The sequence below is a fragment of the Arvicola amphibius genome, chromosome 7 (assembly GCF_903992535.2).
Source record: "Arvicola amphibius chromosome 7, mArvAmp1.2, whole genome shotgun sequence".
Classification (NCBI taxonomy): domain Eukaryota; kingdom Metazoa; phylum Chordata; class Mammalia; order Rodentia; family Cricetidae; genus Arvicola; species Arvicola amphibius.
The window spans coordinates 112,822,004-112,894,092 of record NC_052053.1 but is presented as its reverse complement, the minus strand read 5'-3'; positions in this window follow the sequence as shown (position 1 = coordinate 112,894,092).

Here is a 72,089-nt window from a genome sequence, read left to right as displayed (position 1 = left end):
CCGGTCTGAACCGGTTTGGACTGGTTTGATCCAGTCTAAACCTGTCTGAAGCGGTTTGAGCCAGTCTGAATCGCTTTAATCTGGTTTATTCCGGTCTGAACCTGTTTGAACTGGTTTGAACCGTTCTGAACCGGTCTGAACCGGATTGATCCGGTCGAGACCGGTTTGTTCCGGTCTGAACCGGTTTGATCCGGTTGTAACCAGTTTAAACCGGTCTGAACTGGTCTGATCCGGTTTGAACTGGTCTGAACCGGTTTGAACTGGTTTGATCCAGTCTAAACCGGTCTGAAGCGGTTTGAGCTGGTCTGAACCAGTTTAATCTGGTTTATTCTGGTCTGAACCTGTTTGAACCAGTTTAAACTGTTTGAACTGGTCTGAACCGGTTTGAACGGGTCTGAACTGGTTTAATCCGGTTTATTCCGGTCTGAACCGGTTTGATCCGGTTTGAACCGGTCTGAACCGGTTTGAACTGGTTTGATCCAGTCTAAACCGGTCTGAACCGGTTTGAACCGGTCTGAACCGGTTTAATCTGGTTTATTCCGGTCTGAACCGGCTTGAACCGGTCTGATCCGGTTTGAACCGGTTGGAACCAGTTTGAACCAGTATGAACCGGTCAGATCCGGTCTGAACTGGTTTTAACCGGTCTGAACCAGTTTAATCCGGTTTATTCCGGTATGAACCGGTTTGAACCGGTCTGATCTGGTTTGAACCGGTTTGAACCCGTCTGAACCGGTTCAAACTGGTTTGAACTGGTTTGAACCGGTCTGAACCAGTCTGAAACTGTTTAATCCGGTTTAATCCGGTTTATTCCGGTCTGAACCGGTTTGATCCGGTTTGAACCGGTCTGAACCGGTTTGATCCGGTTTGAACCGGTCTGAACCGGTTTGAACTGGTTTGATCCAGTCTAAACCGGTCTGAAGCGGTTTGAGCTGGTCTGAACCAGTTTAATCTGGTTTATTCTGGTCTGAACCTGTTTGACCCAGTTTAAACCGGTTTGAATTGCTCTGAACCGGTTTAATCCGGTTTATTCCGGTCTGAACCGGCTTGAACCGGTCTGATCCGGTTTGAACCGGTTGGAACCGGTTTAAACCAGTCTGAACCGGTCTGATCCGGTTTGTACTGGTTTTAACCGGTCTGAACCAGTTTAATCCGGTTTATTCCGGTATGAACCGCTTTGAACCGGTCTGATCTGGTTTGAACCGGTTTGAACCCGTCTGAACCGGTTCAAACTGGTTTGAACTGGTTTGAACCGGTCTGAACCAGTCTGAACCTGTTTAATCCGGTTTAATCCGGTTTATTCCGGTCTGAACCGGTTTGATCCGGTTTGAACCGGTCTGAACCGGTTTGATCCGGTTTGAACCGGTCTGAACCGGATTGAACTGGTTTGATCCAGTCTAAACCGGTCTGAAGCGGTTTGAGCTGGTCTGAACCGGTCTGAAGCGGTTTGAGCTGGTCTGAACCGGTTTAATCTGGTTTATTCCGGTCTGAACCTGTTTGAGCCGGTTTGAACCGGTCTGAACCGGTTTGATCCGGTTTGAACCGGTCTGAACCGGTTTGAACTGGTTTGATCCAGTCTAATCCGGTCTGAAGCGGTTCGAGCTGGTCTGAACCGGTTTAATCTGGTTTATTCCGGTCTGAACCTGTTTGAGCCGGTTTGAACCGGTCTGAACCGGTTTGATCCGGTTGAAACCGGTTTATTCCAGTCTGAACCGGTTTGAGCTGTTTGGAGCCGGTTTAAACTGGTCTAAACCGGTCTGATCCGGTCTGAACCGGTCTGAACCGGTTTGAACTGGTTTGATCCAGTCTAAACCGGTCTGAAGCGGTTTGAGCCAGTCTGAACCGGTTTAATCTGGTTTATTCCGGTCTGAACCTGTTTGAACTGGTTTGAACCGGTCTGAACCGGTCTGAACCGGTTTGATCCGGTTGTAACCAGTTTAAACCTGTCTGAACTGGTCTGATCCGGTTTGAACCGGTCTGAACCGGTTTGAACTGGTTTGATCCAGTCTAAACCGGTCTGAAGCGGTTTGAGCTGGTCTGAACCAGTTTAATCTGGTTTATTCTGGTCTGAACCTGTTTGAACCAGTTTAAACCGGTTTGAACTGGTCTGAACCGGTTTGAACTGGTAAGAACCGGTTTAATCCGGTTTATTCCGGTCTGAACCGGCTTGAACCGGTCTGATCTGGTTTGAACCGGTTGGAACCGGTTTAAACCAGTATGAACCGGTCAGATCCGGTTTGAACTGGTTTTAACCGGTCTGAACCAGTTTAATCCGGTTTATTCCGGTATGAACCGGTTTGAACCGGTCTGATCTGGTTTGAACCGCTTTGAACCCGTCTGAACCGGTTTGAACTGGTTTGAACTGGTTTGAACCGGTCTGAGCCAGTCTGAACCTGTTTATTCCGGTTTAATCCGGTTTATTCCGGTCTGAACTGGTTTGATCCGGTTTGAACCGGTCTGATCTGGTTTCAACCGGTTTGAACCCGTCTGAACCGGTTCGAACTGGTTTGAACTGGTTTGAACCGGTCTGAACCAGTCTGAACCTGTTTAATCCGGTTTAATCCGGTTTATTCCGGTCTGAACTGGTTTGATCCGGTTTGAACCGGTCTGAACCGGTTTGATCCGGTTTGAACCGGTCTGAACCGGTTTGAACCGCTCTGATCCGGTTTGAACCGGTCTGAACCGGTTTGGACTGGTTTGATCCAGTCTAAACCGGTCTGAAGCGGTTTGAGCTGGTCTGAACCGGTTTAATCTGGTTTATTCCGGTCTGAACCTGTTTGAGCCGGTTTGAACCGGTCTGAACCGGTTTGATCCGGTTAAAACCGGTTTATTCCAGTCTGAACCGGTTTGAGCTGTTTGGAGCCGGTTTAAACCGGTCTGAACCGGTCTGATCCGGTCTGAACCGGTCTGAACCGGTTTGAACTGGTTTGATCCAGTCTAATCTGCTCTGAAGCGGTTTGAGCCAGTCTGAACCGCTTTAATCTGGTTTATTCCGGTCTGAACCTGTTTGAACCGCTTTAAACCGGTTTGAACCGGTCTGAACCGGATTGATCCGGTTGAGACCGGTTTGTTCCGGTCTGAACCGGTTTGATCCAGTTGTAACCAGTTTAAACCGGTCTGAACTGGTCTGATCCAGTTTGAACCGGTCTGAACCGGTTTGAACTGGTTTGATCCAGTCTAAACCGGTCTGAAGCGGTTTGAGCTGGTCTGAACCAGTTTAATCTGGTTTATTCTGGTCTGAACCTGTTTGAACCAGTTTAAACCGGTTTGAACTGGTCTGAACCGGTTTGAACTGGTCTGAACCGGTTTAATCCTGTTTATTCCGGTCTGAACCGGCTTGAACCGGTCTGATCTGGTTTGAACCGGTTGGAACCGGTTTAAACCAGTCTGAACCGGTCTGATCCGGTCTGAACTGGTTTTAACCGGTCTGAACCAGTTTAATCCGGTTTATTCCGGTATGAACCGGTTTGAACCGGTCTGAACCAGTCTGAACCTGTTTAATCCGGTTTAATCCGGTTTATTCCGGTCTGAACTGGTTTGATCCGGTTTGAACCGGTCTGATCTGGTTTGAACTGGTTTGAACCTGTCTGAACCGGTTCGAACTGGTTTGAACTGGTTTGAACCGGTCTGAACCAGTCTGAACCTGTTTAATCCGGTTTAATCCGGTTTATTCCGGTCTGAACCGGTTTGATCCGGTTTGAACCGGTCTGAACCGGTTTGGACTGGTTTGATCCAGTCTAAACCGGTCTGAAGCGGTTTGAGCTGGTCTGAACCAGTTTAATCTGGTTTATTCCGGTCTGAACCTGTTTGAGCCGGTTTGAACCGGTCTGAACCGGTTTGATCCGGTTGAAACCGGTTTATTCCAGTCTGAACCGGTTTGAGCTGTTTGGAGCCGGTTTAAACCGGTCTGAACCGGTCTGATCCGGTCTGAACCGGTCTGAACCGGTTTGAACTGGTTTGATCCAGTCTAATCTGGTCTGAAGCAGTTTGAGCCGGTCTGAACCGGTTTAATCTGGTTTATTCCGGTCTGAACCTGTTTGAACCGCTTTAAACCGGTTTGAACTGGTCTGAACCGGTTTGAACCGGTCTGAACCGGTTTAATCCAGTTTATTCCAGTCTGAACTGGCTTGAGCCGGTCTGATCCGGTTTGAACCGGTTTGAACCTGTCTGAGCCGGTTCGAACTGGTTTAAACCGGTTTGAACTGGTCTGAACCGGTCTGAACCAGTCTGAACCGGTTTAATCTGGTTCCGGTCTGAACCGGTTTTGTTTAATCCAGTTTTTTCTGGTCTGAACCAGTTTGAACTGGTGTGATCTGGTCTGGACCGCTTTGTTCCGGTCTGAACCAGTTTGATCCGGTTTGAACCGGTCTGAACCAGTTTGATCCTGTCTGAGCCGGTCTGAAGCGGTATGATCCGGTCTGATCCGGTTTTAACTGGTCTGAACCGGGTTGAGCCGGTCTGAACCGGATCTCATATATATATATATATATATATGTTCTTCAGGCACAAAAACCACAACTGTTTTTATAACACATGTATTTTGGTTTTCAAATATAAAACTTATATTGCCTGAAAACAAGACACATGAAACTGTGTTTTACTTAAGTATTGACTACAGCATAGAAGTAGCTAATGCAGTTAGAAGTTTGGGTGTTTGTTCATTTTCAAATTGTTTCTGACAACTTTATTATTTTTAATGTTGAAAATAAAATTCTTGCTGGAAATTTTTGTCTTCTTCACTGATGTGCTTTCTCGCTCACTGGCTCAATGAAAGTTCTTTCTTTCCTTTGGAATAGGCTGCTCAAGATCTTGTCTTGAAATTTTGTATAAATTTTTCCGATAGTGCATGTGGAATAATTTATAATTATACTTCTGTCATTGACCTCTGTATTGTTTATAGTAATGAAATACTCCTACAGAGTAATTGTATGGCATCCCTCCAGTTCAGCCTTCTTAGCTCTCATTCTGGGTCCAAGTTTCTAGGTGGGACTGTGAGTCAATATTCAGATAATGCCTATGAGAATGATATTAAATACTTTTATTGTAAATTTTCATTCTAGCATTTTTATATTTTTTGTTTATTTGCTTGTTTGTTTAAATCAATCAATGTTTCCACAACCATTTGATAGAAGAACTTTAAACAGCAAAGAATATGGACAAGGTAACTCTGTTTTTCAGTCTCTCCACTTTCGAAGTGTGAAAATCTTCACAGGAGCGCTCTATTGTCTACTACTGTCCAAACAAACTGTGTGAGCTGTAGATAAATGGGGGAGCACTGTGGCGACAGCTTCTCAGCGGCGGGCCTCTGATATGACAGAGCTCAGGTGGAGGAAGAATATTTTACATAGAAGGCTTTGTCAGCTGCAATCAAGAATTACTGTCCCCAGACCACTATCAAGAAGAAAGAGCTGAAAAGAGAGAGAGAATGAAGATCAATGCTTCCAGTAGAGAACATATTGCAGAGACGGACTTCCTGCCAGACAAGATCTTCAGCAGCCTATTCCAAAGGAAAGAAAGAACTTTCATCGAGCCAGTGAGCGAGAAAGCACATCAGTGAGCGCCTATTCTTTTGGCTCATTTATCTCAGCTGAAAAAGAAAAGAAAAATCTATTTGAAGGTCTTAAAGGAAGAAAAATAAATACTCTTAACTTTGGAAATAAGCAATCAGCATTTAAAAACTGGATTTCCTGTAAACTAAGAAAGAATTAGTATCCACGAATATATTTCTGAGAGAGATATAGAATGAAAAATGATGATGCAGAGGATTGTGGGTATTGTTGCTCCAGCTTAACACCCATCCAGAGTTGTATGAATCAAAAGGCCTTCTCTCTTGACTCATGACTTGTGACAGTGAACAAAAAAGTAGGGCCTTCCAAATCAAAGTCTATGGATATAGTTATAGCCTCAAATTAAAACCAGAACAGAAGAACCACAGCTTTCCAGACTCTGCTTTGTGTTCTTTGGATGGAAGTCACAATATGTCAGAACTCATCACCAATATAATGGGCAGTAAGGAAAAGGGTCAAGAAAAATGATATCAAAAGCAATCTAGGAACCACATGGGATACGTTAGGATCTAATAAGAAAATACACAGCAGATATTTGGCAAAGCGAGTCTACTTTAAATATGCTACATTTCCAAGTTACAGTGTTCTAGGAGAAAGACAATCACAAATCCCCAAGCTCAGAAGAGAGACAAGATTCAGGACGTGTTCTGGTCTTCAGGATTAGATGGCTGACTGAAAAGAAACTTCTACATTCAGTGGTGGTCAGACGCTGACTCCCTCTATTCTTGGCGTAAGAAATGCTTGATCTAATGTCTAATTTGTTAGACACAAAATATCTGAAGTATTCTAGTTCTGACATCTTTATTTAAATCTATTTTGTTGTTGTAGAACTGAACTGCTCAAAATTTTAATTAATATTTGCAACACAAATTTAATTTTACCAGAATACATAAGATAGAGTGAGTCTAAATCTTAGGTAAAATTTAGGTTAATATAATGCAAAACACTACTATAAAATCATTAGCTAATAAGCATAATAACTATGCAGTCCAGTAAACATGAGCAAGCCAGGCACTTATTATCTTTTCTAGTGATATGCGCCAGTCACTTTGTTCAACTTTGTTTCGTCTGTTTCAAAATAACTGCATGCAATAACCAGTGTATTCAAATACACAGAGATTTTTATAAATTTCAAATAAGTAATCACTGAATTTTTAATACCTTGCTGTAGTAAATTTAAGAAAAACAGTGTAAGCTGACTCCTATAATTTGGCATGGTTTTTCCTATTTAAAAAAATAACATTCGGGAGCCTAGACAACAGTTCAGTAAGTAGATTTAGTCAAGTGACAGAGGGTCACAATCCCAGCACTCTATAGGTAGAGGCAGGGGAATCAGTTCAAGGATTGAGAAATTCTGAGTCTAGCCTAAGGTGGGATACAAGAGACCATATCCAAATACATGTGTGTATTTTTTTCAAATTACAGATGAACAAAATTGAACTCCAAATTAGACTTTAATCACATGGGAAAATATAAAGAAGATTTCCAAAAAAACTCCAGGAAAGTTAGAAGTGTCAAAAACTAAGGTAAAAAGAAATGTGCCAAAATGGTAGATTAAACCTTTATATAAAAATAATGAGATTAGAGGAAAAATTTTGAATATGCCACATAAAATTGAAGACAGACAGAAAGACTAACAAAACATTACCAATTATGTCCTTTATATAAAAGATTTGCTTGAGATATTACATTATAGGCACACTGGAAGTAAAAATATACCCCAAAGACATTCTAAAGCATTATTGTTCATTATGTTTTGCTAATGTCACCTATTGTGCAATAATAAACCAAAACTCTAAATAAAAGATTTTAACATTTTTATCATGAAGAAATGACAGATGTTTGAGAACATAAAATATCTGTCCCATTTTAAACAATATCCATGTATATACCACAGCATCAAACCATACTCCACAAATTTTCCTCTTTCTGCTTTTGAAAATATGAGAACTCCTTTTACTATCATTTTCTTCTCGGACCAAGAGAGAGCAGAGCAGAAAAGAAGAGACAGGAGAACCGAGTCATGAAACAAAGTAGAGAGCCATGTTTAAAAATATATGATACAAAAATACAACAGATTGAAGCAGGGTGTGATTTCTACTAAGAATTAGGATGGCTAACGGTGAGAATACTTTAACACCTCTTTAAAGTGCTTTTTTTAAATTAAATACAGGATTTTCCTCTCTGAAATTCATTTCACAACTTCTTTATTTTGTTTCAGTTTAGACCTACACTATGTGGCTCATGCTATCTTTTTTCAGCTGCAATTTAAGCATTTTTGTTCTTTTTCTGCTCTCTTATGTTAGACATTTATGATAATTATATCTGTGCCATAATCTATGTCCATTTCCTTACAGGTATTGTTATAAAACAGAAGACGTTGGTCTTGTGTGAACCTGAGAATTTGATGCACATTCAGAGGGAAGTACTACCCAAGATTCCAGACTGGTTTATCTGTGCTAGTGATCCAGAGAGCTGGTGATAGACAGCTGAACTGTGGCTATAGACACGGGACTGGAGTTATAGCCTGAGGTACAATTATTTGTTCTATGTCTGTTTATTTACTTGTTGGCTGATTCACTTTTTGCAGTTCTGGGAATCAAATTCATAGCCTTATGACCGCTAGGCAGGCACTCCCTGTAGAGCTAAGCCTGGGCCTGTTCATTTTTGATGGAAGCAATGTCCATTGAAAGAACCCGTACTAAATTGTTGAAAAACTATGAAAAATGAAGAAAACTGTTTGGTATAACAAACATGCGAAAGTGCTATCTACACAATTAGAGGGTTTTAAAAATTGATTTGAGATAAGAAGAGTGAACATAACTGTGAACACCATAAACATCTCTTTCTTAACTTCAATAACTAAAAATTTAAGAGAATGTGTAAGTTTTCTTGAAATAATATATTTGGGTCAGCTTGAAAACCAAAAATATATGAAATATATTAATAATTATGTGCAACTGCTTTTTTTCTTCTAAAGTTTAATGACTCCTAAGCATCTTTTTTGTTTGTTTGTTTTTTGTTTTTCGAGACAGGGTTTCCCTGTAGTTTCTAGAGCCTGTCCTGGAACTAGCTCTTGTAGACCAGGCTGGCCTCGAACTCAGAGATCCACCTGCCTCTGCCTCCCGAGTGCTGGGATTAAAGGCGTGTGCACAGCTCGACTCCTAAGCATTTTATAGAAAACATTTCAGACACTCAATGCTCAATATCACCAAGCCTGCAAGCATTTTTTTAATCTAGGGTACAGCAAATGTTGATAGCAGTTCCTGGTTCCACTTATTAATTCCAAGTCCAATTACAATGTCGAAGAGAAACTGGGTCTTCTGAGATCTCACATGCTGAATTGGAAAATGGGTGACATTTCCACAGCTAACACAGAAGTCTACCAGTGGAAATAAGGAGGCTACCCTTACTAAATATCACTTGTGCTTCAAGATTAGCAGACAGGAATTTGCTAGTTCTTATTTGTATTCTTAGTTCTTGAATATTTAAAAGATTTGTATACACATATCCATAAAGAAGATGAACCTTCATCATCCACTGTGTTTTTATTCATGAAATGCTCGGATATGGGAAAATCACAAATGTGGCGCTTCCCAGATTCAGTCAGAATAAACAAGGCAAAGAACAACTGAGGTTATTATCACAGATTCTAGAAGCTACCAATAAATTGTTTCAATGTCTATTGTGATTGCATAACTATGAACGTAGAAAAAGATGATACAGGAAGTTTACATAGGAAAAATATGGAAATCAGCTCTGTCTGTGTGAAATGTGCCAACTGATATTTTCTGCTCTTATTTCCACTCCCCTATGCATTAGGAGAGTTCTTGAGAAGTTTGTGATGCAAATTCTAAATCACATGGAAATAAAATTCTCCTCTTGGCTTTAATACAGCTCCAATATAAAGCATGAAAGCATATGTATTACTTTCCCAGCAATATAATGAAATATATTGAGATTTATTTGGGATTTTTTTCTTAATCTTATAAATTGAATGGGTTGGAAGAATATAAGAATTGTTGACTATAAAGTATTATCAGTAATGTTATTTTCATGAATGAGGCTATAGTCCTGTGTCCAACACTGACAACAGCAATCAAAGAGCAATGCTTTAATGTTAGTCTCCTGCTGAAATAGTCAGCAAAAACATACAGAATTTTACTGGAATAAAACAATACTTTTACAAAAGCATTAATATGGCTATCTTCCAAGCTCTGGATTTTGCATACTGACTCAGTTCTTACTCATTTTTAAAGAAGATAATGAAACTGCATTTTAGAAATTACACACACACACACACACACACACACCACACGTTGGAGGGATTAAAGTCATTAGCTAGAGTTACCCAGAAAACACTTTCAAAACCCACTTCGCAAATAAAAATTATCTTCTCGTCTCACAAAGGACACTGACTTTCGGCTCTCCCTTCCTTTTGAAAACACTTAATTAAATGAAAGATTCCTAATGGGGCTCTTTTCTAGTGTGTCTAAATATTTGGTTTTAGGCCAAAGTAGAACAGTTCTGAGGCCTTAGAAACCAAAAAGGGAAAAACAACTAACCATAAGCTGAAAATAGATAACTTTTGAAATGCTTAAAAGTTAGCTGAGGTAATTAATGTTCTGTTACCAAAGCAAGTCATTTTTCTGTATAATAATGAAATTTTAGGATTCTGGAGTAGCTGTAAATTCAAGACAAAAAGCATAGACTAGGAATTCTTATTATATAATCGCTTGGCATTCAAGCACATGGGGATTCCATCCAACAACCCCAAAGGAAAAGTACCAGGTTGAAAGTACAGATCTGTCTAGTAAGCTAAATAAATGAAGGAAGGTAAAATATTCTGAAGGGAGAGAAAGGCTCCAGTCCAACTGAGAATAAAACTAAAGGATCAAAGCCGTAAGAAGCGCTGACATAGTCGTAGTAAGCTGACTAGAGTAGAGATAAAAGAGACTGGCTATACGACAGCTAGCCGTTGAGATCAGGCTTTAAATGGCAGCACAGGAAAGAATTACAAATTTATTAAGTGATATTTGAAAACAAAGGCGTTTTACTGTCTATAAATACAGCCTTACAAAAAGACTCAAATCTATCAGCATTCTAGAAAAATCTAAGCAATGCAGGCATCTGATTGACAGACACAATTTGGCCTATAATTTAGTTCTTAGGGTCCATATACCTACCCATTAACTCTCTCTCTCTCTCTCTCTCTCTCTCTCTCTCTCTCTCTCCTTCTTTCTCTTCCCATAGTCACATACTTCTAACAAACCCCAGGTAGCATAAAGATGGTGAATATTCCATTTTCTAATACGAAGGAATGCTTTATTCTTTATATTCCAATATGAAGGAAATTCAATAAGAAGTCCAAATGTTTCATCTTCTCTGTGCTCCTTATTCCTCAGGATTATCCTCCACAGTCTATGTCTTTCTAAGGTTATGAATATTACAACAGCCTAGTGTACAGATAACAATCAAGTTTTATTAGGGATCTACTAAAAAGTATGGAAGAAATAGGATCAGATTTTTGTGATCGTCCTCTTTTAAAATGTACTTAATGTTTAATGTTTAATATATATTAACTCAGTACTCTTTTTAAGTTTTGAAATTAGTACTATCTATTCTAGTTTCAAGTAACCTAGGCAAGACAAGCAACAGCCAAAGGCATTGAGAGTGCCACTTAGAAAATCCTAACCCTATACATTTTATTTGTCTTACCAAACAGAAACAAAATATACAAACAGAAAGTAAAGAACAAAGACAGATTTAAAAAGACATAGGATTTGCTACTATTGTGTGGCTTTATCATAGCACTTAATCTTTTTTTTTTTTTTTTTTTTTTTTTTTTTTTTTTTTTTGGCTTCTCATGGTTTATTTTTTTTTTATTTAAAAATTTCCATCTCCTTCCCTCCTCCTCCCCCCTCCCTCCCCTCCTTCTCCCCTTTCTCTCCCCTCCTTCTCCCCCTTCCCTCCCCTCCCCTCCACCCATACCTCCCCTCCCTCCCTCTCAAGGCCAAGGAGCCATCAGGGTTCCCCACTCTATGCTAAGACCAAGGTCCTCCCAACTCCCCCCAGGTCCAGGAAGGTGATCGACCAAGCTGAGAAGGCTCCCACAGAGCCCGTCCATGAAGAACAATCAGAGCCCAGAGCCATTGTCCTTTGCTTCTCAGTCAGCCCCCGCTGTTGGCCACACTCAGAGAGACGGGTTTGGTCGCATGAAATGGAATGGGGTGCTTGGGATATAGGAAGGGTGGATATGAGAGCAGGGAAGCATATATCTGAATTTAAGGAGCTACCTGAGGGTTGTCAAGAGACTTGACCCTAGAGGGGTTCCCAGGTTTCCAGGGAGACGCCCCCAGTTAGTTCCTTGGGCAGCTGAGGAGAGGGAGCCTGAAAAGGCCAGTTCCTATAGCCATACTGATGAATTTCTTGCATATCACCATAGAACCTCCACCTGACGATAGATGAAGAAAATGACAGAGCCCCACCTTGGAGCACCGGACTGAGCTCCCAAGGTCCTGATGAGGAGCATAGCACTTAATCTTATCACAATTTTTTCCATAAATAGTTTACTAACATCCACTAAGTTACAACACCTCTTGAACATAACTTAATCAGCCTTATCGAACAGAGCTCCATCTGTAGAGTAAAATGTTTTGAAAATTTTTCTGCAAGTTATATAGTGTACAACTTCTTAGGTAACCTATTTTGTTTACCTATTTATATCTTTGAGCTAAATAATTTTTCCATTTATCATTATAACTGCATGATTTTCCTAGGAGGACCGTTGATTTATTATTGAGTTGAGATTCTGGCATACATAAAAGGCAGAAAAGTAAGAATATGCCTTCCTGAACATTTTTCTCACTCATCAAACTGTCTATGGAGAAAACATTAGTACCACGTTAATATACTATATTAACTATAATTAGTTAACTCTAATTAGTTATAATTAGTTACTATAATAAAATACTTGAGGTTGGGTATTTTATAAAGAAAATAGGTTTATACATCTCAAACTTTTGGAAGTTTGAGAGCATCATGTTTTCAGTCTACTTTCAGTTCTCATGAGAAGCCCACAGTATAGAGAGTCACAAGGACAGAAGCACGTGAAGAGACAAGAAAAAAGGAACTGGGGCATCAGTCTTGCTCTTTTGTAACAACACAATGCTTTAATTTGAACTAAGTAGCATTCCATACAAAGTATATAGGTTCCTTTTAGAGGAAGCAACTTCAATGAATTATTTTATCCTAGGTTCCATTCCCTAAAAATCCTCTCACCTCAACACCATTACACAACACTGAAAGGACCAACCTTCAAATGTACAAACTGTTAAAGGACAAACCACATTCAAGCAAGAGTAACAGATAACCAGGTCTCATAATCGGGAGCTCATGACTGAGCTCTGAAGAAGCATGTCACAGTGAGAAAGACCCAGGGAAAAAAAAAAAATCTAAGGTGGGGCTCCAGTACCAGTCCTTACCATCTCTAAGATCCCAAACAAATTATGACCTGTTTTTTCCAATTTTTCACTCATAAAATCAGAATCAATTGAAGTTTATAATTTATAACACAAATAATGTTTTATTCATATAATATGTAAACAATAGAAAATCACAGCCTTTACTGCTGCAGTAACTCTTAGAAGAAGCAGGAAGAAGGAACAGATGAGAAAAAATGCTTGTCATTCTTTGAATTGGAATAAGCTGCTTCTTCAGAGAATTTACCAAGCTCTAGTCATGCTACAGAGGCTCTTGATGGCATTTGATTAGAAAAACACACCTCCTTTTTAGGTTCAGTAGCAGTACCCTGGCCAATTATAGGAAATCATCTCCCCTTAAAGAACACATAACTAGGACATATCTAATTAAATTAACCTTTTTCTAATATATCAGAAATATAACAGTTGCTACAGTGTGTAGAGGAATACTGTGAAATTTTTATAACCATATTTGAGATTTGGATGCCTCTAAAAGACCAAGGAATCATAAGACATTCCACAGATAGGAGTAGATTCTTCCTTGTGCTCATAATCATGAAATTCATAAATCTATTTTAAAACACAATAAATTTTAAAACAAAATCAAAGTTAAAACACATGTATTTCAGTTTAGGTCATAATTGAAACAGTTCTAGAAATATTTGAATATGGGTAAGGATATGGATATATACTTTCACTCTTCTCACTATTCAATTGAAAATATATACAACACTGTGAATAATAAGGTCAAGACAAATTAAAGCTAAAATATAATTTTACTGTACACACTAGCTAGCTAAAATTTAAAACATAATACCAAATGTTTGGGAGGATATGGATTTGGTGGATTAACACATATTGTTAAGAATTTTAAATGATTTAAGTGTTTTTTAAAAGGTCAGGATTTGCTGGGGATGTAGTTTATTTAGAAGAATGCACGTTTAGTATGCAAATCCTGGGTTCCAGCCTCAGTACCACATAAAGTCAGTATGATAATGCATGTCTCTAATCCTAGCATTCTGGAGGTGGAGGCAGGTGGATCAGAGGCTCAATATAATCTTCAGTTACATACAGAGTCTGAGGTCAGCTTGGGATATATGACGCACTATCTCAAGAGAACACTCTAAAGCATCCTTACAAAAGGGAACATGCATTTAGCCTATGATATACAATTATAATTTCTCTGCTCTGAAAATGTTAATGATAAAGTGTTCCACAAAAAAGGTTTGGTAACAATGTTTATAGTAACATTGTTCATACAAAATTAGAGCAGCCTAGATGTAAAAAAAATGTGCTGATAAAATAGAAATTCAGATAACAATTAAAAATATCTAATATCCCAATGACAAGAGTGCATCTCAGAGCACAAGACTTTGCAAGTGAAGAATTCCACAAAAGTAGGCATACCGAATTATTTATACAATGTTTTAGAAAAATCAATAGCTAATAAAGCAAGACCAATTATTAGCTCTTGGTGTGGGTAGGACGGGAGTGGCTGAGGAAAGGCATGGGTAAAATCATCTAGGACAACATTACTATCCTAGATTTTATTTGCTGATGTACAATTAAGACCTGTGAATTAGAGTTTATGTACCCCAACAAAATGAAGACTGCAATAAGTACTGGACTTTATCTCCTAACATGCATAATGATGGGTATGGGGAGAAGTGGACAAATGTCTGTAATTTATTTAGAAATGTATTAAAATTATAAGGCTTAGTAGATATCTATAATTACATATGATATATGTGATAGAGATAGCTCATGTGTAGATCAATGGGAGCACACACATGTGTGTATGATAAAGCAAGTAATAGTAAAGTGTCAGTTACAGATCCGTGGGATTGAGTATATAGATGCTCCGGTCGATATTTTGGGGGCTTGCTATATGCTCAATATTTTCATGGTATAATACTGGCCATAGTATTGAAAATAGTTTCAGTTTCATTCTTATTTATATTAAAAGCCAAATAACAAATTCCTTGCTATTGATGGTAACTCAGCATAAATTCATCCTATATGTAACATTACAATAAATTACATTTTAAAGAAAGAAAAAATATGTTTTATAAGAAGCTTCAACCTGAACATAGATATTTCACATGATATATGGTCTATGAAACTAATATATCAGCTAAAAAGGAAAAATAATTTTTCCAGTTCTTAAATCCTTCCAAATACTAGCCCAACTTTCTCTTTGCCAGCACATATTATTCTTTATCTAGTCTATGTGAGTCCAGACCAGAGACAAATTAGGAAAGTCAAATTCTTAGCACTAAATTTTTAATGATTATCTGAGTGGGACTCTCACATAAAATCATTTGTACAAAGTTGATATTTTCCTCATATAATGTAAGAATCTATATAATAGCCCCATGATAATAAAACTTCATAAATGGTGCCAAAATCGTATCTAATATGAAGAAATTTTATCTTCATTTTTCAATAGCATGCTAATTTTGCTGTGAATTTGCAGTCTGTTTAATACCTATCGGGGAATCAAAATTTAGTTTTGTTACCTTTGGGCCCATATTACCAGACTAAAAAGATAAATTAGAAGATCCAGCATCCTACATTAAAAAAATAGAGGGCAGAATTAAATGCAACAAGACTATCAGATCACATGCAATAAAAATCATTTATTGACAAGTTCACAACTGACATCAAAAATATTCAATATGACTGATTATGGAGAGAAGGATAAATTTTGGGCTTCATTTTTCTTACTCAGAAACTCAAGAAGCCAAGCTGAGAACAATATAAAAAATGAACATGATTTTTACTAACAGAATTTCCTCTTCTTCCAAAATATATGTGCAAGTTGATTTCTGCATGAGTCATGCATTAGTTCTTCTCAAGAAGAACTTGTTGGCCTAGAAGGGGTTCTCAACCTTCCTTATACTATGACCCTTTAACACATTTCCTCATGCTGTGGTGACCCCAACGATAAAATTGTTTTGTTGCTACTTCAGAACTGTAATTGTGCTACTGTTGTGAATTGTAATGTATGAATTGTCCTGACATGGAGGGTATCCAATGTAACTCAACCCACAGGTTGAGAAACACTGTCATAGAATGTTGTCTTTTCAACACATTGCAGAAAAATGAGGTGTGGTCAAGTTAAATAGGACTTATCACTCTGGTTTAAGCAGGATGGAAGGCTGGCCCAAACCGTACCACCTTTTAAATTCCTGCTCAGATGGTTCACATATGGCACACAGAGAACAACAGAGGACTCCAAATTAAAAACAAACATAAAGCCCAAGCAGTAATGGGAAGCCACTATCTTTTGAAATCAAACATTGTCTTAGGTTAGGTGGAAAGCACAGGAAAGAAAATCCATTTTTCAAATTTCCATCCTATCTCTGTGAGAATGTCAGTACTCTTGTATTAAAAACAAAAATCTTAATTTTGTGCTAGAATGATAATTTTGCTGTAAATTTCATTCTCCCTAATGCCTTTGGGGGGGGAATTAAAATTTTGTATTACTAGTTTCTTTTGAATCCACATTATAAAATTGAAAAGAGAAATTGGAAGACCCAGGTGCTTCAAGAGAAAGTAAACATCTTCTTGTCCCAAATAGCATTGATTAAAAGACATGGAGCTTTAGGGACAAAGCAATAAAGCCAAGATAAATAATCAGCCATAGACATCAGAGACACAAGTATGCAAGCCCAAAGACACAGTCAGTGCATGGTAGGGGTGTTACCCACCAAGCCTTGGCGATCTCCACTAAAGTTCAGGGTTTTTGAAAAACAGGTCAAGACTTGAAAAACAATGAGCTTAACTGACATCTAGAAGAATAATATCATGTGACGGAAATGTGTAAAATATAGCTGGCAAAAAGACAAAAAAAAACAATTTAGGTGAAAAATCACCTGACAAGAAGGCAATCAAAAAGAAAATACAAAGTCAGGGAATATACCTCAGAAAAAAATTATTACAATAGCAATTATTCTGTTTACTTAGAAAAAATATAAACCTAAGTGCTAGTTTTGCTTGGTTTAATAAGGATTTTAACAACAAAATGCTCATTTGTTTTGATATTAAATTTACAGTTTTCTCAGCAAAGGATTGAAACATAATAAGATGGAAAAGTTTATGTATAAAAAGTGCTAGCAGATTGGCAGCCTCCTCGGCCCTAATTATTATTGTTATATATGTACATGTGAATAAGTGAGGGGGTCAGTGTGGAAGCACTTGGAGGAAGGAAAGGGAAGTGAGAAATTGATGCAATTGTATTTTAATTAAAATGTGTAAAAAATAAAAGAAATTGCTAGCAGAGTAAATAAACTCCATTCCTGATCAATAGATAAAAGTCTTTAAAGACTATTTATTAATCAAGAAATAAAATGCAACCACATCATTTGTTATAGAAACAACCACGAAAAAAGAGATTAAAACAGAATCAAAAGTTGCTGCATAAGGGACTGGAGATGAGGAAACCCAGACTCTAAATGTACTTAGCCATGTGGACATGATGCCACTTTTGACACTTTAAATTTATGTCTCCTTATACATGTATAACTTTTAACATAAAACAATTTAAGGACACATTAAATGGAACCATTGGATTTGTTATTCGGTTTGAACAGAATTAATGTTTAAGTAAAGCACAGTCTTTTTTAACTCGTTTAAGTTTTTTTTTTTTAAAAAAAAAAAAGAAGAAAACAGTCTTTTTCACTTTACATACCAATCCCAGTTCCCACTCCCTCCCCTCCTCCCATTCCCTCCATCAACCCCCACCCCGGACCCCACTCCCTATTCACTCCTCAGTGGCAAGGCACATTGCTTTGAGGAAGGTCCAAAGCCCTCCCTACTATATCTAGGCTGAGCAAGGTATGCACCCAAAGACAATAGGTTCCAAAAAGAAAGTCAGTACAAGCAGTTGGGATAAATCCTGGTGCCACTGCCAGTAGCCTCACAGTTTGCCCCAGCCGTACAACTGTCACCCACATTCAGAGGGTATAGTTTGGACCTATGCTGATTCCTTCCCTGTCTGACTGGAGTTGGTGAGCTCCCATTAGCTCAGTCAAGACAGAACCTTCATCCAGCAACTGATTGAATCAGAGGCAGAGACCCGAAGTGGAGCACTGGGCTGAGCTCTGAAAGTCCAGTTGAAGAGTGGGAGGAGTAAGAATATGAACAAAGAAGTCAAGACCATGATGGGGACACCCACTGAAACAGTAAAGCAGAGTTTTACCAATACCTCAGACAGAGTCCCTTAAACAAAGTGTCAAAGTACATCTGAAATCCAGTCCAATGGAAATCAACATCCCAGTATTTAGACCTCATGGAACCATCTCAAAAACTGACCACAAACGTGGTAACAAAACAAACCTCAACAGATACAAAATACTTGGAATAACCCATGTACCTAATCAGATCACCATGGCTTAAAAACTAGAATTCAACATCAACACTAATTCCAGAAAGCCCACAAACACATGGAAATTAATCAATTCTCACCTGAACCATCAATGGGTCAAGGAAGAAATAAAGTAAGAAATTAAAGACATCTTAAAATTCAATGAGAATAGCCACACAACATACCCAAATTTATGGGCCACAATGACAGCAGTATTAAGAAAAAGGTCATAGCACTAGAGGCCTACATAAATAAGCTGGAAAAATCCCAGACTAGTGAATTAACAGAATATTTGAAAACTTTAGAACAAAAAGAAGCAAACTTATCCAAGAGAACTAAATGGCAAGAAATAATCAAATTGAGAGCTGAAATCAACAAAATAGAAACAAAGAAAACAATACAAAAAAATCAATGAGACAAAGAGCTGGTTCTTCGAGAAAATCAACAAAATAGACAAACTTTTATCCTAACTAACCAAAAGGCAGAGAGAGAATATCCAAATCAACAAAATTAGAAATGAAAAAGGGGACATAACAATAGACATGGAGGAAATCTAGAGAATCATCAGGTCATATTTTGAAAACCTGTACTCTACAAAGTTGGAAAAGTTAAAGAAAATGGACAACTTTCTGGATAAATATCACTTATCAAAATTAAATCAAAACCATATAAGCAAATTAAACAGACCTTTAACTGCTAAGTAAATAGAAACAGTCATGAAAAGTCTCCCAACCAAAAAAAGCACCAGATCAGATCATTTCAGCTTAGAATTCTACAGGATTTCAATGAAGAACCAAGATCAATACTCCTCAAATTTTCCCACAAATAGAAACAGAAGGAACATTGCCAAACTCTTTTTATGAGGCTACAATTACCATAACTTGTCAATGTCTAGTGCATTGGGGTCCCTGGGTAAGGGTCTTGCGCAAATCAGGACACGGGGGATGCAGAGTGTAAACAACTGCATAACAAGCTTTATTTTGTATGACTTTTTATCCAGACTAAAAAGCATTACTTCAACTCTGGAAACACCCCCTCTTACCCACTTACATGATCATGAGAAACTCTTACCTCACCTTGCAAGATGACTATCTCAATAAGTAACAATATCTCAATAAATAAGAGTAACAAAAATGAAAATAAGTACATAGAAACAAGGCAACAAGTATACAGAAGCAAAGAACTTTTTAAATCTATATCTGGTAGAGTGTGAAGTTCTATGTACTTCTTTTCATTTTTATTACTGTTATTTATCAAAGACCTCAACATAAAGCCAGCCACACTGAACCTCATAAAAGAAAAAGTGGGAAGTACACTTGAACGCATTAGCACAGGAGTCCACTTCCTAAATATAACCTCAGCAGTACAGACACTGAGAGAAACAATTAGTAAATGGGACCTCCTGAAACTGGAAAGGTTATGTAAAGCAAAGGACACGGTCAACAAGATAAAATGGCAATGTACAGAATGGGAAAAGATCCTCACTAACCTCACATCAGACAGAGCTCTGGTTTCCAAAATATACAAAGAACTCAAGAAATTGGTCATCAAAAGAACAAATAATCCAATTTAAAAAATGGAGTACACACCTAAACAAAGAACTCTCAACAGAGGAATATAAAATGGCTGAAAAACACTTAAGGAAATGCTCAACATCTTTATTCACCAGAGAATGCAAATCAAAACAACTCTGAGGTTCCATCTTACACCTATAAGAATGGCCAAAATCAAAAACACTAATGATAACTTTTGTTGGAGAGTATGTGGGGTAAAGAGAACACTCCTGCATTGCTGGTGGATGTGAGAGCTGGTACAGCCCCTTTGGATATCAGTGTGGCGATTTCTCACAAAATGAGTAAACAGCCTTTCTCAAGACCCAGCAATAATACCACTTTTGGGTATATATCCAAAGGATGCTTAACGATGCCAGAAGGACATGTGCTCAACTATGTTCATAGCAGCATTGTTTGTCACAGTCATAACCTAGAAACAACCTAAATGCCCCTTGACCAGAGAATGGATAAGATAAATGTGGTACTTTTATACAATGTAGTACTACACAGCAGAAAAAAATAAAGACATCTTGAAATTTGCAGGCAAATGGATGGAGCTAAAAAACATCATTTTGAGTGAGGTAACCTAGACCCAGAAAGACAATTATTATATGTACTCACTCATAAGTAGTTTTTAAACATGAAGCAAAGAATACCAGCCTACAAATCATAATCCCAGAGAACCTAGACACAATGAGGACCCTAAGAGAGACATACATGGATCTTATCTACATGGGAAGTAGAAAAAGACAAGATCTCCTGAGTAAATTGGGAGCATGGGGATCATGGGAGAGGATTGAAAGTGAGGGGAGAAGCAGGGAGGGGAGCAGAAAAAAATGTAAAGCTCAATAAAAATCAATAAAAAATATTTGGAAGTAGTGAGTAGCATCTTAGCTTTATTATTTTTTATCTTATTCACTGTATTAGGAGCTCTTGATTAATTGTGGAATACTTGTAATAAATTCTCATATCAAATGGATTTTATTAGACAAATAGCTTAAATTCTCCTTAAAGAGTAGAAAAATGAGAATTGTTTGTTAATAGAATTCTAAGTTTTGATTACCCTTATCACTCTTTTTATTGGTCTTATCAAAAGTAAACAAGTCACTCTACTTTAACTTATTTGAGACCTTTAATGGCAGATACCCCAGGCCAGAAATGTCAAATTGAAATGCCAAGGTGAATGTGTTCCATCCAAAGTGCCCAATACGATCCTAATGTATTAGACTTGGAGTTTCAACTAGACAACTCTGTGTTTTTTTTTTTTTTAAAAGTTAGTAAAACTGTCCACTGATTGTAGTTTGCTTAGTCAAGCGTTTCATGTAGTAAAATGTAGTCATAAAACTTCAAAGTAATTAAGATTGAGAGTCAAAGCTCATCAATCTGAAAAGCAAACACCCAAAGACTGCTTTCTAGAATTACACTACATTTCAAGGGAATATACCACGGATGTTCTATTTGCAGTTTATGCTCTATGCTGCTCACTATTTAAACTGAAAAACTAACTGAAGCCCAAGAATGACCAAAAACATAAATATGTAAAAGTATTGTAAATAGATTATGACTTTTTGTTAGTTTCTAGTTCAATATTATTTACTTCTGTCTATATATGAAAACATACCAGATATGCATTGTAAACATTTTAATTCAAAACTTGATCAAGGTATACTTATCCTCTTACCATTCGATTTTTGAGTAGGCCTATGGACTGCCATCTTCCATTATCTTCCTGAGTCTATGGCTCCCATGGTTTTCTGAAAGGTCCCGGTTTTGAGTTTTTAAGGAAGCCGACATTTGCAGTCAGCTGCATTAGTTTCCTGTTGCACTGATTAAACACCACTGCAGGACAACTTCTCTAAGAAAGAGTGTAGTTTGCTTTACAGCTCTTTAAGGACAAGTCCGTCAGAGTGGAGAAGAATGGCAGCTAACGGCAGGTGTGGTAGAAGGAGCACAGAGCTGAGAGCGCACATCTTCAAACACAAGCATAAAGCAGAGAGAGAGAGCTAACTGGAAGTGACATAGGCTTTTAACTTGCAAAGGCTGCCTCCAGCAAAGTACTCCACCCAACAAGGCCGTACCTCTAAAACCTCCCTAGAGAGCACCACCAGCTGGGGATCAAATGTTAAAAAATCTGAACCTCTGAGAGACAGTCTCATTTAATCAGCTACATTTCATTCCTTGGTCATAACCATATTATAACTTTAAAAGTCCACATAGTCTTTTATAGTCTCAGCACTGCTGAAAATTATAAATTATCTTCTGAGACCCAAGGCAATCTCTTCCTGCAAAATCAAACAATTATATACTCCCAACAATGGCACAGAAAATACATTACCATTTTAAAATGGAACAAACAGAAAGTTCTGTAGCTCTGTACCTGGCATCAAAAGGCTTAGATGGCTCTGCCTCTCCAGCTTTGCTGCCTGGTATCAAATATCAAGCGTTACCTCTTCTAATCTGTACACTTTTATTTCTTTCTGTTCTGCTTCCTCTTTTCCAATATAGACCCCATTTATATTATCAGTCATAACTACACCACAAATTCAACATTCTGCTGTCTTGGAATTTCCTCCACCAAAAAAAAAAAAAAAAAAAAAAAAAAAAAAAAAAAAAAAAAAAAAAAAAAAAATCAGTCCCTTCCTTTTAATTCAGCCCCACCAAAGTTCTAAGGACATGAGCAGAAACCATCCAGATTCTTTGCCAAAATATCACATTAATGCATCTAGTTGTTAGTGTTATTTCTGTCTGGAACCTCTTAGGCAGGCCTCTGCAGTCAGCATTGCTCTCAGAACTACCGTCTTCCAGACTTCATTATAATGGCCCTTTTAGCTCTCCTTACAGCATTCAAGAACTTTTTGAGTCTAGAGTTCCAAATTCTCCCACATGTCCTCTAAAGCAACATGGTTAGGTTCTCCACGGAAATACCTACTCTTTTAATATTGACTATAATATATTAGCTGATTTCTTAATTGCTGTACTAAAACACCTTAATCAAGTCAACTTACAGAGGTAATCAAGGCAATTTATAGAGGCAATGGCCCTAGCCCCAGAAAGCTAAGCCCTCCGGTACTAATCAACAATCAAGAAAATGCCACACCAACATACCCACAGACCAATCTGATCTAAGAAATTCCTAAACTGAGGTACCTTCTTACCTCAAATATCTGTAGGTTTATGTTGAATTCACAACTGAAGTTAACTATGTCACCTTATTCCATTCAAATATTATAATAGTATTAAATTAGGAAGAAGCTTTGTTTCCACTGCCCATATTCTTCCATTTTATGCCTTGTCTCCATTCTCCCCATCTTCACCATGCTAGGATTCACTGATATATTGATCTTAATTTAGATAGATTAGAGAGAGAGAGAGACAGAGACAGAGAGAGAGAGAGAGATATCTTTGTTGTCTATGCTGTGGATGGCTATCTTCTCCAATTAGACAACAGAACATTTATGTGATAGATACTTACATTTTTCTTGTTTGGATTCTCCAGGTTAGTACTATATTTAATGCTTATTAGAAATATACAGTACTCTTAAATGACATATACATAATAATGACCACTTCCTCATTGAACTTAAGGGGTATATGCTTCAAACACTTAAAGGTGAAAAATGTATATACATACATTAAAGATTTCCCTTAACTGTATATAAAACAGTTCTCAGTGAAAGATAAAAGTTACTTTTAAAGCTTAAACTGAATGAACAACTAAAATTGATTTTCAAATGATCAACTGATACATATAAATATTACATATAGATAATAAACTACTGTTTCAGTAAGTAGCTAATACTTTCTAGTACAAAAGTACCCATATATTTAAAAAATATTTATTTACTTTTATTTTATTTGTATGGATGTTTTGCCTAAATTCATATCTATATATCACATGTGTGTCTGCTGCCCAGAAAGCAGAGAAGAGAACAACAAAGCTCCTGTAAATTAAATTACAGATGGTTGTGAAGCCACCACTTTGGTGGGTACTAGGGTTCAAACCTAGGTCCACTGGAAAAGCAACCTGTTCTCTTAACCACTGACCCCAGCACCCATACAGCTTTCATTTCCATGAGTTACTAAATTAACTGATATCATTTTTGAAATCCAAATCTGTCCATAGCTTCTTAAGACTCTTGATTAACAAAACACTGTTCAAACAAGTGATCCTTCAAAAAGCTCCACCTATCAGCAAGAAATCAGCTGTCAAGTCAGTAGCACGGTCTCAGGCTTTGTCTTTTCAGTTCCTGGAGAAGGGATATGAAAGGCAGGATATCAAGTGTGGAGGAAGAGAGGAGGGACTGGAAACTTCACTGATCAAGTGATAGCACAAAATCAAAATCTTCATGCCGCCTCCTATTTCTAGCTCCTTCTCTGTCCACCTAGACTGGGAATTTCCGAATGACATTGGTGGTCATGGCATTTTAGATTCTACTATGGGATGCTTAAAGGTTTTCGGTAGCTCTTTTATGGACTCAAATTCAAATGCATTGTGATGGAATAAGATAAATCCTCATTAACTTCACAAATCAGAGAACTGAAAGGATCTGAATATGCAGGTGCCCTCCCAGACTCCTTTATAAATTGGAGGGAACAAGCTCACATTCAGTTTGCTGCAGTCCTGGTAAGTACATAGGAGAGTCTACAGCTCTTCATTTCCTTTGGAGCAACTCCTTGATTGATGTCAGTATATTAACACAGGTAAGCAAGGTTTATAGCTGGAAAAAATGGTTTTGCTGTTGGCTATTCTACTCCATCACAACAAAGGGTGAGAGGGAAAATTATAGTATTAAATAGTGCTGAGGAGAAAGCACATTTACCGATTTATAAACCTCCTTTCAAGGCTTTCTTATTTAAAACAGTTTTATTGATCAGGATGTACTAACTTTGCCTTTTGGCTTCTCATCGAAAGAAAGATATTTCATTTGCTATCATTTAAATAATGTTTACCACAGTACTCTACACTTAACATTCTGTAGTTCTTTAAAAGTTATTTGTCATGTTGAGATATTGGCTTTCATTTTCTTTCAATTTTGAGCTGCCTTTTCAGCTTTGCTAAACTTTCCAGAACTGACTATCCTTTGGTTGAGACCTTGTAAGGCAAATACATAGAATACAATGATAAATTCAAAGTGAGTTAAGGTCATAAGAACTACAAAGTGTTAGACTATCCCACCTGTGAAACAAACATGTACATTTCAATTATTCAACCTAATATTAAAACTGATACCACTGATTATTTAGTTTGTCTTTAATATTCCAAATATAGTAATGAAAATTTGATCCAAATTATATTGAAGCAGTAGAAATATCAAAGAGAACTAACAAAAAAGATTATCATAGATGATGGTAAAACCACTTGTTTTTCTACTGGAGGAGGAAAAGGCACACACTTTTCTCTAATTATTCTTCCCATCAGTGTGCAACCTACTGTCTACGGGTAATAGATTTGTGATGGAACAGTCAGCACAAAAGCTTCTCCTGCTAGAAAGTGGAGCTATCATGATGAAAGGCTCCTTGAGAAAGACGACAATTATATCTCCACTTCTACCCAGCATTTAGTTTTTAAGAATTTCTTAAAACTTATGGTAAAATTTTCAGAAATAGATATTTCACTTTAGCAACAGATGCCCTTGGAATCAGCGAAAAACAAGTACGTGGACTTCAGAATCAGAGTTTATGTGGCTGCATTGAAAATGCGACCAAAGGAGAAAGAACTATGAAGACATAATAGGAAGTATAACTTACACTGAAGACGCTGAAGAAGAAAGCGGTAAAGAACAGGAAGAGACACAGATACCACTATGAAAATGAACTGAACTCAGGTTTAATTTTTATTTATTTGTTGGATGTTTGCATGAGAGCAGGCATCGCGAGTGCTACAGAAGGTAAAAGAACATGGAGGTAAAAGAACAGCTCTGAGTTAGTTCCCTGCTGCCACCTTATGAGATGCAGGGACCAAACTCAGGTCATCAAACACCAATGTGAGCGACTCTACGTACTGAACCATCCACTTGGCACCAGACTGATATTAATTAGATATTAATTCAGTTCCCCACCTTTTGCCCTGGAAGACTTAATAAATTCAGAATGATTGATACTATTCAACACTTAGCTTTCTAAAGGAAAAGCAACATTGTGATCATTATTGCTATTTCAAATAAAGTTACACTTACATTTTATTCATAACTAATTTGTTTTCAAAATATTTTAGGTATATTCTTATAAAGTATATATAATGTTTCAGAATCCAAATGCAAATGAATGAATTTTCAGCTTATCACATAATCTTATTTGAAAAGAATGACCCTGGGCAGGGCACCCTGACTTCTCTTAGGACTAGAGAAGGAGTGGAAGAAGTGGAAGGGGTGAGCGGGAGCTAAATGGGAGGAGGTGGAAATTTTTAATAAAAATAAATAAGTAAATAAACAAACAAATAAATAAATAAAACATCAGAAACAAAAAAGAATGATCCTAACTTTAATGCCATATTAAAGTATTTTTTTAACTGAAAAAAGTAAGTTTTTCACTATCATGTCTTAGAAGTTATGCATAAATCCAATGATATAGAAATATAACTGAAATTTATTATATAACAAGATTTATCTGATATAGAGATTTGATAGCAAATAAATTTTCTATAGGACAAATTATTTCAATAGCATACTTTACCAACACTGAATACATTTTGGTCCTTTTTACACAGAGGGAATGAAAAATCTTTTTGTTTAAAAACTCCCTGTCTGGGTGAAATGCATTTTATCTAGATTTTCATTGTACGTCATTGAGTTACTATTAAAAAGCTCAACAGAATCATCACTGGCACAAAAAGAAAAAGCATTCACGTTTCCTTATGTCATAGCATTCATCCAGTGGCATGTAATTGACTTGTTTATAAAATTTGTTAATATCATCTCAAAAGAACGGTGACATTCCAGTTGTATATCTGGCTGACTTGGTTCATAACAAGGAGTTCATGTCTTTCAGCAACAATGATCTTTCGCATTTTTTTTTTGGCATGGATTCCTTGATAAGGCAAAAATCTATGAGCACGCATGTGCATAGAGGCCACCTATCTACATGCAAATCTTATGAAAGCACATAGTAGGAAATCATTGGAAGCCAATTTCTGAAGACCTAGTAAAACAGCAGACAACACTTAGACACATGGAATACATTAGAGGAGTGAACCAGTGTGCCTCTGTCCAATAAACAACCTGAGGCAGAGGTGCTGCTATTGACAGTTGGAAGCTTTGGGGTCTTGAGACACAAATACCGTCTTTCAAAGCAGCCCAGCTGTCCCTGCTTCCCATCAGCAAAGCCGATTAAGCTACTCAATATTGCTTCACCAAGTTGTGGGTAATTATCTTTGCCACAATGTTTTCTTTTTTTAAAAAAAGGGAACCATTTAAATGTGTTTTTCAATGGGAAACAGTAGCTACATTTTCTACCTTGGGGTGGAAGGATATATCTGGCACAGGAAAACCTCATATTCCTTCACTGTTCATGAGCCAAAGAATTTGGATAAGCACCAAACTGCTAATCCACATGTAATTTTCCTACTTTATACAGTAAACAAGCTGGACAACCATATTTACTACCTTTGGGGACACACTTAGATTATTAATATTATTTAATAATGGCTGGCATTTGTTCCTTATTTGCTGAAGGAACAATATAATTCCATAATTAAAGGTAAAGCTTAAAATTTTAAAACTCCATATACATGAGGACCTCACTGCAGCCATGTAGATCATATCTTATTATGTCACAAACTGAAACAAATGTATTAGCCACTCTCCGTGGACCAGGAGTAAAAAGGACATCATGTCAACTTTGCTTCAGAATGGGTAGAGTGATGCTTCAGCACTCAGTGAACATTAAGTTTTATAATTTCTGTAATGTGTGGTTCTGTTTCTAAGTGACTTACTTGCTGCAGCCAAAATCAGTGACAGGTTTGACACAAGCCATAAAAGAGGCATCTGTGTGACTAATGGCCTAGCATGTGCACTTGCCCAGTGGCTGAGTGCCAATATTTCATCTGGATGGTTGACTTCAGGAATAGATGTTGTTGCTTAAGTGATTTCGGAATGAGGCTCTGGAAAAACTCCCTGATTTCATCTCCTTATTATAATAACCCTTTTTACCCATCCCATCTCAAGTCATGTCTCTTTGTAGCCACCCATGGAAGAACAGAAAAAACAAAATATGGACTACTGGAAATAGAACGTCTAAGACTCAGAAGGACAGTGACACAGCAGGAAGGCAATATCTTGTCTGGGTTTCCATGAAATGTCATTTAAGCATGGATTTAACTCCTAAGCAAAAAAAAACAAAACAAAACAACAACAAAAATCGGTTATGTCCGTCTCTCAAATTACTACTGCCATGCAGACCCAAGTAATATTTTTTTCCTCTGGAGAATTTTTCCTCATCTTACCCTGGAGAAAACTACAAAATGTCAAAGAAGGTGAAGTTAGACAAGCAACTATGTCTCATCATATATGCTACCAACTTGAACGTGCTTTACAGAAATAGGACACAACTTCAGGCCTCCACTTGAGGGCAACTAGCACGATGCAGAGGCATCACATCCCTGATGCAGTGTCTGTGCGTTTAGAAATAAACCAGATGCAAAGAACGCAACGATGGCTGGTACTGACATAAGAAAAGGGTGTCTCCTGCGGGCTGTCATAAAGACAAAAGTGTGCAATGTAACAAAGAATCACTAAAGACAGCCTTTCAGGAAACTCAGTGGGTATCAAGAATCTGCTCCTTCTCACACGACTCAGCATAAGCTCATGGCAGACTGCCACTTCACAACTTAGTAAGCACCCTCTCAGGAGAACAGGAATAGTATTCCGAAACGTTTGCTTATCTAGTTTAGATAGAGTCGATTAAATAGTAGCTGTGTGAATGGACAGACGGCATGTCCTTCAGACAATCTTTCACAAATACTTCTTCTCCCAGCTGAGTTTCTGATAACTGCTGAGTGGCAGCATTGAATTAAAGATCGTATTTCCTGACAAGTACCTGGAGTGCAGCTTTTCTGTTTTCCCAGTTAAGTGCAAAGCCATATGTTGTAACAGCTCCTCAACCCAGAGGCTAGATTGACATTTCCTTATGAAAGTTGACAGTTCTGACAAGAACAAATGTGTGATGGGAAAGCCACTCCATCTGCACATGGAGATAAACAAGAGAGTACCTATGGGAAGGGCCAATATTCCTTTTCAAAACAGAATTACTATTCTGCTAACAAATGAAAGGATGGTCAGAGCACCGAATATCAGCATCCTGTGAATGAAGGATGGTAATTTTAGGCTACATTAAAGTCAATAAAACACATGCCCATTGTAAGGTGTAAAATGTTGCTCCACACCTACCTTTAAGAATAATGAATCTCCATCTATCTCAAAAGGAAGAGGGTGTTACTCATCAAAATCATTTGATACCCATTTTAGTAGATGAGGCAATGGAGAACAGAATCATAGCTGACATTTTTCTATGTTCATAAACAGTAGAGATAATGTTACCTTTATGAGAGAAAATCCAGCCACCCCGTTCCTCCTTTCTACATTTAAGTCTACTCCAAATCTCTGGGGTGAGGGAATCTGAGACAATACCTGATTCAAGTGATGGCTCAACATGTAATAGTGGATACTGCTCTTTGATAATGCCATTGTTTGATTCCCAGAACCTTCTTGAGGTATTTTACAAGCTCACTAAGGTCCACCTCTAGGCAATACACACTCTCCTGGCCTTTATATGTACCGGAACACATGTACACATATTTACACCCAGACACACATATAAACACAGAGAGACACAAATCAGTGAATTCTAGTATAGGCAGATTATGTTTTTTTGTCTTACTTTAATGAGAAAGTATTTTTCTCATCTTCTTGGTACTTAAAAGGAGCAAAAATGCTATTAGTTCATTGATCTGACCAATCTGTGTAGAAGTACCATGCAATGCAATAATCTTCCCCTACTTGCTAAAAGCCTCTACCACTTACAAAACTATATCTGCATGTTACAGTGCTCCAATTACCTCTTATTTGATCATTACAATTGTGTCAAATATTGATTCTGTCTCATTGTCATTTTCCATGGGAATGTATTATTTGTTTGTTTTTTAATCTGTCTCATTTCCTAGTCACTGGGAAAAAAATCATTCTATAGATAAACTTTAAAGAGTAGAGATACAGATTCAGCACATTCAAATTGAGTTTTGCCAATAAGTGTGAATGAATCCTTTGCTTCCCTGTACTTTTGCTAAAACCTGGTGGTTATTGTCAATAATTTTAACCCAGTTACACTCTTACAGAAAAAATGACATCGCATGAATGTCTCATCCTGAATATCATAGAATACAAAACAGGATTCCTGAAGCTGGTCATGATATTTCCATTTTCTATACTTTTATTTTCGTTTTAAAAATATATTTTTAAGCCGGGTGGTGGTGGCGCATGCCTTTAATCCCAGTACTCGGGAGGCAGAGGCAGGCGGATCTCTGTGAGTTCGAGGCCAGCCTGGTCTACAAGAGCTAGTTTCAGGACAGGCTCTAAAAAAGCTGCAGAGAAACCCTGTCTCGAAAAACCAAAAAAAGAAAAAAAGAGAAAAATATATTTTTAAAAGATAATAAGAGATATTGTTTCAAACTCTCACAATTACTAAATAATTTACAATCTCTTCCTTAATGGTGTAGCAATTTTAATCAGTTACTCATACTAACAAGTTTGGTTTACTAAGAAAATCTGTAGAGCATGCATAATACCCAATTCTTGTTGTAACTCTATTCAATTCCTTATCAACAGACAAATTAGAGGGAAAGTAGATGAGAGAGACTTTACAGAAATAACATCACAGCTGATAACTTAGAGGCTTCAGAACTAAGTTTTGGTCAAAACTGCATGGAATTCCTTCCCAAGAAAGTCAACTGTATGTCAGTCTTTCCTATATTTATATGATTCAAACACAGTTACTAGATTTTGGAAGCCATAGAAAAATGGATTTAGATATCAATGTACACTTTCTTTTTTATTTGACCAAGTTGACTACACACAGGAAACAGTATCTAGAAGTTCCATACACTACAGACTGTGCCATGTATTTGTCAAGGAGAAGAAGCATCGTATTATTTTCAAAATAAAGTTATCTGATTGCAAGCACATACTTGCCGGTCAAAGGAGCATCTCTGTGTGATTGAGCAGTGATGAGAAGTTGTGTATGTTGTACGCACACCACCAAAGGAAAAACTCAGTAAGAAAACTCTCACTCACTGCACAAGTCTTTCTGTCCAATTTCAATTCTGTTATTCACTTTAACTATTAAAAAGCAACAAAAGTTAAAATATTACAAATCACCAATGAAACAGATTTCATTATGACCCTCTTAAGAATGTTCGTAACAAAATGAATATATTTAGTTGATCTTACATATTATAAGTGTGATTTAAACTGCATTTAATCAGAGCATTCCCTTTCTTCACTATTAATTGCCATATACAAAATATAATGTGATAGTTAGTGTTGTCAACTTGAAGGAATGGAGTGTTACTTGGGAGACTCTGGGAATGTGTTAGGATGGGATTACCTTGAGTGTAATAATTGGAGTGAGAAGACCTGCCACTTGATGTGGCACAATTCCCTGGCCCAGATTCTGAGCTCTTTAAAAGCAGATTCTGAACTCTTTAAAAGAATAAATGAAACTGAACAGCAGAAAGCATTCATTGGTCTCATCCTTATTTAAGCTCCTGCCACCTGAAATTCATCACTACAATAAACTGTACATTTGAAATATGAGCCAGAATAATTCCTTTCTCCCTCAAACTGATTTGTTATTTAGAAATGTGTGTGTATTCATACACATGTACGTATATAAATATGATAACAATAAATGAAAAGAGGCCAAGAGTTTGAAAGAGAGCAAGGAAGAATATATGGAAGGGTTTAGAGAGAGAAAATATATAATTATAATCCCCAAAATAAAAACTCTCAAACATTTGTTCATATAGGCAAATTAAATATAAGACAACCTTCTCTAAGTGTGGTTATGGGAAAAGTCTCAAATAACCTCTCTAAAAACAACCTCAACTTCATTTTATTTTTCCTTCCAGGTTCTTTAATTACTTCCCTTGATTTAAATTTTTTTCATTTTGCTAACTGATGGGATCTCTTTTCCTTCACCATTCCTTCACCATCTTTATTATCCCTAAAGAGTAATCCCCTCCTCCCGTGCTCCTCATAGCCATCTGGACCACCCTTCGATATTTTCTCGCATTTCCTTAGTGCATGGGTCTCTCCAACATTAATGACAGTAAGAGGACAGGCCCGGACAAAGAGCCCTGATATACTGTGATGGGAGACAAAGAACTACTTTCTTGGAACCAGTTTGGTTAAATAATGCACAGGTTTCACAGTTCTATTTAATGTGGGTATTTCTTATCTCTCTGAATGCCAATTAACAGTTTTACAGTTGCTTTTTTATTGATTTTTATTGAGCTCTACATTTTTATCTGCTCTTCTCCCTGCCTCTTGCCTCCCCTTCAACCCTCCCCTGAGGTCCCCATGCTCCCAATTTACTCAGGAGATCTTATCTTTTTCTACTTCCCATGTAGATTAGATCTATGTAAATCTCTTTTAGTGTCCTCATTTTTGTCTAAATTCTTTGGTATTGTGGTTTGTAGGCTGGTTTTCTTTGCTTTATGTTTAAAAACCACTTATGAGTGAGTACATGTAATAATTGTTTTTCTGTGTCTGGGTTACCTCACTCAAAATGATGTTTTCTAGCTCCATCCATTTTCCTGCAAAATTTAAGATGTTATTTTTTTTTCTGGAATCTAAAATGACTGAAAGATAGTTAAGGAAATGTTCAACATCTTTAGTCATCAGAAAAATGCAAATCAAAACAACTCTGAGATTCCACCTTATACCTGTAAATATGGCCAAGATCAAAAACACTGATGACAACTTATGCTGGAGAGGTTGTGGGGGGATAAAAGGAACACTTCTGCATTGCTGGTAGGAATGCAAGCTGATACAGTCCCTTTGGATGTCAGTGTGGTGACTTCCAACCTTCCTCAAGACCCAGTAATACCACTTTTTGGTATATATCTAAAGGATGCTAGATCGTGCCACAAGGACATGTGCTCAACTATGTTCATAGCAGCATTGTTATAGCCAGAACCTGGAAACAACCTAAATGCCCCTCGATCGAAGAATGGATAAGGAAAATGTGATACATTTACACAATGAAGTACAGTTGATTTTTAACCGGGGGCTAAATTCAATACAACTTTGAGATTTATAAACAAGTACCCATTGGTTTAAAGACTGTCTGATCCTTCCTTTTGCTTAAATGCTATACATCCTGTTTCTTTCTTTTTTTTATTTTTTTCACCATTATACTAACAGGGAACATCCTGTTTCTAAATCCTACTTCTTAAGCCTTCTTTTGGAACAGTGAAATGACTCAGTGAGTAAAAGCATGAGCCTTGCAAACAATGGCATGAGTTTGATCCCCAGATCTCAAGAAAAGGTGAAAGGAGAGAATCAACTCCACAAGGTTGTCCTCTGAGCTCCAGGAGTGCTGCACACACACACACACACACACACACACACACGTGCGTGCACACACACAAATAATGATGATGATGATAAGTAGTAGTAGTAGTAGTAGTAGTAACAGCAGTGCTAGTATTATAAAAATAAATGTAAATCCTTCATTTGCCATTTCAGAGGCAGTAAGTCTAAAGGAATGAGTTTGTTCATTTATTCTATGTGGGAACCCACATGTGACTCAGTTTCCATCTGGAGTCATTACTGACTTAAAGACGTCATTTGAGTTCAAGCTTGAACTCAAGGATGCTCTGCCTGCATCCTTGAGGGCTGTGAGAAAGTTGTGAACAAACCCAGGAGAAAAGGCAATTTTGCTCAGATGAAAAAACACTATCTATTAAGATTTGGGCTGGTGTATGCCAGCTGGAGGCACTCGTCCTTAGTGCTAAGAAGCTGCTTAGCTGGATGAGAGAATGCACCTGCTTGAGCTTTCTCCCAAGAACAGTGCAGCGAGGTGGCTAGCTATGTACTGCTTTGTTCTGCCTTTTGCCTGTAATTAGTATATATGCTGGGTGAGAAATAAACTCAGAGCTGTTTGGTATTAACCTCAGTCCTCCGGATCTATTCTATGTTTCTGTTCTCTCTCTCTCTCTCTCTCTCTCTCTCTCTCTCTCTCTCTCTCTCTCTCTCTCTCTCTCTCTCTCTCTCTCTCTCTCTCTCTCTCTCTCCAGGATTTCTTTGGAGCCTGGCTTCTGGAACTCGATCTTATACACCAGGCTCACCTTGAAGTCACAGAGATCCATATGTCTCTGCCTCCTGAGTGCTGGGATTAAGGGCGTGTGCCACCACCACCTGATGCTGTCTTCATTTTTCTTAATCTAACATTTCCTCAGCCTCAGCACCCCCTCCCAGGATAACCCCAGTTTATTTCTGTCAGAATGGGCTCTGACAATTCAACATTTTGAAGATCATTTTAGCTTGTCATATGAATAAAAAAATAAGATTTAAAAATCTCATTTTTGTCATTTCGATTTTCTTTAAAGGTAAACAAAAATATTTACAGACTTTTGGTAGGATGGCCATTTTGACTATAGTAATCCTAGCAATCCATGAGCGTGGGAGATCTTTCCATCTTTTATCTTCTTCAATTACGTCTAAAAGTTTTTATCATATAAGCTTTTCATTTGCCTGGTTAGTTACCCCAAGAAATTTTTTGAAGTTATTGTGAAAGGGATTATTGTTTCACTGATTTATCTCTCAGTCCGTTTGTCACTTATATATAGGAGGGCAACTGACTTTTGTGCACAAGTTTATAGGCTGCTACTTTGCTGAAAGTACTTATCAGCTGTAGGGAGTTTCCTGGTGGAATTTCTAGTGTCAGTTGAATATAAAATTATAATCATCTACAAATAAAGATAATTTGACTTATGAAGAATACACAGAATACAAAACAGCCATGACATCTTCTCTGAAATCATACTGCTTTTTACAGTTGAATGAAGCTTTTCACATTACTTAAGCACCGAACACATGCCAGACCCTGAGCCTCAGAAGAGGGATTCCACAGAGTCGGCTGCAACTGAGCAGGAGCAGGTGAATTTCCTAATCAGGTAGCCTGGGAAGCATTCAGTGAGAGGATCGTACAAACGTAGCTTTACTTTGTCATTGGGTCACAGTGGCTCCTTTGGTGGACACAGATATTCCATGACTTCTGTAGCTCTTTCACCTCCTCCGTATCTGTTACCCTTCAACATCAGGAAATTATAGGAAGCTTGAGAAAAATAAAACAGCATCATATTGTTTCTTGACAGACAGATATTTCTCCCTTGTCAACCTTATTGTATTTCAGTGCTTTAAAAAATCTCATTAAAATTTTAGGAATGAATTTAATTTTATTGGTTTGCCATCTCCCAGTGTACTGCTTTTATTAAAGGATTGTACCATGCTGTTTGTAGTTAGTGTATCTAAAGCTTTTAGCTGCTTGCTGTTCTATGGAAATAGTAAAGTTAACATTCTAAAAATGAGAGAAAGCAAACCTACTGACAAATCAGGACACTGAAAGCAAAATTCCACCAAGTTCCATACCCTTCCTAGCTGTTGAAACTTTCGAAAAAGATCAGCATCTTTGCCTGTCAGCTTAAAAATTGCTGCTTTCCTGGGGGCTGCAAATCTACATAGGAGTGTTCAGAAGGTTTTTCAGTGGAGTTGAACAGACATTACGTTTCAGATACACTAGCATGAATCCCTCCTCATCTTTTGACATGGTTTTCTAACAAATGAAAGCTTCCACCATGGAAAAAGAAAACCATTGTACAGACAAAACCATCAACGTCAGTTATGGTCCAGAAAATCCAATTTAGGATTTGTCTGAGATGTCCATACCCCCTCTCTAGCAGAAAAATAAAAATAAACCCCAATAAAAAATAAAACGCAATGATGTGATTCATGACACATTACAATGGCTGAAGTAAGAATGTAGGTAAAGAACACACCTGCATGCTGCCACAAATGCAGGAATATCTCTTAATTGAAAGGGGGGAAGGTTATGTGGAAATTGCACAGGCCTATTTTTAGCTGAGTAACTCCTCATCTGCCCACACTAAGAAATCACAGCCTTGACATTAATTATGACTATGGAAGTGTTACCTACAAAATGAATTTTTATGCTGTGGAAACAGGTAGATAAACCAGGGAGAAAGCGTCACTGAAGCAGACAAGTGTCCCTCTGGAGGACAATGAGACCATCTGTGCCTTCTTCAGAGCTCTTCCTCTGGTTACATTTGAGCTGCCACATCCACTAGTGGCAAATGTTCTTACTTCTAAAGGGAGCATCAGGGAAACATACCATAAAGTACTTTTTTTCTGTGACTCTCCTTATTAATATATAGGCTCAAATGCATCAAACTAATGAGGCAGTGTCATTATATGGAACCGGTGTATTGAGTATTCTGAAGGTTTCAGATATTGAGAGGATAAAGCCAAAATAAGCTATTAGGTAAATACTGGTAGTCGCACAGTAATAATAAAGACAATCAAGCAATATATTGACAAGAAAGAGTGGAATTTTAATACAATCATTTTTGCAAAGCATACATTGCTAAAAGCTAAATTTCAAACATATCTTAAAATATAAATTTATTTCATTAAAAAGGCGTGACTCCCATACATTTTAAATTCTTCTTCCTATTTAAAAATGGGATAAAATATATATAAGTTTCTAATAGCGTGAGTTTGATGCTCAATTCATTTGCTTAATCTTAAAGTTAAAAATAAAAATCAACATTTTGCACACTTAAAATGAAACCTAATGAAAATAAGAAAGTTCTGAGAAAATATAAACAGAAACCCTTAATCTTTATCCTCAGAGGATGATAGTAGGAAAATTAAACCCACTGTTAAATCATGCCATGAGCATTCTAAAATTAAGCAGAAATGACAACTGTATAATTAGAAATGGGAAACAAGAAATATTTAGATCCATCTTGGTATTATTGCTTAGTATATTCCATTATTAGCTCACTTTTCAATTACAGTAATCCTACAATCTTTTTGGTCCCCGCAAACACAGGCAACCCTGTATAACATTAGCCATAGCTCAGTGAATCACTGACATCAAAACATTCCAAACCTGCAAATTATATAGACTTAGAAAAGATCTCTTTTCATTCCATGGACTTGAATTTTCAGAAAATGCACCCACAGAGAATGCTAGAAGCCTTTTTCAAGTAATCTTTCAGATACCCAGAGTAAGTTGTGTTAGATATTTCTCCAGAAACTATTTCTATAGCCACTGCCTGAAAACTTAAGGTTAAAAAAAATGTAATCCATCTCCTTCATACCGTAAACTATAGTGCCTTGAATCCTCCAAGATATGCTTTCAGCTTTCTCAAGATGCCCTAGGTAGGGCTTGATAAACTTGACTCCCCTTGTTTAAAACAGAATCTCTCTCCAGACCTCCCTTATGCCATGTTTCCCCCTTTGCAACTTCTACCCAGACGCCTGCCAACACCCGGTGTTCTCATATACTTCCATGAATGTGGACATATCCTTATCCTTGATTTTGTAGCCCAGATGATTCATTTAATATTTATCAAGTATCTACCATACCCCAAGCACCAAACTTCATAGTTAAACATTACTTTCCGCCCCCCTTTGCACTATAAAACAGTGCCCTGCTGTGATTGTTCATGGCATCTTCCTTCTGTTTTAATAAAGTCATTTCTTCTGCTCCTTACTTCTTTGAGACAGGGTCTCTCACTGAACATAGAGCTAGGTGGACTGCTCAAAGCCCTCAGATTACAGCTGTTTGCACAGCAATGCCTAAGGTTTTATGTGGGTGTTGGAGATTCAAATTTAAGTAAAATGTTTGTATAACAACACTCTTACCCACTGCACCATCTCCCCAAATTAAACTGACATTTCTAATACTCAAGATGTTTTTTTTAAATAAAAGTTCCACTGATTTCAGCCTTCTTCTTCCACAGAGTAGTTATTCCCTGCTACTTTCTTTATCAACATTTTTGAAGTCTTTCTTGATTCTGTTATTGTTCAAATGCCTTTATCCTATACGTGTTGAGAATCCACCTAACAGCCTACCACCTCCAAAACCCTTTGCAGTAAATCATTCTGCCATTAATCTACACCTACAAAAACTACCAGCTATGTATGGAGACTAGGAAATGAATCCTTAGTATCCTGAAAAGCCAGTTATTTTTTAAAATTTTCTTCTATTATTCAAATCTTTTTCATATAATATGTTTTGATAATATTTGCTTCTCTTCCCCAACACCTCCCAGATCCTCCCCACCTCCCAATCCACCCAAGTTCATGTTCCTCACTGTCTTCTCAAGAAAAGAAGAAAGCATAAAATATTAAGTCTAAAATAAATGAGTAGCAACAACAACAACAACAACAAAAATATCCAGTAAGATTTTTTAAAAAATACACCAAATCAAAAGGCACACACAAAAATCATAGGGTCCATTTTGTGCTAGTCATCTACTACTAGACATGAAACCTGCCCTAGAATATGATTGTTTTATGCAGTGATCTTCCATTGAGGAAAACTAAAAACAAACAAACAAACAAAAAACAAACCTGACATCCCTTTCCCAGTAGGTATCAACTGCAAATGGCTTTTTATTAGGGGTAGTACTTTGAGTCCACTTCCTTTTCTCTATTTTGGGATTTTGTCTCAGTACCTCTCCTAGTCCTGTGAGTACTGCCAAAATCTCTGTTGAGTTCTTATGTGTAGTATTAGGGAGATACTGTTTGTTTAGTGTAATCTGCCATCTCTGGCTCTTACATTCTTCCTGCCTCTTCTTTTCAGATCCCTAAGCACTCGGGGGATGGACATAATTCTTGATGTATGTTGTGAATACCATTGGTTAATAAAGAAACTGCTTTGAGCCTATAGCAGAGCAGGGTAGAACAGAGTTAGGCAGGGAAAACTAAACTGAATGCTGGGAGGAAGAACGCCAAGTGTGAAAAGTCATGTAGCCCTGCTGGAGACAGACACTGGAATTTTACCCAGTAAGCCACAGCAAAATGGTAATACACAGATTAATAGAAATGAGTTAAATTAATATATAAGAGCTAGCCAATAAGAAATTAAAGCTAAAAGGCCACGCACTGATTTAATAAATAAAGTTTCTGTGTAGTTATTTTGGGTCTGAGCTGCTGGGTGGCTGGGAAATAAACAAGCAGCCTCCCTACAAATTCTTGACTGAAATCAACAAACAAAACAAGAAAAATTTAATATTCTTCAAATGGTTTATAATAACTTATCTAAAATAGCTTGGAAATTTACCTATGAAGGTATGTGAAGATGGTCTTGTGGTTTTGTTCTTAAACAGTATTCTCAGCTCTAATACCATGTCTGCTTGCCTACTTGCCTGTTCCCTGGCATGATGGTCATAGACTCTGAAACTGTTAGCCCCAAAGAAACATTCTCTATTAATTGACTTGCCCATGGTATTTTATCATAATAGAAATGTTTGAAAGAAAGAAAACAGCTGGGGAAGGAGAAAAAAAATCATCATTCTTTGAAGGTGTGACCACTGATAGATTTCCCACCCTACAGTAGATGGCCTCACACCCATGCCACTTACAGACAAGACTACTCACATTAGGTGAGTTATCAAATAAAAATGAAAAAAGACATGAAGTTAGGAGCAGGCGGTGTTGAGGTTGGCATGAGACCTGGAGGGGAAAACTGGTAAGTAATATAAAATAGTACAGACAGTCATGTATTAAAGGAGTAAAGATAATAAAGTAAATATTAAACTTGTAGAAAAAGTAATAAAGAAAAATAAGTCATGTAAAAATGAAAAATAGAAAATCTGAATATGTATATTATTGTGTTTTCTTTGAATTTTTTGACTGTGAATGAACTAAGTACAGAGAAACATTTCAGTGTACAGTCTGCTAAGACAAATCAATGTATATACTTTAAAGGTATCTTGACTTCAAAATTTGGGCCTAAGAATATGCTGCTTTAGAAAAGAGGTTCTGCTTTTGTTTCCACAGAGGATGAAAACCTCTGGATTTGTTCTAGAATAATGTTGTTTGATGGACCAAGATCCCCCGAAAGGTCTCCATGAACACCCTCTGAAAGAAAATACTTTACCCAATAAAAATCAGGAAGGAGTTTGGAGAGGACTACGCCCATATTCCCTAAATGATTATTTATAAATGTTTGTTTACATTTAAAGGAGGATATGATATAGCAATCAATAGTTTTCATTGGTATGGATCTTGGTCTATCGATACAAATTTAAAGTCAATTTTGTTTTATGTATATTTCTGCTCTCTATTAAGGTATTGTGTCTGTGTAGCTCATTTAAAAATGTAATGTGTAATTAAGAAATGCAGGTTAATAGATAGTCACATCTGCTCCTGGCAGCACTAATCTACTTCAAGAGAAAGATGGGCATCAAAAAGAATCCTTATGGAGTTTGTTAGCCATTTGGGCAGGAAATTGCTCTTTTCTGGACTGCTTGATATAATGCTGTATGAACTGGATATGCAGGACCCACAGAAAAATGACTGCTGAACTTGCCTAAAGGTGAGACATTCCTTTGGTGTTCCTGCTTCATTTAAGAGTCTGTCAGATATCCTGCAGGACACAGAAAAAAGTGACTGACAAACTGCTAATATAGGTGGAATTATCTTTGTAATTTCCTGTTTCATGGAAAACCTGCTGGATACTATGGGCCCGAAGGCTGAAGATGGATGCCCCAATGTCACAGAAGAACTTTGGGTGACTATCCAGATAGCAAGATGTCTCTGTCAATTCTAGAGTTTTGGAAGTTGCTTATTGTAGAAGGAGCGGTGGGCTGCCTTCTGGTGCCCAGCTTCCAGGCTAGTTTTCACCCAAAATAATTACACAGAAACTGTATTCATTTAAACTCTGCTTTCTTTCTCCCAGCATTCTGTTTGGTCTACTCCACCTATCTAAGCTGCTTTCTTATCAAAAGACCAAGGCAGTTTCTTTATTAACCAATGAAAGTAACACATTGACAGATGACCCTCCTACATCAGCTTACAATGCACTTCCTTTTTACTTAGGTAATACTATATCTTTCTAGAACCTTTGATGGAGTTAAAGAATAGATAGTTATAATTATAGTTTTCCTTAGCTATGATAAAAGATAATTAGATATAAATATTGTAACTATAATTCTTACTTGATAATTGTTTTGTTGTATGTAATCTTGTTATGTTAAAGTTAAAAGCTTATTTTTAATTAAACAGAAAAGGGGAGGTGATGTGGGATTCCCCTATGTATGCTATGAATATATTTTATTTCCATTGGTTAATAAAGAAATTGCTTTTGGCCAGTGGCATAACAGAATATAGCCAGGCTTGAATAGATATATATAGAGAGAGTAGGTAAAATAAAGGAAAGAAGCCATGTAGCTGCCACAGGAGACAGATGCTGGATGGTGGATGGAACTTTATTGGAAGGCCACAACCCTGTGGTGAAACAGAGATTAATAGAAATAGGTTAATTTAAGATAAAAGAGCTAGCCAGCAATATGCTTAAACTATTGGCCAATAAGTGTTTTAAATAATACAGTTTCTGCATAATTATTTCAAGTATGGGTATCCAGGAATGAACGAAAAGAGTCTGACTATAACCATATTTGTAATTAAATTTCTCAAATGTAAAAAAGCAATAATCACAAGCAACTCTGCATTTTGTGCAATATCCCTAGCCCTGTTGTCTTCCTTTTTAACATAAAACCCAGAGTTAAGACAGGTGAGAAACTGAGGACTATCATCAATTTTTTTTTACCTACAGTTTCACACTAAGTTGCAAATATATCTGTGTAGGAATTATGTGTTTGCCTTAGCAAGTTCAAGGTGGTAAGAAAAAAAAACTAAAGGCAGATTGCTAAAAGTAAATTTAAATAATCCTCTTCCATAAACCCTGATGAGCTTTGCATTTTAGAGTCAGTTTTGCCAAAGATTCTATTACTGGAATGAATGTAGATTTGGACACATCTTCAAACTTTTCCAGCACTGGAAAACAGCAAAATAATTAGCAACTTTATAAGCCAGTTTTGCCACATTTGCTGAAAGAATACTGCAGCCTAACAAGGTCTTTCCTATCTGAGTGCTAATCTGTTTCTGAAAAGAAAGTAGCCCTGGCTCTTTTAACACAAAATTAAGAAAAATATTGAGATAATTTCTTCATAAGCAGTTATTGGGCCAGGGAAACAATTCCTTTAAGATGTCACCTACCTTTTACATGCATGCATGTCATACACACACACATACAATGTCTATACATTTACACAGGACTCCGGAGGACAAGCACAGCTCCACCTTAGGTGTCCAGGTGGTAAGAATTTCACCCAGGGACCATTGGGCATTTGTAGGTCTGGTAGACTCAGGAAGACACAAGCACAGCCCCTCCCTAGGTTTCTAGTCCTGGGACAGAAAGAGTTTCACCCATGAGGCCACCCAGTGCCTCTGATGCCTGGCCTGGCATTTGGGCACCAGTATGGTGAGTGAGTACATGGGGGGAAATGTGTGTGTGTGTGTGTGTGTGTGTGTGTGTGTGAGAAAGAGAGAGAGAGAGAGAGAGAGAGAGAGAGAGAGAGAGAGAGAGAGAGAGAGAGAGAGATTAGTGTGCTGGGGAAAGAAGCAGATCTGAAAAGCTGAGTACTTTGAGGAACCTACTGAAGTAGATGCCTGGCTTGCCACCAATAGCCATGGTGAGATCTGGGCCTGGAATACTGCCAAAGGCCATGACTCAGTCTGTGATCTTGATGCAGTTGTGAGGGGTCTCTGATGATATCCATGGCTCCTGTTACCACTGAGAGCCCTGTGGACACCATGAGGAGTCTGCCACTACCTGTGACTAAACAGATGTCCAAGGGATGTGTCCCCACAGGCACCATGCTCATCAGGGATTCTTGCACTACTGCCCAGGACCATCATGTCATCTGGCCCAGACTGCTACTGGAGACCATGTCTGTGTCCACGACCCTGCGGCGGCTGGGCTCCTGTTGCCCTGAGAGCCATGCAGAGGTTCATAGTCCTAACTGACAGCTGAGACCATGTTGGTCTTAGAGGGTCAAGCTGCTGCTGGGGCCATATAGACCTGGGTTGCCAGTGCTGCCACCCAGGGACATGGTGTCACCTGGTCTGAACTGTGGCCATAGACCACATCTGGGTCTGTGGCTGTACAGCAGCCAGGGTCTATGTCGATGTCCTTAGCTCCTGTTTACATCTAAGACTTAGAGGCTATCTGGGCTGCCACTTGGGAACATGTTGGCATTTGGGGACCATGCCACCACTTGGGCCATGCCAATCTGGGTGATCCATAATGAGAAGTAGGGCCACAATGACATCTGGGCCCGGACAGTTGCCAAGGAACGTGTCTATATCTGTGATCCAACCACAGAGAGACTCTGCACTAATGTTTGAGGCTCCTGTTGCCATAAAAGGCAGTACTGATGCCCAGGATCTAGGTCCAAATATGGGGCCAGATGTGGTTCAAGGGCCATGTTGATGTTTATTCCATGCTGATCTAAATGACCTGAATTTCCACCAATACCATGGTGACAACTAAGCCTAGAATGCTGCCAAAAACCATGCCTGGGTCAATGGTCAAGTCAGAGCTAAGGTCTGTATTAATATTCATGGCCCATAGTACCACTAAGGTCAAGGACCAGAGGAACCACCTAGGGCCATGTTAGTTTCCCAGGGTTGAGCTTTTGTCAGAACCGATTAGATCTGGTAGTCTGCACTGCCACCCAGGGCCATGATGTTAACCAGGCCTGGGATGCTGCCAGGGGACATGTACATGGGTCTATGACCCTGGTACAGCCACAGTCTGTGTTGATGTCCATGTTACTACCAAAAGAATGAGGATAGGGTTGCCCAGAGCTGGTTCTGTCCCTCACCAACTGCAACACTTGGAAGAATTGGCCCTGACCCTGACCAATTGTAGTACTTGGGAGAACAGGCCCTCTACCTTATCTGGGCAGCACAGTATTGCTGACCCTGTTGGTAGGGGTGCAGGTGAGTAGACCTGTGGGCATGAAAGCAGGAGAGCTGTCCCTACCCCCATCCTCATATGCCATGGGATGGCAAGGGTAAGGAAATATGCCCTCTTGCTCCAACCCCTTGCCACCTGCAGTAAGCAGAAGAGCTGACCTCAGGGGCATGAGAATAGAAGAGCTGGCCCTGCCCCTCATCAAGAACAGCAATCCAGAGAGTTGGCCCTGGACCTCACCTGGGCAAACTAGTAGACCTGGTCCTGGTGGCGTGAGTTCAGATGATTTGGACCCATGGGTGTGAGAACAGAAAAACTGACCCCACTCTTTGCTGTTTGCTGCATTTTGTGAGTAAGTCAGGGCAATACTGAAGAGCTCTGCTGGGTGGCGATGATGAGGAAAAACTAGCAAACTGACCAACCCAGCTACCACCCAGGCCGAGAACCAGAACTACGAGGTAGCTCACCCCAACTCCCACCGCATCGATGAACTGCTGGAACATTTGAAGGGATTGAACCTACAGATCCAAAGCAACAGGATCTCCATGACACAAAGCAACTACATGATATCCAAAAGGAGTCCCAGTGAAGGCACAGGATCAGGGGTACAGCAGAAACCAGAAATCTCAAACCACACAAATGACTTATTTCAATGAACACTTCCAAGTAAATATGTATGAACTGAAGAGTGTGCTCTGTGACTCACCATAGCTTCCATGCTTAAATATATTTTACTTGCTTTGTTTATTTGTCTACTTTGTTTTGTTTTTTGTTTTGTTTTTCTGTTTAACTTTTAAATTTTAGGGGGATGATTTTGAAAAGGTAGATGGCAAAATTAATTGAGGAGATAGGGAGAGAAGTGAAATTGGATACATGAAGTGAAAGCCACAAATAATCAATAGAAAGTTGAAAAAATAGAAACAATGGCCACTTCAACTGCACATTAAATCAGAAGTATACAGAGAAAAGGTTAACATGCGCTCAACTGACTACACAGTCACTTTACATATGTATTAACTTGTGCTAGCACTGAAGAGGTCAAGAATGGGAACCCCTCACACCCCGAAATCTGCTGTCAGGATCAGTCCTACTTGGGTTCAAACCAGATCAGAAAGGTACTACAGCTTTGGAAGGAGTAAGGCAGCATCCTAACATCACACTCCTTTGGGATTCATGCATTCATTCACAGGGACTGTTGTCAATGAACATCTCTCTATTCAAGATATATCTAAATAAATTCATGTAAGAGAAATGGATAAAATAATTAATTCCACTTCATCTTTGACAACTCTAACCTTGGGCTTGATTTGTAACAAGCTTATTATTCCTTTCTGAGACCTTCTAAAAACTTGCTCAAATAATCAGCAACTACTTTGTTTATTTATTCTATGTGTATACTTATTCTAAAATATTAATCATAATAATAGCTTAACTTTGTTAACTGACTGTTACTTGTCTGTAATATTGAAAGCCAATTAAAATACTCTAGCTCATTCAGTAGCCTTACTAACCCAGTGAGATGTATATTAGTAGCCCAAATCATTTCCAACAGGCTATGTGAGAAAACTGCTTATCTGTGTTCGTGAAATCAGGGAGTGAGGGCTATTAACCAAGAGGAGTTCTGTTACACTTGCCTCCTGTTACAAAGGAACTACTGAGGGGTGTGCAGTCTTTCTCAGTGAATGGCAGAATGGTGAAATATCCACATTTAACAAGAGAGACTGAGACACCACTGACAGATAGATGCTAAAAGCGAGCAAGTTCAAAAAAGTGTGTTGTTCTCAGCCTCCTCTGGGGAATAACGCCTCCACTTGGAATTCTAATTTCAGTTTCTGTTACTAAGGAAGAGGAGCAGCACCAGACAGCACAAGCCGTGGAGGAGAAGGAAAGAGAAACAGGGCTGTGGATTCTTAATTAACAGGATGTTCAAGGATGCCAGGGCCAGCTTTTTAAGCCGCCATGGAAGGCTGCATTTAGCATAGAACCAGAAGCCACTGCTGCTATTGCTGACTTCAGGAGGTAAAAAGGCACTTTCCAAAGTTCTAGCCACTGGTGAGAAGGGAAATCATTTCCTCTGAAAACCCTAGATCTCTCTCTCTCTCGAAAAGCATTTTCATACTGCTAAATGACTCTGTTAATGGCATGGCTCAGAGGTTCCAAAACTGAGTTTCTGAAACTGATTCAAAATGTATATTTAAGAAATGAAAGAAAGAATCTTATGCAAAACAAAAATGAAACACTACAGGCCCTATTATTTCAACTAATGCTATATTCCCAGGGGAATTAAGGGAGATTTTATATTTTGGGGAAAGTAAAAATAATATCAAATCTCCTTTATCTCAAATGAAAATTATGGAGTAAATAACTATGCAAAATGGTTATTTATTTCAGTGGATGCATCCTAAAACTTCACTGGGTACTAGGCACTGTATTAGTCAACTAGCTGCTGAGAAGACACACTTATCTGAAGGCAAATGTAGTAACAGTGGTTTGATTTCCTCAAGTATACAAACTAGACTAAATGCAGACTACAAAGTATATATGTGGAAGGAAGCGCTTGAGGCTTGTTACACTCATTGCTGTCCTAGAAGTTCTGATGCCTTCTTGGGTTATAGCTTTGGTCAATGGAATTGCGCCAGATTTTACTAGGAATCTAACATGTACTGAGTTAGACAAATTAGAACATGCAGATAATTATCAAAGGATTCCAAGTCCACTTGGATTGAGAAACATGCAACTGCTTGATTACCCTATGTTACACACCACTGTCTTCATAGAAACATACTCCCTTAGTCCATTATACATAGTTGCTGCTATGACAAAATAGCATAACCAGAATGTCTTATTAACAACAGAAGTTCAGCAACCATAAATGACACATGTTGTCTCTGTGGGGGACCATATTCCTGATCATTGACTAAAGCCATCATGCCATTATCTCACAAGAGTGGCAGGCTCATGAGCTCAAACCGTACTAATCCCATACATTACATTCATAACCAAATCACCTTTCCAAAGATCTTAACTCTTTTTTTTTTTTTTTTAGCAAATTTTAAAATTTTTATTACAAAAATTATACACACTAAAAAATGCAAATGCTACAGAAATAAAAACAGAATACTCAGTATACATAAACCAAATAAACCACCTCTTCTCCATTCCCATCCACAGAGGTTCATTGTTAACAATATAACATATACTCTTTCACATCTTCTCCTCTGCATATACAAGTATATTAACTCTTAACATTACATTCTTGGCTGTTAAAATTTCAACATTTAAACATAAGAGGGGAATAAAGCTGAGTTCACAGAACAAAAGCAAGTCTTCTAGAATGGGAGAAATAAGTAAGAAGGAGTCTTCTGTGGCTTATCATCAAATTTGTTGCCTGTCAAATAAAAACAACAGAGAAATCTGATAAGTGGGGATCCCACAGGCTTCAATGAAGCTAAAACAAAGGTTACTGTTCAACAATATCTAGAGAAACTCTGAGAAGAAATAAGGTACATGCCCAGCTTTCCAACTCACGTTGGAATCTATGCTTTCCAATAGAACTGCCCACAGAAGTCTGATGAGCTCTATTGTAAAACTGCCTGCATCAGAACAAGAGCCCACAATCAACATGTACACACATGGCTTTTTGGTGGCAGTCAAGTTGACCTTCTTTTCTGTAACATGACATAATACAGATCAGCACTGTCATCACTGTCAAACCATGCAAAGTTCTTCAGTCACATTTACTTTGAACTCATCTTACATATCATCTTCATCCTCCAGTACAACTGAACTCTCCACCCTGATATCCATTGGTCCCTGGGTTTTCTGAATTACAGCCCCAACCTCCATTTTTCCACGAGTCAGCCCCACATACCACCTTTGCTCCTGGTCTCTCGCACCAAATACTGACCATAGGGCTGCAGAATGCTGGAAACACGGGAGGAAAAAAGCTGTTTCCTTCAAAGACAAACTACAAGAGGGAGTCCTTTACCAGTTCTGCTTGCTTCTAGCTAACACTAATGAAGCATATACGTAGATGACCCCTGTGTCTAATAGCCAGCCTTCCACACAGCTGAGGGGAATTGCCGGGTTTAATCCTCAGCACCATTATTAATCCCCACATGCAGTACCACAATGGAGTCATAAGTGACTAACAATGAGATCTCTAAAGCAACAGGGCTGGATGGAATTTGACCCATGCAACAGGACGTCAGAGCTATGCACTGCCACTGTCACATACTTCCGGGTGGTAGTGGGTGGTTCTTGCAGTTATTTCCGATGTGGGCATAGGAACAAATTTCTTAATAGGCTCTGACTCCAGAAAATAAAGCAGAAGGTAAAAAGTGGGAAGTTAATTGAAAGATTCACAGTGCTGAGTCCCAGATTAAATGCTAGGGACACTCTAGGGATGGGCTTTGAGGGAGGATTAGAAATAAGCATAGTAGGTCCACTTAGATTCCACAAAGCTAGAAAATCTAACAAAAAGGACTGCAAGGCCAGAAAGATTAATAAAAACAGCCAAGCAGGTAAAATACGCAATTTCCTTTAATGTAAAAACGTGGCAAATGAAGTAAAAATTCACCAAATCATGTCAACTGTACCGACAGCAATTGGTACTGCTATTGTACCCATGCTAGTACTATGACCTATTTCAATATTTTACCAGTGATGACATTCTGGGATGTTATTATCTACCAGTCTGCCTTTTCTCCCAAGCTTTAATAACTAGAAAAAGTTTATACATCTCCCAGTTTTTAAATAATTTGAAAAATGAGTCCATGCTCTCTATGTTTCAGCAATAATGAGCATGGATTGGGGACAAGTTGAGATGTGATCTAGTATTAAAACTTTAGAAGTCCTGTTTTGGTGGGGAGATTTCCCTAAAAGCTTCTGAAAGAAATTAAAAAGGAAATGGAAAAGTTTATTTTAATCAGTTCTCCAAAATGGCATAGAGCGAAGAGTGAAAAACTTTAATAATTCTGCAAAGATCAAGGTGGAGAAAGCTTTAATATTTAGAAAGTGTTACCATAGAGTAGAAAATGAATCGTGGAATACAAAATTCATTTGAGGTGGATGCAAATAGATGTATCCAAGCATGTAAAAATTCAAAGTTGCACAAGAGACAAGATGACTTTTTGTAATGCTTTTAAATTCTAATCCCTGGTACAAAATCAAAATGGATCCTGAATTGAGAGGGAGGGAGGGGAGGTATGGGTGGAGGGAAGGGGAGGGAAGGGGGAGAAGGAGGGGCGGGAAGGGGGAGGAGGAGCGGAGGGAGGGGGAGGAGGAGGGAAGGAGATGGAAATTTTTAAATATATAAAAAAAAATAAACCATGAGAATGAAAAAAAAAAGAAAGAATTTTGGGACAGTTCTTATCTTGGCATCTATACTTTTACATTTCACATCATCAACACTACCTGTTTTATGACTCACCTGTCCACTCTCAGGTGAATTTTACTCCAATCAAAGCCTTGCAGGTTTTCTATATGCATGAATTAAGCCTCCGTTACTTTAAACTGATGAGAGAGAGAGAGAGAGAGAGAGAGAGAGAGAGATCCTCACTCCATTTTCTGTGCTCCTAGCAATGATTATATTCCCACTTCCATCATATAAGTTCAAAAATACCAAGTATAATGAACTTTACACACCATTAGCAATTCGTTCCCTGATAAGAAAAATTGCATTAGTCAGAAAGAGTTGGTCGGCTTTTGTTCCATTATCACATGATAATTATAATACATATCTTTAAGAGCATGCTCTACAAAATGAACTCCTTATCATCCCACAGCAAGCATAGGCTTCTGGTTTAGGACTCAGTTTTTTCTAGACAACAATGACCTTTTCGTTACTTGGAAATTACATAAAGTATGAGAAACAATTACAAGAAAATAGAGGTTATGCATATCCTTAGAGTCAATCATGTAGACCTATATATCTTTCCTGCTTAGAATCATCAGTGATTCTAGCCATTACTCTTTCCTGCCCATCAGCTATATGTGATTATGTGAAGTATTAAGACATAGGTGGTATGGGAGATCCTTCTGTCTATCTGTTGCTTTCATTGGTTAATAAAGAACTGCTTTGAGCCTATGGCAGGGAAGAACAGAACTAGGTAGGGAAAGCAAGGCTGTATTTTGGGAAGAAGAGTTAGAGGGAGAAGCCATGGATCCTCCATCTAAGATGGACGCCACAGCCACGTGGCGATACACAGATTAATGGAGATGGGTTAAATTAAGATGTAAGAGTTAGCCAATAAGAAACTAGAGCTAATGGGCAAAGCAGTGATTTAATTAATACAGTTTCTATGTGGTTATTTTGGTTCTGGACAGCTGGGACAAACAAGCAGCCTGCTTCTACAGGTTGGCGCACCAACATGGCCAACTAAATCCATGCAAAACCTGAGAGGACTTGAAAAGGAATTCTAGACAAAAAAAAAAAATTACAGAGTTTAACACAGCTTCTTGTTGTTTGCTGGCTGCTGAATGAACAAGTGGGCCCTCCTCCTACACACAGGTTACCTAGAGGCAGAAATGCATGGCACAACTTTCCTGAGGTTGACATGGTAGGACATTTTAGTGGTGTAGTTGTTCCTGCATCACCCATGTTCCCAGTGCAGTGATATTAAAAGCTCTACCTCACACTAACGTGTGACTGATTCTTCAGTCCTTCCCTCCCCTCATCCTCACACTAAGCCCATCCATTGACTCCAATTGAGTCTCCAATTAACATTCTGCTCTCACTGTGCGCTGGAGATCAAACCAGGTGCCCTGAGCACTTGGAGTCATGGCTTCACTGCTAAGCTGTGAAGGGAAAGAAAAACGCTTCAGTCCTTCTACAAACCATATCTGCTTGAACTTTTAAAATATTCCAACAGAAAGAATATGAGTAATGCCAAATAATAATGTCAAAGATCTGACACCCAGGAATGACAGGGAGGACAGCATCTGTAAACAAAATTTAAAAAGTCCAAAAGTTTGAACGCACCATTGCCATCCCTATTCCCCTAGCAAGCCAAGGGGTAATAATACTGAAATTTCATATAGGTGCCCCCATCATCCACTTCAGAATTCCATATCATAGTGACCCAGAATTCATAACATGGTCCAAGAAGTTAATATAATGAATGAAGGAGCAAGGCCAATATTAGGTAACACTGATTACAAATCTACCTCAAGGTAATTACCAGATAGTTTAAATACTATTATCACTGTGTTGTCTAGACTAATCACATGTTTTTCAAATGCAAATAAGAAACATATCCAATGAAAACCATTTTAAGGTATAACTTTCAGGAATAATTACTTCAAGGACTTAAAAAGAAAAAAACCAAAGTTGCCAAAATTGCCCATTTTATTACTTAAAGTGAAAGATTAGTAAAGACTTAATGGAAACTTTGGAGCAATCAGCAAAGCTGATAGGAGGAGAAGGTAATTAAGGTGAATGAGAGTAAAGAAAATGACCCTTGAGTCAGCACAAACCCGAGGCCTTTGTAAATTCCAAGTAAAGAAGTGAGTGGGAATGTAGACTGTAAAAGAGCCATTGTGTCCTGGTTTCGACCTTGTCCTAAACAAGCTGGACTACCTGCCTCTGCTACCACATAGCTGCTCTTATTTTACTGCAGGAAATAGCCATCCAAAAAAGCAGTAATCGTCAGTTATCTTCCCAAGTATACAGTGAGTCTGCACTTCAGTTTCCCAGGGATTGCTGCTTCCCTGCTGCTGGCAGTGGTCACAAAATCCTGTTTCATACACAATAGGGAGGCAGAAGTTGCATCACCTGGTTTGCAGAATCTGCCGAGCATTTACTGGAGCAACTGGCACCGAGAAATTAAGTAGAAGTTCCAGGTTGTACAAAGAACAGGCGGGTGCCAGGAAATCAGTTTTGATCCATTAATAACTGAGCACAAAACACCACAGGTGAAATAAATTCTTTGTTAAGCACTCCAGGCCAAAAAACAAGCTTATTTTTAAATATCACATGACTACATTTGTATCCGCTTCCACGTGATGCTTTGTATATAGATCTTTCTTGTTTTATATTACATATCTTTTGTTCATTTATTCAATTCAATTATGAAGCCTTTTACTAATCATCTCAATTTTAGACATGATTATCACAGAAATCTTAAGAAACGGTGGCTTTCACGCCTTTGCTGGTGTCTGTGACTTCTGCCACTAGGAAGCTGGAAGAACCACAGGCAGTTCATCTTGCTAAAATGAACCAGGACAGACTTTGCACACTAAAACCAATAGGATGCTGTTGGAAAACCTAAACCAGTTTTTCTCATCTACAAGATTTTGGGAGCTTCCAGAGGATCCTGCTACATCTTCCTCAAGACACGGGGAGATGACCCAGCTCACTGCTAGGACGTAATAAAGGCTCTGTGTCTGACCTGTGAAAAACTATGATCCTCACTTCATATTAAGAGTCCTGGAGATCAGGAGCAATGAGACCAAATTTTATTTGCTTGACCCTTGCGATGTCAGAAGTCCGACTAGAGACAGGGAAAAATGACTAGTGTTCCATTTTGGATCAAAGCTGTTCTTTGATTGAGAAGTGTTCCTGCCCTCTTTCTCTCAAGCCTACAACTCCAGAGAACTATGATCTCTCCTGCTTGCCTAGCATAGTCCCCATCCTGAATTCCCTACCCTCATGGGGATCAAGATCCACCCCTTTGTAATTTGCTGGTTCGGTTATGTCTCAAATTGTATATAACTTTTCAACCCGAGATAAGTGACAGAGCACGTGGGAAAGAACATCCTACCATCTAGATCAACAGGACCCTGCTGTCACCTCGTTATCTGTGATTCACTGCTGAGCTTTCAATGCACATCTTACTGAGAAAGGACTGTCTTAGGGTCTCTTATTGTTGTGAAGAGACACCATGATTAAAGTACAACCTCTACTTGGGACTGGCTTATAGTTCAGAGGTTTAGTCCATTGTTGTCAGGGCAGGAAGCATGGTGGCACGTTGTCAGACATGTGCTGGAGAAGAAGTTGAGTGTTCTACATCTGGATCAGCAGGCAGCAGGAAGACAGTGAAACACTGGGCCTGACTTGAGCTTCTGAAACCTCAACCCCATACTACCAGTGATAATCCAGCAATGCCACACCTACTCCAACAAAGCTGTACCTCATAATCCTTTCAAATAATGTTAATCTCTGTGAGTCCACAGGGCGGCCATTTTCATTCAGACCACCACATGCACCATAGTGATTTATTACAAACTCTAGTACAGGATGCAGACATGGCCTTAACAGTTAATATGGAACCATTCTGACACTGAGCCTTGCATAACATATTGATCACTTTTGTTATACAATCTAGGTTTCTGGGTTTACTTAGAATAACTTTTTTCTTATTTAGAATATAATTGCCTTCCCAGTTGGGTTGCTAAGCAGTAGTTCTTATAAAATGTCAGGTATGTGTTTGCTGATTGTGTGTTATCTCATTAAAGCTTTGTAAGGAATGCATGGAGGAAGACATTATTATCACTTGCTGGACAAAATCTATTCTATATTCTAAAAATAACATGCCCAAGTACTTACCTCAAACTCAAATTTGAGAAAATTTAGACATGAAATTTTGAAAGCCAGAATGTACACATAAGCCTCTACATTCTTTCTTAGTTGTATTCCAATGAACAGTCTGTACAGAGTCACCTCAGTAAAGCTCTCCTGGGTATCTTCTAGAGGCAATCTAGAATGAACTGTATCTGTGGTCACACAACACACATGTCTCTACTTCACCAGCATATTTTATGCTTTGCCAGAATTCTCTTCTCTTCAACCTAATCAAGAACCATAATTTTTGAAATCTGGCTTCTTTTCTTTTATAACCAAGAATGAGTCATGCTTTCTGTTTCATACTTCTCCTTCCTCAGCAATTTACACATTTTTAAAAAAAAGCTGAGCTAGAGTGAATGTTCCCAAGGTCATTGTGTGATTGGCAAGTTACTATGAATACAGACCCATCTGACACTGACCTCTAAGTCTAACCCCTCGCATGTTAAAAGATCAAGTGAGAAGTACTATGTGAGTATATCAATGACATAATCAGAAGAATATCTACACAGAATGAATGTTTTGTAAAATATAGCATAAGGCAAAGCATGCTAAATAAGACCTTACTCCCCAGTAGGTACTAAAAGATATAAGGAAAGAGCAAGCTTCACCATGATGATTGATGTAAGAAACTGAATGTCTGAATGGTACCCTCCAGTGCACAGAACACCATGTGATGAAATGGCCAGTGTATTAGTGTCTATTTTGAGACTTCAGCATGTAGTAACTACAAAAGCAGACTCTGAAATTAAACCACCTAAGAATTCCAGGCCACTTCATCTGCTTTTGTGACCCTTCGAAAATTATATTATAAACATATTAGTATTTTTGAAAACCTAAAATCATAGTTGCTTTTATCATAAATGAACATATTGGTGCTAGAAAGAGAGACATACCCATTCTCCTCAATCTAATGTCATTGTTATGTTCAACTAGCAAGTTTAGACACTCAAAATGAGCATGGTAAATTCTTGTTAAGCTGTTATCTAAGACACATCAAAGTTGAATGCACATAGGGCGGTTTTAGAGGTAAGATGTATACATACTACATATCTTTACCCAAAATCTGGAAATCCTGGCAGACAACCCACCTAACACAAAGAAAGGGTCTTCACTGATACATGTAGGAACTAACAGATACTAAACCTCTTTCTTGAAGGTATCCTTTAACTGGCAAACTTTAGAATGATAGAATGAGGAAATTCAACAACTGGTGTGTGCTCAACTGTGTTTTACAGTGTCTCTGACTATTTTTTCTGTTGTTCTCATTTATGTTCAAGATTGGATTGAATATAATTTTTTTGGTTTTTCAAGATAGGGTTTTGCTGTAGTTTTAGAGCCTATCCTGGAACTAGCTCTTGTAGACAAAAACAACCTCGAACTCACAGAGATCTGCCTGCCTCTGCCTCCCGAGTGTTGGGATTGAAGGCATGGGCCACCACCACCCAGCTAAGTTCCATTTTTTAAAAATTGTAAAAAGGAAAACAAGAAAAGCTATCAGAAACATATTGATCATAGTATCTTCAAGTAGCACAAAATAACTACTTCAAACAAATAAAGAAAACAACTAATCTAAATCTTCCAACAAAATGACTAAGCATTCAATATACTTAGCATATGAAAATAATGAACAATCACTTTTGATAATGCCAAGACTATTACTAATTGGGAGAGTATTTACCTATATTCCTGATGCCCTCAGTTTGGCCTGTAATACCATGAAAGAAAGAAAGAAAGAAAAAGAAAGAAAGAAAGAAAGAAAGAAAGAAAGAAAGAAAGAAAGAAAAAAAGAGTAAAAGAAAGGAAAAAGAAAGATTGATTATGCTTTTGCATAACTTTTCTTTAGAGATCTATGTATTTTGATGCACACACACACACACACACACAAAACCATTAATGCCCCAGGCTAATGTGGTATTTATTACAACCTTCAGAAGAAAATTTGTAGTACAGATATTGCCATAGTCTAAATGTTTTTTATAAAATATTACTTATAAGTGAAACATAAGGAGATCAGATATACAGGAATTCTATGTGGCATCCCAGACCTGAGGGACTGTACCCACAGAAGGCAAACTTGGAAGGCAATTGAATCTTGCAGAAAAGGTGTATTTTAACCACTGGGTAGGATGAAAATTTATTTATACAGTTAAGCACTAGGTAATCTGGAGTTGTGGATCCTGAGACTGCAAAAAAGAAAAGACATCTAGAGTGAACTGAAGGCCTGGCATGTGTAACAAGAACATAAGGTTTGTGAAGCACACATAGAGTTTTCATGTGTGGAGGGATCTGGGAAAACTACACTCTCCTAAAGCATTACCATCATAGAATAACTCTCTTCTTAGGGGTCAGTAGATGCAGCAGCAGCCCCACCAGATGTACTAAACCCACACTAGTCTGCATGAGAGTCTGCACAGCAGCCTTTGCCTCCTGCTAAGTCCATCCAGATCCTTTTCTGAGAGAGTTTAACCTTATATCCTCTTCAAAGGAGAAATTCCTGGAGGAAAGCTCCTGTTTGTCACAGAGAATATATTGCATATAGAGTTGAGAGACAATAAATTAAAAACTGACAGTCAAAAGACCCTTATGAATACTTTCTTGCTGTGTTTTCTAGACATTTTCATTCTTTCAAAAATAACATTCTGAATGCTTACTAGTTGTGATAAAAGATTAAAAATATGCTATTCCTGTCTCTAATAAATGGGAGGACATTCAATTAATGGAACTGTTTAATCTAGGGTTGTTTGTACCATAGTGTGTGTGTGTGTGTGTGTGTGTGTGTGTGTGTGTGTGTGTGTGTACACCAAAGGTAAGTTCTCACAACAAATTTCTGCCTGTGGCACATAGAAAGGTTAACTTTACTATGTTGTAGCCCCATAATTTTATGAGATATACACAGCAAGTACCACCAAAGCTATCTAAGTATTGTGCTTGCATGATCTTATTTTAATGAATTTGAATGGAATCAAGTTGTGCCTTCTCAGAGCATCACTACGATTTTCACAGTCATTGATATGTTTTCCTGAGGAGGTACGGGTTTCTAAGAACAAAGTCGGAACTACATAACCCAAGTTATCCCTAAGCTCAACATGTTTATGAGATTCTATTACAAAACTATTGCAATTGATGAATATTAAAAGGCATTAGAACCTTAGTCTAGTCTCAGATTTTTATGGTCTTGAAATTTCTAATTCAATGCAATTAAAATGAACCAAAGCACAGGTGAGCTCAGAGAGAGACAGGAGCTCCAACGTGGATAAAATCTAATACACGGTTTGTTGTACTTTTTACCCTGAAAGTTGTTGAGTAGGAAGAAACTCTATATGTGGCTTTTGCTCAAGGCATAGAGTTGGCTACAGAGAACATATAAGAAGAAAACAAATTAAGGGCTCTATGCTGGGCCCCATAGAAGCAGGGTGCATTGTGGTATCAGATTTTCAGGTGTTCACTGAAGTAATACTTCAGGAGAAAGGGGGTGGAGGAAAGACAACAGGAGCTAAATAAGGAAATGATCCAAGATGGTGTCCATCTTCTTCTCAAGCCCAGTGTTGGTCCTACCTTGAGGCAGTTCTGCCGGTCTCGTAGAGCAATTCTCCCGCTACACGCAGTGTATCATCTGTTGCCCAGGCTGCACTGGGGAAGGGAGCAGAGCATGACTTCCTGTTGAGGTCACTATTTAGAGGGCAGCAGATGTGTGCTAGTTTCTTGTAACTGGGGGTGGGTCTTTCCCTTCTCCACTGTGGAAATTACATCCCAGGTGTATTTCACTAGCTTGCTAGGTGCTTCCCAGTGCAACCAAGTTGACCATCAGGATTAACCTGTTAGTTATAAGGAGCAAACACCCACCACAGCCACTGACTTGAGGTGATCAATTAGCAAGTAGGTAATCTCGGGACGGGTAACAACTATGCCTACTATACATAATCAGAGATGAACTTCGTGAGGTTCATTTGAATAGAAACTCTGAAAGACAAAGTCAGAGATGTCTGAGAGGATGGATACTGTTAGTAGCCACAATAGTTGTATATAAAAATTACAACAAGGATTAAACTTAGAAAACAGACCAGAGTGAAGCGATCAGAATCTCCTCAGCCAGCTCCCTAACCTATCTCTCAGGAGAATATTTTGAAGATTAGAAACATTTTGAATTGTTTTTCTATTGTAAAGAATAATTGACAGAAATCAGAATAAAAGCAAAACTTACACCAAATAGATGAGGAGAGCCATGGAGGAGGGGGTCTAATCTCAGAATATTCCATCAATTACATGGAGAAGAAGATCACATCACAATGGTGTCTAGAGCCGCTATCTTCCCTAGAAGCTGTCACTGCAAGGCTTTAGGAGATAAAACAAACAAAAAGCACAAAAACCCTCTCATGTGTATTTGCAAAAGGCAAGCTAAACTCCAGTGTAATAAAATAAAGGAGTAACTTGATTATACGTAAGCAAACAAGAACACACTGTTTGACAATATCCTACTGATTTGTAATTTTCTCGTCTTAAAAGAAAGTCACACTGTAGTTTTCACTCATTAAATAGAGATAAGTCATTTCTTCTGACTGAAAAGCTGAAACTTGGTTTTCAATTTAACTAAATATTATTTCCTGTACTAAAACTAGACCAATTGAACCAATGATAATTAACCTCTGATTATTTAATCAAGTCCTAGGAATTATGCACACGGTGCTGAAGATCCAAGAAGAACTCAGGATCAAATCAAAACACAATTATGCTTTTACCTCTACTGACCTCCAACTGTAGCTTATGAGGTTAATTTATTCCTTCACCTTTGTCAAGAGATTCTGTCAGACCCATAATTTCCTTGGTACTTATCGAGTGTGCCGTCCTGAGATCACCTCATATGCTTCCCATCTGTCAGATAAGTTCGGCTGGGGTTTGCTTATTAGCCATTTTGTTCTTCAGATAGCACTGGGGTGGGCTCACTATACTTGCAGTACCTAGGCCCACTCAGTGACAATTCATATTCCCAGGGTAGTTTTGCTTACAATCTCCTCTGCCAACATTAATCTGTGACTCACTTCTAGCTTCCCACGTTAACTCTCGTTATGTTAGAAGGAAGACCCCAATACATCTGTTGTAAAAACTTCCATGCACACACACACACACATGTACATATATATGTGTGTATGTATATATGTATATAGATACATATATACAAAACCACACACACACATATATATACCAATGGGACTCTGACATCTTACATATAATAATATTTGGGTAGTAGTGATAGTAAGACTACCTCAGTTTCAAATAAACCAAAGTAGAGGAAAGAATAGAAGCACATAAATTAACCTCACTTAAAAGGAACAGTTTTCCAGTCTTGGGAAATCTTCAGAGTTCTGTCAGCTCTATTCTTTTTACTTAGAAACACTCTTGGAACAGGGAGAGAACCTGCCCCAGGGTTTCAAGTGAGGATTTGGAGAAAACAGGTGGCTAGACTCCTAAGTAAAAGTTGACTCTCCTCTTTTGTCCACCAGTACCTATAATGATATCTTCCTTTTTACTTTTAAGCAGAAATTACCTATATAGGCACTAACTTGGCCTGGTCATTGTGAATAGCTAGAAAGACTAGCTTAGAGGTCAGCTAAGACAATGTTTTCAGCCTCATTAGACTCAATATTTAAGGAGAATCACTTTTTCACTTGAAGTATTCATGTGATTATTTTAATTTTGTTTCTCCCTACTAGTATGGAACTATCTGAGCTAAGAAGTAAAAAGAAGTCTGCAGTGGAAATACATCCACTCTTAATAAGATCTGGATAATTAGCTTACAGGATTAAAGCCAATACACTTCCCACAAATTAACAAACTTTTGCATTCAACCACAACTCAAAAGATTTCTTTATAATTTGCCTTCCATGTTTTAAAAGCTCTAACAATATACTCAAAACTACACAGTTTAAAACCAAAGGCTGAGCTGATATTTTTATGTACCTTCTTTAGTGGAAAACACTATCATGGGAGCCTAGAAGGGTATGAAATTCTTCTTCCAAAGCAATAATCTTATAATATTACACCAGGAAGCTAAAATACTACACTCACAAGTGTCATATTGCAAAATCTCCACAAGCGAATGAAAGAGTTTCACTTTTGTCTGGAGTCATTATAAAGCAAATCGAATCAATTTACGTAAACCTCAATCCTCAATAATCCTACCTTTTTTTCTTGTCATTTAGAAAAATGAACAAAAGAGAAAATCCTTTTTATTTTATCTATTGTAAGAAAATACGGCAGCTCTCATAGAAAATACCAATTTCATTTATTAACAGATTTATGGAGAAAATAATTTCTCGTTCTTTCATCACCTGAACTGGTAAAATGTGATTAATCACAGCCATCTTAAATATTTGAGGTGAAAAAAGAAAACTTATTTAGTTTCAGGGAAATTTAAATATCTACACCATCCCACACACAAAAAGTTAATGTCCCATTTTACTAAGAAATCAATAAGCAGTCAAACTCACCTCCAGTAAGAATTGCATAGCAATCACCTTTGAAATGTTTACAAATCAACAGTTTCATTGAGGGAGCTGTAATTAAATCTTGTTTTCTTCACTAATATCAAATAACATAATATAACCTAAGTATATCAAACTTTTTATAAGAGCATTTTAATCTCCCTTTGCCTAATGGAGAAAGCGGTAAAAGCAAAGCTCACATTGGAGGGGAGAAAGGGCCAGTGAGTGTTATGAGACTCATGCAAGACAGATACATGAAAGGAGAGGAAGGAAACCTTAAAATTGTTATTGGCTTACAACTGAAAGAAGGTAAGAATTCGGCTTTTGGTTATTTGTACAGTGGTGAGGAGAACATGGGCAATAGTCACACATCTACTGTAGCTGGTTTCCCACTGAGAGCGAGCCTCTCAAGTCCTGCAGTACCATCTGACTTCATCTGCCCTTAACACTTAGGCTCTACATTCCAATGATACTAAATACCCCTTTTTGAGCATACCCGTTCCCTCACATTCTCCTCCTCCATCCCCTTCTCCCCTCCCCCTCCCCTTCCACCCTCCCTTCTCCCCCCACCTCCTAATTTTCTCAGGAGGACTTGTCTGTTTCCCCTTCCCAGGGGGATCCATGTATGTCTCTCTTACGGTTCTCCTTGTTACCTAGCTTCTCTGGGATCATGGACTATAGAGTGGTTATCCTTTGCTTTACATCTAATATCCACTTAAGAGTAAGTACATACCATGTTTGTCCATCTACATCTGGGTTACCTTACTTATGATGTTTTTTCTTTTTTTGCATTTTTAATTCTTTCCAGTCATTTCTTTTCAGTCTACTATATTTTATCTTATTCCCATGCCATCTATAGTGCAGTTATGTTATGATTTAAATGTATCTCTTACTAAACTCATGTTGAAATTCATTTGCCACTGTGGCAGTATGAAAAATGTATTTAGGGAATCCCCATCATTGATGGTGAATTGGTGTTACTGTAGAAATGTATCTACAATGGGAAGAGGTTGGTGTCATGGGGGATTTATGTGGCCCCTCCAAGATGCTTGTTAGCCATGTGGAGATGCAACAAAAAGAATCCTCATCAAATGTGAGCTCCTGGACTTCTCAGCCTCTGGAACCATGAGCTTGAAGCTTCTATTGCTTACAATTACCCAGTACCTGTATTTTGTTACAAAACAAGAAAATGGACAGGACAAGCAATCTCTGTGGTGTGATTCAAAGGTGTTCCCTCAGTCTTGTGTCTTCCCCATTTCCTCTGACCCACCTCTGAAATTTCAGACATTCTTCCTTTTATTTTAACTATTACCTCAACGGCCAACTTCCCTTTTAGGATCTGTATGCTTAGGAACACAGATATTTCTGCAAGATGAAGTTCCTACCAGTCCAAAAGTCCTTTCTAGGACAGCCTGGAACTAGTTGCTTTGAATGGTGCCTTTGGTGTCTCACATACATAGATAAAGCTGTTTTGACCCACATATAAGTAAAGAAAGGGACTTTATGAAGAAACTCCATTTACTTGAGAATTACAGCTATAATTGACAACCAGGATATCATAAGACTGAAAAGCTTCTGTACAGCAAAAGAAACAATCAACCTTGTGAATAGAGAGGGAGAGTGAATTTTGGCCAGTTTTGTCTCTGAAAAAGGATCAATATCCAGAATATTTAAGAACTCAAAAAGCAAGAAATTAAAATTTTTAAAAGACCCATTTGAAAAATGGGCAATGGATCTCAAAAGGAGAAATAAACATAGTTCAGAAATTTCTCATAATATTCAGCATCCTTAACATTTTGAGAAATATAAATTAAACCTCTGAAGATTCATCTCACAGCAGAGTGGCCAAGATCACTAAGGATGTGGGACAAAGGGAAGCTTCATTCACTGTCAGTGAGATTGAAGACTCATGAAACCACAAAATAATTATCAAAAAAGTAAAGATTAAAATAAAATTAATAGATATAAATCAGTAAAAGATTAAAAATAAATATGAATAAATCTACCATATGATCCAGCTATACCACTCCTTGGCATATTCCCAAAAAACTCAATACCACTCCAGAGATACTGGTTCAGCCATGTTCATTGCCACAGTATTGATAATAGCTAGAAAACAAGAACAACCTAAATGACCTTCGACTGATGAATGAAAATGTGGTTCATTTTATTTCATTCAGGTGGTGCAAAGAAATTCTATGCTACTAAAAATAAAAAACGAAGTTTGCACATAAATGCATAGAACTAGAAAATATTATATGCATAGAACTAGAAAATATATATATATATATATATATATATATATCACTCAGTATAATACATATAAAATTCAGACCCAGAAAGACAAACACTGCATGTTTCCTATTTGTGGGTCCTAGTTCCAAATCATTAGATGTAAGTATGTAACTTGGAGTAACCACATAAACGAGAAGGGTAAAAAAAAAAAAACCATAACGCAGAAGATGGATGGTAGGAAGAACGAACTCCATGGGGTAGAGTAGCAGAATACAAGTGCTATGAAGGGCTTCCTGGTTAGGGTTTCTATTGCTGTGATAAAACACCATGACAAAAGCAACTTGGGAAAAGGGAGATTATGTCAGTATATGTTTCCAAAGCTCATTCCGAAGAGAAATGGGGCAGGAACTCAAGGCATGAACCCAGAAGCAGGAATTAAAGCAGAAGCTATGGGAGAACATTGCTTACTGCCTTCCTACCCATTGCTTGCTCAGCATGTCTTTGTATAGCACCCAGGACCACCAGGCCAGGGTTAACAATGCCAATAGTGATCTGGCTCCTCCCATGTCAGTCATCGAGCAAAAAAGTACCCCAGAGGCTTGCTCATAGACCATTTCTGTGGTGGTATTTTCTCAATTGATGCTCCCTCTTCCCAAATGGTTGTAGCTTGTGTCAAGTTGGCATACAAGTAGCCAGCATATGGAGAGATTTAAACTGGACATAAGCAAGGAAGTATAATACAGATGGAGAGGAAGGAGGGATAGATAAGACTAATAATGATTGAAAAATCTATAGAAAAACATTTTATATTTACTTAAAATTACACATGTAAATTTGTGAATCCACATGTAGATAGATGATAGATAGATAGATAGATAGATAGATAGATAGATAGATAGATAGATGCACCCATAAATGAAATGAAGTCACACGCACCTGAGGTGACAATGTTTCCCCCAAGGGTTATATATGTCATATATTAGCTAACAAAACCCAGTGCCAGGCATGAGAAATTTTCAACTTGTTGGTCAGAGGCATACAAGATATCCCCAACACAATATAGGCTATTGCAGTCACTCTTGGCAGCTGCCTCCCAGAACTTGAAGGTACGACCTTATTTATTGCAAGAGATAATACATGCTTCAAGAATAGAACTTAGAGTAATGGAGCTAGAGCTTATCTGGAAGCATCCTCCCTGAGGACGAGATCTCATGATATCTGAAAGTAATGCAAGCTTCCAATGAAACAATACAATTAAAAGTCCTACCCAGCAGCACATCCCACAAAGCACAACAATGACTAACATGGCAAAATATACCCATGGTACAATAGTGGCACTGATGTCCTACAGGTTACCAACAGCTGTCTAATTGGGAATAAGACCCAATTAATTAAGAGGGAATCCATGCCTGGTAAGTTCACCAACTACCTGTGGCTGATAATATCACAAACCCTAGAAGACATGCTACTCCTGCCACTTTCCTAAATCAGTATAATGTCTAATTCCATTTTTAAAACCTTAACCTTATAGCATGAGACTATATCTTATCTCTGAGCATAGAAGCCTCGCTCTGCAACAGATAAAGTCTACTATAGAATCACACAACTGATCAAAACCCACAGAACAGGCCACGGGGTGATTAACAACAACAGACATGTATATATAACACAACTCCTAAACCTAAAGCTTTTTTATCATACCAGAAGAGGGAGCAGAAAGGGTGTAAAGTCAGAAGACCAGGACATCTACTGCAATATAGTGATAGAGAAACTGCGTCCATGAAATCTCAGAAGCAGTCGTCTGAACAAGAACTTAATAACAGGAACACCAGTTGACATGCCAACACAGACAGAGGTCCCACTCTTAGATAAAGAGTGAGAGACTGGGGGAATCATTCCTTTCCAGAGAAGAGACCCCTGAGAGATTATCCAATTCCAAACTACTAGCTTTAAATGCATATACATACATGCAACATTAAATGGACTCAGCAGGTTACATATAAACACACATGTTTGTAATTGTGTGTGTGTGTGTGTATACATTACATGTATATACAATTAAAGAACATCTCATGAATTGAGAGGAAGTGGATGGTGCATGAGTGGATTTAGAGGTTGGAAGAGGAAGGGACCAAAATGATATAACAATGGTTCAGATGTAAGGAATTACCCCCAAGAATATAAATTAAAACCAATTTGAAAATGTCTCACTGTCTCACAATATGCATGAAATACCCATTGAACAATAGATGTTTCCATTTCATGTAATTACCTTTGACACACTTCTGATTTGAACAGATAACTTCAACAGGAAGTTAATCCCTTGCTTTGTTAATTTTGAGCAATTAAATAAGTTAAGAAACAAAACCCTCCTCGAACTTCTACTCTTTATCTCAAAAAATAAAATAAGTAACTTCTCAATAATATTGCTGTAAACACTAGAGAAAGAGAAAGATTAACTCAAGATACTAGAAATCAGTTGCTACATTGGATTATAAAATGGTCATTGTTAGAAATTCTTCAAACTCTCAATTGGGTTTGTTTCACACCATGGTTTAAATGTTTCCTTTATTTTGTACATAGTGCAGATGAAAACATAATTATATACTTTAACTTCCCCATAATGTGCCCTTAAGACAAGAGATAGCCCTGTGTTTGTTTGCGTTCACAGCGAATTGCGTACCTTGAGCAGAGTCCCTACAGAGTACTATTATTCTATCTGCTTCTTCGCTAACGGCAGGAATCCTTACCAAGGCTCATTTTCCTATGGTGCTTACATTTTCCAGAAGAAAAACTATCTTCGGTATAACTTGAAACAGAAAATGATTAAAGTTTAAATTCATTAGGCACACAATAAATGTTTATTGAATTTAGCTGAAGTGCCACGAATTTTTCTATTTTAGACTTCATTATGATTTATTTTCTACTTCATTTATTATGAGAAAACATTTCTATATTCCAAAGGCTTTGTTATATGTGATTTTTTTCCTCTATTGAATAATTCTTTATTCCCTGTTATTATGTATAATATTTCAAACTGAAGTATTTTTATTTTAAGTGCCCTATCTCTGTTTCTTTTCCTTGCAACAAAGAATTGTATTAAACATCATTTCCCTTTAATAGGGATTCTTACTACCTACCTGAGCATTGTGAAGATTGATAGGCCCATGAATAAGACACTTGAAATTCTTCATTGTTGTTCAGAGCAGAAGAGAGACTGTATACGGAAGATAGTGGCAATGCACTTCTTGACAACATACAGTAACTCCTTAAAGGACCCTCCTGTCCTTTTGTCTTTGTATGAAAATTATGAGTCAACATGAACTTGACAGAATATGGATCCCATTTAATAAGAGAACATTCATTTCTATTTGTTACAGAAGATATGTTTACCATTGTCCACTCAATAACAACTAAATGGGGCGTGACAAGACCAACTGATTTCAAATTAAGATACAGCAGTTAACAGTATGCTTCAGCAGTTGGCTTCTTCATAGCTAACTATCGGGCAAAGGAGAAAATACTGTCTCCTCAAAACCAAGGTCTATAAAACTCGTTTGCCCAGAAATTAGAAGATTTTCAGGTTAATTCTCCATTGCTCTTTTTATTGATTCTCTCTTGCTTATTTCTCTGCCATTTCTTCATTGTATAAGACTAAACTTGACGTCAGGAACCCTGAGTTTAGGCCCTTTCCTGTCAGTTAGCAGTTAAGCAACATGACAGAATCAAAACAGCTAGAGAGCTACTCTTTGAAGTAGAGGCTTGTGAGAAAATTCTGGGTATAATTGTGGACAAAATACTAGAAAATCCCAGAGACTCTGGATGCAAAACAGAGTCAAAATATCCCCAAACCAATCAACCACAAGGACTTAATATGTATGAAAGGCAAGCACAGGATCCCATAATATACAGAGGTGTAATATGAAGAGAGAGAGGACCTGGCATCTGCATGCCATACAGACATTGGGAAGCACAGGACTCCACAACATAGGGACCCTTCATATTCCTCAGCATGTTCTGACAGTACAGGAGAAAGAAGCCAGCTTGAAAGAGCTCTTTTGAGTTTCTGCCCGTGGGAAGTGCTGCAGCATGTTCCTGTCGTTGGAAATCTACAGCAAATACCAATCATCTGTCTCGAGAATCAATTTGGCTCCAAGAGAGAGCTTGTAAAGTAAAAGTACTGAGAACCCAGGGGTGGATGAAGACCTGTGACCCATAAGGGTATGTAAATCACTTTCCCTTAAGAACCACAGCTCCAGAAGTTAATTTGCTCTGGTTCCGGCATATGAAAATGTGGTTAAACATGGAAACTATTGTGGGGACACTATTGACAAAAGACCCGAGTTCCCAGAATGCACTGCTGACACCCTACACTACAGAGAATTCACCCTCTGAGCTGGCTTCATAAAAGGTACCAGTGAGCCTAATGAAGTTGGACAACTATCACCATCCCTGTTCTGGCTGAAAACAGAGAAAAAGCACCAGCATGAATCATGTTTAGTATTCTGTGCTAGTTTATATTACTGACAATAACAATTAAAGAGGCATTGTAGTTTTTTGTCTGTTTGTTTGTTTAGAAGGAGGTATTACAAGTACATCAGTTAACAGAAAGAAAAAAAGATAGCACTCCCTTTGGGTATTCAGAAAGAAAGGAAACTTCCAACCTGTGCTGTCTCCAAGGGATGCCCAGCCTAAGAGACCATGGAAAAATATTGAGTCAGTGATGAAGGTAATCATCGTCACTTGTCACCGTAATCAGCCTCTGAAGTGGAAAGGAAGTTAAATTTGTTACTAAGATGTTCTATTATGCCCCTTTTGATGGCATGTGTGTCCTTTGTCTTCTTTACCTGAAGGACCAGACATTGAACTCAGGGCCTTGCACAGGTGTGCCCTCTTCCCCTCCCTTCAGCCCTTTTACATTGTTTTGGGAGAAGAGCTAGATAAGTTGCCCATGTTGGCCTTGAACTCACCATGTAGTGCAGGTACTCCAGAGTATCAAGGATAATTAGCTTGTACCATTATGACTGACTTTCTATTTCTTCTTTTTTTCCACTCCTTTTTCTTTTTTTCTCTTTTAGTTTTTTTATATCACTGTCTCTTCTTTTCTTCTAATATTTTATTTGCTTTTTTTCATGTTTTTTCTTCTGCTTAATTTTCATATCTCCCCCTCATCCCTTCCCTCCCCTTTCCTCTTACTCCTTCTTTTGTACACAGGAATCAACTGTTCCCTGCAGTAGGATGCTACATTATCTTAAATCTTTTCTCTGACTGCTAGTGTTGTGGCTGCATGTCTTTTCTTTCAGCATTACTATATTTTACTGCTTTTTCTTTGTACTGAGACAGAGCAGCTCATGCTGACCTTGAATTCTCAGTCCTCTCAAGGGTTCAGATCACAAGCATTTGCACAATGACCATCTCATACTGTTCTCCTTTTGTCTGGTTTATGCTCATGTTTTATATTTATTGCTGATATATATTCATATATATGCCATGCTGAAAATGACATCGAGATCAAGGCCAGTACTCCACACATACTAGGTAAGTGTCCTATAGCTAAGCCATACTCATAGCCCATGTCTTTTTGTTGTCTTTTTTCTAGACAATGCTGTAGATCAAACTTAGTGCCTCAAGTATGTTTGATTGTTGTTTTGTTGTTGAACTATAGCCAAGCCCACTTGAGAGATATTGTGCTTTCATCCAGCCAAGACCTAGGCTTGCTTGAACATTGGCATATGCTTCAACTTAAAAATACAAGCAATAAAAGCACCAAACTAATGATCTAGCCTAAACTTGGCATTCAAGGTCTGGCCTGAAATCCTACTCCTAGTCATTTATCCCTATAGCAACATCAGAGAGGATTACATATTGTACCCAATGCAGCAACAAAGGGCTTTAGCAGATTTTTTTTTCCTTTCAGATCACATATTACCAACAAGACTAGATGATTCCCACATAGGGTCCATCCTATGCATTCTTCTGTCCATAACACACCCACCTATACTTCCATAAGGAGTCCATTTATTTAAGATCTATAGAAAAAATGAGTCACTCTGGCTTTGGTACGGTCCATATTGTCTATAGAAAGGAGCGGCGGGGCTGTGTCCCGCCACCCGGCTAGCTTTACCCAAAATAATTACATGGAAACTGTATTCTTTTAAACACTGCCTGACCCATTAGTTTCAGCCTCTTGTTGGCTAATTCTCATATCTTGTTTTAACCCATAATTAGTAATCTATGTAGCACCACGAGGTGGTTGCTTACCAGGAGAGATCTTAACCTGCGTCCATCTTGGAGAGGAGAGGCATGGCGACTGCATATGGCGACTGCATATGGCTACTGCCTGAAGCGTCTCCCCAACTCTGCTTCCTTTCTCCCACAATTCTGTTCTGTCTACTCCGCCTACCTAATTTTCTGTCTCTTTAAGGGCCAAGGCAGTTTCTTTATTAATAATGAAAGTAACACATAGACACTCCTCCATCAATTGTCTCGTAAACTACTAATCACAGTTATAGATGTCACTAAGAAAACAACACAAAGAAATCCAATTGGAGTTAAACTCATTATTATACCAAAAAGCCAATGTTCCAGTGCACATTTATCATTAAAGTTGGTCCTAAGGAAGATTCTCATATACAAATGGGAAATAGTTTTACATGAAAAGTGTCCTAATACCAATAAAGAACTAGAATACAAAAACAAGAATACATGACTCCTAAATGTTTATAATGGTCTACAGGTTAAATCCAAAAATACAGAATGAAAGGACAAAGGTTTCAAACAACTGGTATCTTTAAATGATCAATGAATTCAAATAGGATGAAAATAAATAAATTGGCTAATGTAAGGGAAAAATTTCAATATGGAGTGGAGATTCAGAAAAGGAGTCAAAATCCTGAAAATCAAATGTGGACTAACTCAAACAAGAAGCTCAGAGAAAAGCCTGACCAATAGACTAGAAGAAAAGCTTCAGGGCTACAAGTCAAGGTAGATGATTTATTAAACTCAAATAACAATAAAGAAAACAGTAAGAAATTATACACAGAATGAAAATGATGAATAACGCATTATAAATGATCAAACAATAATAATCAGCATAGAATAAATAGTCAGTGTAAGAAAGAGCTAGAGTATAAACTAAAGGCTCTATAATTTATTTAATGGAAATAACAGCAGAAGTTTCCAAATCTTGAGGAGATTATTGTCATCAAACCAGAAAATAATGTCTTCATTCCATTTAACTAAAAACAAATACAGAACTAAGAAAGGATCTTAAAACCTGACAGAGGGAAACACCAAGTCACACACAAAGAAAACTGTAATAATAACAACAAACTTTGCATCAGAAATGAGAAAAGTCAGGAGGTCATGGGATGACGTGATTCAATCCCAGGAAGAGCATAACTGCTGATCTATATCTGACAAAATGATCCCTTCAAAGTCAAAATAGAAATACAAACCCCTGACAACAAATGTAAACTAAAGGAATTCATGAGCACTAAGATGCTTAAGGTCTCTCTCTCTCTCTCTCTCTCTCTCTCTCTCTCTCTCTCTCTCTCTCTCTCTCTCTCACACACACACACACACACACACACACACAAGGAAACAAGATTCATCAAGATGGATCTGTGGGGAAAGGTACTGGTTTTCATGCCTGATGATCTAAATTCAGTTCGCTGGGAACCACCCAGTGAAAGGAGAAAAGCAACTCTCATAAATTGTCCTCTGACTTTCACATTACACACACCTCCGAAAAAAAAATTAAAGAATTAAAGAAAAATAAAGACACAAGCAAATATAGCCACTAAAGCACCAGAGAGAGCAAATTAAACACTCTTGAAAGATCAGACGTGCAAATGAAACAGAGGAGTGAACTAAGCATTAGTAATTCAGAAAACACACTTCTAAGAAAAAAAAAGATGGAAAGGAATAAACACATGACTCAAGATGAGCAGAAGAAAAACATCAAGAAGAAAACACATAGAACTCACATGTACTTTTAATAATAACTCTGGCTGCAAATATTCACGGATCATTTAACTAAAAGAAGCAGACTGAATGGATGAAAAATAAATAAATAATACTCAGCTTACCAGCAAAATCACATGCAAACTTACAGTGAAAGGATGGAAAACATTACAAACAAATGGAATCCAAAATCCAGAAAAATTCCAGTAAAGAAGCCTTCAAACTAAGAGTAGAAAAAGCAAAGAATGTTACTATATCTTGATAAAACAAATAAGACACAAAAGATGTAACAACTGTAAATATATATGCCCTGAATCTCAGAACATCCATTTTGCAAAACAAATATTAAGACGTAAAAAGAAATACAAACCCTTTAATTAACTGGATAAATCAGCACCCCCATTAACGCCAACATATTGAGCACCTAGCCAAAATAATGCAACAATTTTCAAAGTTAAATTACATGACAATTTAGATAAACTTAAGAAATGCCTACAATCCTAGCCAACCGCTGCAGAACATACTTCTTTTTCGCTAGCTCATAGAATGTTTCCAAACAAAATAGGTAATATTTTAGGTTCCAAATCAAATGCAAGAAAATGTGGTCTTTTGTTATTTGTTTCTGTTTTGTTTTTTGCTTTTTTTGTTGGATTTTATGTTTTTGTTTGGTTTAGTTTGGTTATTGATTTTTTTTCAAGACAGGATTGCATTTCTATGTATAGCTCTGGCTGTCCTGGAACTTGCTCTGTAGATTACGCTGACCTCAGACTCACAGAGATCCACCTGCCTCTGCTTCCTGAATGCTAGGATTAGAGGTATACTCCACCACCACCCAGCTATTTGGGTCTTTAGAAACTTTGCTACATGATTGTTATGCTCGAGTCACAAGACCCCCAAAGAGACCACCACAGAGCTGGCTCTCCAATGCGATCACACAAGGTTTCTTTATTGTTTTACAAGCTCATGAGCAGCGGCTTCGTCCTACACACCTTTGCACTGGGTGAGGGAAGAAGGCCCCTAGCTTACAGTGCAAGGGGTCTTTAAAGGGAGAAACTGCAAGCAGGGAATTACATGCCTTGGCATTACCCGATTGGGTAGGGGGATATGCTTATGTTGCAGTTGGCTCTATGTCAAGAGGGAATTTTTGTAACTTTTCACAAAGCCAACCAATAACTGTAAAAACTTGTCTGTCTAACTTCTGATTGGCTGTCCTCAGTTCTCTAGGCAGACAGACAGATTTCGGGCCATTGGTGGCTTTTCTGGGAATTGTCAGGTACATGGGGTGGGGCGCCTGGGGTGGGGTGCCTGCTAAATTAGATTCTCATTAAAATGGGGCCTGGGATTAAAATGGCTATAATCTTGTATCTTCAGTGATAAACATGGGGATTGCATATTTTAAATGTATTTACAAAGTAAGAAAATAATAATTCATCTATAGCGTGGTTGTGAGAATTAAGAAACTTCCCACACTGGACTCTACTCTGTCATTCTGAGTACAATTCAAGCCAATAAGTGAAATCTCTCACTGTCTTGGCTGCAGCCTGAAGCTGTCTGAGCCTCTCCTAGATTGTGCTCTTTGCAATCAATCTCAGGGTGAAGCACGGCCTTCCTCTGCTTTGGCTCTGAATCCCATTTACTTTCCCCTAACCTGAAACTTTACCGTGATTTTTCCTTCCTGTCTTCCTAGACTTCAGTGCTCACTTTTTGCCTGGTTTTCATCACTTGTAAGTGAAACCATCTATCACTGCTTAGAGCGTTAGTTTAAATCAGACTACAGCTTTGGATCCATGCTCTGACATTTACTCCCTCT